At 36.4% G+C, this 57,921-nt stretch overlaps 3 protein-coding genes and 1 pseudogene across 11 annotated transcripts; all 4 read right to left on the reverse strand.

Moving 5' to 3' along the window:
• Positions 1-2,744: 2,744 nt before the first annotated feature.
• LOC137953638 (protein RMD5 homolog) lies at positions 2,745-9,555 on the reverse strand. Of its 4 annotated transcripts, none has more exons than XM_068801089.1 (3): positions 9,412-9,555; positions 8,916-8,957; positions 2,745-4,078 (listed from the first exon to the last, which is right to left on the reverse strand). In XM_068801089.1, exon 3 carries the CDS (start codon positions 4,052-4,054, stop codon positions 2,897-2,899), a length of 1,158 nt encoding a protein of 385 aa, XP_068657190.1. In that variant the 5' UTR covers positions 4,055-4,078; positions 8,916-8,957; positions 9,412-9,555; the 3' UTR covers positions 2,745-2,896. The 4 variants fall into 4 exon arrangements, with proteins under 4 accessions (XP_068657190.1, XP_068657191.1, XP_068657192.1 ...); XM_068801090.1 differs by having other exon boundaries at positions 8,916-8,973; XM_068801091.1 differs by having other exon boundaries at positions 8,916-8,978.
• Positions 9,556-22,050: 12,495 nt separating this feature from the next.
• LOC137953631 (uncharacterized) lies at positions 22,051-27,769 on the reverse strand (annotated as a pseudogene).
• A 3,004-nt stretch (positions 27,770-30,773) lies between these two features.
• LOC137952930 (uncharacterized) lies at positions 30,774-57,613 on the reverse strand. 6 transcript variants are annotated; one of them, XM_068800050.1, is made up of 13 exons: positions 57,462-57,613; positions 57,241-57,346; positions 56,839-56,932; positions 56,425-56,533; positions 56,188-56,324; positions 52,856-53,077; positions 51,928-52,023; positions 51,440-51,568; positions 50,992-51,111; positions 50,020-50,346; positions 49,642-49,726; positions 48,994-49,246; positions 38,274-38,339 (listed from the first exon to the last, which is right to left on the reverse strand). In XM_068800050.1, exons 1-6 carry the CDS (start codon positions 57,504-57,506, stop codon positions 53,065-53,067), a joined length of 504 nt encoding a protein of 167 aa, XP_068656151.1. In that variant the 5' UTR covers positions 57,507-57,613; the 3' UTR covers positions 38,274-38,339; positions 48,994-49,246; positions 49,642-49,726; positions 50,020-50,346; positions 50,992-51,111; positions 51,440-51,568; positions 51,928-52,023; positions 52,856-53,064. The 6 variants fall into 6 exon arrangements, with proteins under 6 accessions (XP_068656153.1, XP_068656151.1, XP_068656150.1 ...); XM_068800049.1 differs by lacking the exon at positions 38,274-38,339 and adding an exon at positions 43,857-45,519 and having other exon boundaries at positions 46,702-49,246; XM_068800048.1 differs by lacking the exon at positions 38,274-38,339 and having other exon boundaries at positions 43,857-49,246; positions 50,020-50,343.
• On the reverse strand, positions 38,846-39,205 carry LOC137953482 (uncharacterized). Its single transcript, XM_068800899.1, has one exon. The coding sequence runs from the start codon at positions 39,203-39,205 to the stop codon at positions 38,846-38,848; it is 360 nt and encodes a 119-aa protein (XP_068657000.1).
• Positions 57,614-57,921: the final 308 nt, after the last annotated feature.

Here is a 57,921-nt window from a genome sequence, read left to right on the forward strand (position 1 = left end):
ATCCCTTTTCTTCTGTTTTAAATCCAGGAAAGCAAATAGGCGACATCAGTGGAACTCGTCAGAGTCCACCATTGTCGAGGGCCAAAGGTTACGGGAGCACAGAAATGTGGAAACAGAGTGGTTGAGCCTTGAAAAGGAAGCTCTCAGAGTTATTAACTTGTTTATACAGTAATCATGGTCCACACATTTTGACAGTTCGAGGGGAGATGGAGGGGACCCTGTTACAGTTAGATTATTGTACAACAAACCATTAACTTCATCAATCATGAAGTGGCCATCTCCGAAGATGCTTCCAATTTGGTACATCTCTCCCATCTCTCTTTCTTCTCTTTTCACATCAGAACTCAATTCCTTTATTTCATACTGGGTTTGAAGATCGATGGAGGATTTGATTGAATAGCTGAGGATTAAAGTGAAGCACGTTGGGTTGGCTTCTGCTACAAGCACCCACAAAAGTAAAAGTAAAACAGCTTTTAAGTCTTCTACTGCTTTGATTTCCTCAAAATCCTTCTCTCTCTCTCTCTCTCTCTCTCTCTCTCTCTTCATGTGAGGTCATGTGGAGTTAAGGTCAGGGAAAGCTTTGGAGATGCAAACATGATAGGGTGTGTTTTGGAAAGTTAATAATATTCTTAATCTTCTTTCAAGTGAAAGGAAAAGGAACCTGCTGTGAAAAGAAGTTTGGAGGATACCCAATCTTAAAGGATTAGGAAAAAGCTCAGTTGGAGAGAAGTTGGGATAAGGATTGCTAAAGGTAAGTCTCGCTTGCTACAATCCTTTTCCTTTTGCCAATTATTTTATTAAGACTCAAACCTACCTTCCTAATACTAAATTATCATCTTTACACCATTATGAGCACTGTTTGCAAAAGGGGGTTGAAAATGAGGATGGGAGAGATGTCATGAAAATGACCCAAACCATTTTTCTACAATGTTCCCAATAATGGCTGCATTGGCTTTGTTGGGGTAGTTATTGTGGGTAGGATTCGGATCTCTGTGATGTTTACAGTAGCAAAGGTGCTTTTGACATTAACAGTAACCCCTCTCGTGTTCAATGGATACAATTAACTTTCAGTTTCTCTGAGTTTCAGAGTTGATGGAATGCGGAAAGTTTGAAGCTTTACTTTCATGGAGTTGGATATGGAATCCCATTATTTACCAGCCAAAGTACGAAAAGAATGAACAACACGAAAGAAAGGATGGAAGACAGAAAAGAAGCCGATTTGGTTCTTTTCAGTTTTATTAAGAAGAATGATTCCAGGCATTACTGAAAGAACATTGATAAGAGTTTCTGTCATCTCAAAGTACCTAAGGATGTGAAGAACATCTCCTCTGCTCCCTCTGGCAGCTGAGAGAATTGAAGATGCTTCAGTGGGGAACCTATGAAAGTAAGGATACCCATTAAAGAAAAAGAAAAGGTTATCTTCTGGTTAGGATTGTAATTGGTAATGGATAAGCATTACAAAAAGAGAGTAATAGATTAGGAAATTATTTCAACCATGACATCAAATATTCTAATCAAGTATAGAAAATGCTGTTAGGTTTGGATGTCAACAAGGAGGAAGAGGATTCATGCCATGTCACTTCCCACTGTGGAGACATATTCACTGCCAAATTCTATGGGAAATTCGGTGCTTCGTGGGTTTTCCTTTTCCTTTTCAGAGAGTGACTTCTCAGATGCATACAAAGTTGTATGGACAAAAACAAAAAAGAGTTGTTGTTTCTGTCTTCACTGTAACCCACTTTACATGATTGAAGACAAGACTACGAACCAGAGACAAATATACTAGTAAAAGAACAAAGACTGGAAATAATTTCACTTCATCATCTCCTATACTTTTCTTGAGTTTATGGAAAAAAGAAGAATCAGGGATTTGTTTAAAGTTTCGTAAACCAGAGGAGCCTAACTCTAGTCTTCGTCTTCTTCTTTGGGTCGTTTCTCTGGAGAAAACTATAAAAAAGAAAACATCAACAGAGAAATGATTGGTTTGCTGATCTTAAGAAACTTGAAGAAAGTACGAGTGTAGTTAGGTGCAGCAGCTAGTACGTGTCTTCTTCTTCCATGTCTTGACGCACAGCTTTCTCCCTGAACACGACAAACACTAATTCCGAACTCGTCTTGAGTAATCAAATTCAAGAAAACTAAGGAAAAGAAAAAGAAGGGGTCTTGAGATTCGTTTCATGGCTTAATTAAGAATCATGTTTAGGATGATTAGTCGTGGATTAAACAAAAATAAAATTGATCACTCGTCTTGGTAAGCCTGCAATATAAAGAGTTTTTTAAACTTGAGAAAGCTTCGGATTAGTCTTCTGATTGACTTCGATTACGCCAAAAGCTGCGATTCGTGAGATGACTGATTGATTAAAGTAGAAGATATGAAGATATAGATAAAATATAATCCCAATGGCTGGCCAAATGGGTGGAACCCCAAGTCGGTTTCTCACTTTTCCTCACTGCTGAGAGACGCAAAGCAGGCCATGTTTCATTTCAGACTCTTCAGCGAGATTGGTTAAGGATTCTATGTGCCCACCAACTCCATTGACGAAGTAACTTTACTTTCAGTTGAAGTCCATTTGAAACTGAAAAGTTCGATCAATGCAACTTTGACCAATCAAGCTGGAATGACACAGTTTTCGTTGCATTTGGTGACACAATCTTGATAATTTTGGAACTCGTGGAGAGCCACTTTAAAAAACTACAAATGAGAATTCAATTAGAATCGGAACTGCACAGACAAATCAGTCGTTTGATTCATTTTGCATTCAAGCTTCTCTCACATGGATGATCGAAAGAATTATCTATTTACAAGAGATCCATCAACATACATCACACCAATTACACAATTACACATGACGGCCATTTGGGACTTTTTGTCTTTTCATTCACAAACACGGATCTATCATAAATATAGCTGCCTACACTGAGCTACGGTGGCCTCAAGAGGACAGTATGGGCATTTGAAAGTGCGAGTGCTACTCTTTGACAATTTTACAATAGACTGCTTGCACAAAACATGTCCACAAGGCATCAGCATAGGCGGATTTTCTTCACTTCCCTGCTCTCGTGAAACTGGACATACAAATATTGAGTGGAACTGGAATTCTCTCCCCAAATCAACAGGCACTGGTAACTGCTTCATTACCTGCCATTCCTGCTTCTTTGCCGCCATGACATTCATTAGCTTCAGTAAAGTAGGTAACCCTTGAATCCCTGCAGCTATAGCAACACTTAGAGGGCTAACATAAGACTGGCCCAAAAGCCTGCAGAACTGCTGGGTCAGTTCCTCTGCCAGCTTCTCCCAGTGTGATGGAGACAGGAGCTCAGCATATGGTGATTGGTCAAGCCGCCCCGCCCACAAAAGACCACACATGAGTTTCTGAAACTCTTGCATATGGGTCAAAGCAAATGGAGCTAGGTGAGTCTTGGCATAGTTAAGTGCATCACTTCTGCTACCTTGCTGGAGTATTTCTACAAACTGTAACCGGCGAAGTTTCAATTCAAGATCGGATCCATTCTGCAAGAGGGGGTCCCTATTGGTAGTAGACCAAGTAAGGGCAGGTCCAAGATTTCTAGATTTCATGGCTTCAAGTATTTGATACATTTCCAAAAAGGGGAATTTCAGTGTGGTTGCCTCTGGTTCATTGGCCTCATTTACAAAACAATCTCCAAGTTCAAAGAGGCCCTGCCGGTAGAAATGACCGGCAATTATTTGGTTCACTGTATGACTATCAAACTCAACATTCCGGTAAGTTTTTGATATATCTGGAATAAATGACTTCTCAAGGAGTTTGGCATACTTGCTTAGTGAAATGTTAAGTTCCTTCTGGGATCCTTCCAGCTGGTTAATGGGCCCAATCTCTTTCAGTTTATTACTTAGTTCTTTAAGAAATACTTTCTGATCGAGGGCAGAGGCCACATCCTCAGACGACTGTATTTTTGCCAGAGCGGTTTCCATTTCTCGCCCAACCTGGTCTACTACTTCTTGCGCCTTGGAAGTAGACAACTTCTGCTTCTTGGAAACACGATCAAAAGCGTCTTTAATTGTGTTGAGCTCCATGTTTGCTCGTAGTGCTTGGGTAACCTGCACTTTTTAGTACAATTGAAACAGCATTAACCAAAACTTGATGTAAAATAGCTACGTTTCTCAAATGCAAAATAGTAACACATGAGAATCAGTAATAGATTGAATCTAAGACAGTCATACATAATACCACTGCAAACTTATTCTAACCAAGAAAATCTCGGTCATTCAAGACTGTCATTCAAAATAATTGATTGAAAGGCTTCTGCAGCTCAAAATTTGTCTCACTTTTTGTAATACGGGTAGGACCCTCACCACTCAAAGGATCTCAAGTGAATGAAGCACAGGCACTTCCTGAAGAAGGTTCAGCAATCAGAGTAAATTTTAAGACCAGCCTCTGATTCTTTCTTTACCTCTAATACAAATTTTAATAACATATCTTTATCAATTTTTTGACATACTCAGACGAGTCATATACATTATTTTTTCTTTTCATATTTACAAGGCATCTTGCCAGTACAGCTAGTCAATTTTCCCAAAGATGGGATGCCATGATTTCAACTAATAAAAAAACACATTATCCTCACCACCTTCATCTGTTGCTACCTAGTTAGTTAGAATGCCCGGATAAAGCTGTCATAAGCTTCCTCAACCTGCTAGTGACTACTTAAGCCAAGCAACTTCTTCTTCCAGACTTGTATGGCATTTCTTTAGCTTTAAGATAACATAACAAACCAACTAATTCTTCACCCAGTTTACGATTAGCATAGTAGTAAAATCCTGGGGTACCTATATCCATATCTGGTATCATATCAGGACCACTAAAATCTGATAAGATTTACCAATACGTATTGCATAGTACTGCAACATAGAGGTATATATCAAATAAAACAGGTAATAAAATTATGCTAAACTCTCGATATATAATTGTGTAAGATATTGTGCCACCCACCTCAAAATCTAACATATCACCTGAAATGCGATACATATCGGCAACATTGGTAAAATCTTAAAATAATAAAAATAAACTTCTTTTGCTTTCTTAGAAAATCTTATTAGAAATATTTAATACAGAATTATTGACTAATCATATTTTTAAGACAAGTAAAAGAAATTGATTTTTTTAGGAAGACAGTACCATGACTTTCACTGCTCATAATTAAAATACTCAACTTTTTTTTGGAAGCCAATCCATATTCAGCAAGGAAGACTGCATTTGCTTAAAATTGTAGAATCCCAAAAAAAAAACAAAAACATGAACAAATTAGCATGTGTAGAAGCTACAGGACATGCAACTTAGGTTGTCCTTACATGGATTCACCCTCCCAGCATACATTTTTTGAGACAGTTCATTTCAGCAGTGGAAGTAGCCCTCCAGAAGATTGATTTCGCCCTGAAATGTTGTTGGCAAAGAGGAGACTCCTCCAAGCACTTGGCACATGTTGCTTATAATGCCAAAGAATAAAGACTCAAGTGGGATTTCCTTTTTTTCTTCTTCTTTTTTAATCTTTTTTTTTTTTATAAAAGTGGTAATGTACTAAACAGAAGAAGAAAATTACAAACTAAGGGGGTTTCCCGTTACAACCATTGCAGCATTTTTTAAACTTGACCACACATATGCACAAACTACACTCAGTACCCCTGGTGAGATAACGAACCTTAGACCTCATGCTTAAAACCCCTCGTGTAGCCATTGAGCTAACCAATCCGCACAGTAGTAGATCCTACTGAGGAAAAAAAAAGTAACAAAAGAGAAAATAGAATGCCTGGAGAAAGAGGGGAGGATGAGAGAGAAACAAGGATAGGAGACCTGTTCCACTTGTTGTTTCTACCATGTTGAGAAAAAAAAAAAAAAGTGCTCCTTCTATCAGACATAGAAAAAAAGGTAGGCAGAAAGAAGATGTTCTCTCCACCATGTTGTGAAAGAAGGCTGCAATACACTTACAAGGTGTTCCTATTGTTGTTTCTACCATGTTGTAAAAGAAAACTTCACAATTCCAAGGGACTTTTATGTGATCTTGTGCCGAAAGTCACAACTTCACCCTTTCAAAATTTTGAAATTCCAAAAATACCTCATGATAATTTCTGAATGAAAATGTCTTTCTTCTATAAAAGTTTGAGAAATCAAAGCATCTGTAAACCATAAAAACCACGTCACTATTGTGAACATGATCTATTTTCATATTTACAATGACAGATGAGCACAACTCATCAATTTTGCTCAAGAAGGGATACCATGGAGTCAACTTATAGAAACTATGTAATCAAATCCCTACCACAACTATAATTGCAGCAACATAATATCTCTCCTCCATTCTACTCTTAGTTAAATCCACCACTAAGTTACTCTTCTTCACTCTATCCTTACCATTTCCATCCAGGTTATGTCAGCCTTTTCCTATTTCTTCAACCAATAATAACAAGAATCTCCTTGTGGTGGTCCACCGTTATTCACATTTAATACATGCCTGGACTATCTCAAGTTCGCTCTTTCTTTCTCATCTATTTGAGCTACCCCTAAATATTCTCTCAATTTACTAATTTAGTGTTTTCTTCACTGGTTTTGCCACATGTCCACCACAACCTACTCATGTGGACCGCCTTAATCTAATGTGATTACAGCATTTTAATATCCAACATTCTGCAATAAGGATGGCTTGCCTAATGGCTGTCCCATAAAATTTGCTTTCACCTGTTTCAGCATCCACCTATCACGTAATGCTCTGAACAGCAACCACATTTGTTCAACAGGGATTGTCTACAGATACGGGCATTAAACTCATTCATGATAAATGCAAAAGATATAAGGACAAAGCTGATCCTTACAAATCAACTTATAAACAATCTATTATTCTCATGATCTTCATAGCGTACTTGTATGTATTTTTGGGATGACACTAATTGATATACCCTTTTAGGACATTAGGTCCTTACCATTCTCCCGGCATTTCTACAATACCAGAAGTTAGAAATCACAATGTGCAAAGGAGAAGTGAAAGAGAGAACATATTTCAAACAACGAAGAAAAATATTGAGAGAGAAAATATTTGGGAAAAAAAGATAACAAAAAATAGAAAAGACAAATATAACAAATTATTAACAAAGGTTGGCGAAGATGGACAAGGAGATACCCCTATCCACACAGCTATTAGCTAAGAGAACCAAACTTTTATTGGACAACGAGATACCCCTGTCCACACAGCTATTAGCTAAGAGAACCTAACTTTTATTGACTAATTCATGTTCAAGAGACTATAAAAACAGACTTGCACATATCATTATCTTCCAAACTTTTGGATGATCAGATCATCCTAAAGAGAATATAGATGCTGATCAGATCATCCTAAAGTGAGCATTCTTACCAGTAAATTTAAATATTTTAATATGCACGAACATTCAACAAAACCATATATATTTTTGAAATGATCAATCAAACCATATATATTATTGAAAATTTCCACAGTGGGGTGAGTGAACAACAAAATCAGTGTTTTTAGTAAAGCAAATTAAAAGAAAAGCAGACTACCACAGATAATTTAAAGTAGAGTTGATCTGAGAAAGATTTTTGTAACAGATAAAAAAAAAATTAATAACCAATAAGAAGAGTAGTAACACTGAAGAAAAGGAAGGAAAGAAGGAGGTTTTCTCACATTGACCCAGAAAAACATAAAAGCTTGTCAAATTTGAAATGTGAGCTCAAAAATCTTTCATGGTTCTTCAGTTCAACATAATATTTATAAAACTAAAAAAAGGGATTCTTCATAATATTTGATAAATAGAAAAGGTGGAGAAATGTAAGTGACATATATTAACTCTATTTGAGCATTTCTAATTGAGGCACAAATCATTGATAACACAATAAAGAGACAAAGAGAAAAACTCTCTAGCACAAAATTTTCAGGAGCAGACTAACAATTCATATCAATTGCTTTCCAAGATACATAAGGCACTAAATTTATCTTCCCCAAGGGCAACCAAAAACCACTTGGGAGGTAGGATGACTTCTAGAAATTGAACAGACCAAAGGCAAAGCTTTTCTTTTACTGAAACTTCCAACTAGGCACTAAATTGTGAGACCATGTTTTAGAAAATAAATGCATAGTATAGCAGTAAAAAAATGTTGTGTGAAGTGAATTGGACTCCAGCCCCAGGCTGTCAGCCATATCATTTCTCTCTCACTCTCTCACATAAGAGGGAGATAAAATAGAAACAAAAAAATTCCCTATTGAACGTCGCCGGAAAAAGTGATAAAGAGGAGAAGAAAAAGAGAGAGAATAAGAGGTGAAACTTCCTTCAAAATTTCAGAGAGAAGAAAGGTGACAACACTCTTGTGCATGCGAAGTATCAATACATCCACCACAGTTCCAAACTGCAACTTGGAGATATACAAGCGCTTGAAAGATGTTATTTGGGCACCTCACACATTGTTAGAGAATGGTTTTTGGGTCTGGTATTTTTCTTATCTTTTCAGAGTCCAAACAAAGTTGCTTTTTACCCAGACCTACAGTTGTGAAATAACATAAAAACCTGAAGAGGATTTGTTTAGGTTACTGGACAAGGACAAAAAATACAGCTTTAGCCCTATTCTACCATTTTGTAGGTTCAAAAACATACAGACGTTGAAATTAGTTTCAGTTCCTAACTTGCCCATTCCAGTACAAGCAGATACACATAAAATTGCAAAAAACAACAGATAGAGGGTCCCATGACAACCGAACTACTGGACAACTGGACAATAGGGTATTAGAGACAAATACAAGCAGCAAAAATAAGTAGTCACCATCTATCATCATTCCTCCAACAACGTTAGGGCTTTCCTATATTATATGTTATACTTAATGCGAGGGACGATCAGCAACAGAAAAGTTTACAGACTTAAAAATAGCACAATGCTTACCTGTTCAGATTTTTGCGATATTTCAAACACACTCCGCTCGTCCTGTTACACACCAAACCTACACTGAGTAAAAGACGTTTTGCAGCTTAACCCGTAAGAACATGCTTATTTAGAAGCGAAATTTTGTAGCGGCTTAATACAAATGACAGACAAAGAAGTTGTTAACTTGAACCAAATCAAATAAACAAATGGGCGCTCTGAGTTTGAGCCCAGGCGAAACAGATATAAACACGAAGGAAATAGCACGGTCAAATAAATACATTTAACTCCTCATACTGGCCATCGTCAACGCCATTCCTCCACAAGATGCAACAAGGAAAACAACAAACCAGAACTCGAATAATGCACAGAAACCAGATGACACACATCAAATTAGAAATGAAAATCAATTTGCTCCCTCACTGATATCCGCGCCAATTAACATCCAGCAATGACCAAGAATAAGAAATCAAAGGGAAAATAATGACAAATAAATTCTTGAAAACGGAAGCTATACCTCTATGCCGAGGCGCTTTAGCCAACAGTGGTAAGGGAAAGGCTAAAGGATTTTGCAAAAGAGAGAAAGAATTGAGTATTGGGAAGTGAAATCAGTCTCAAACCGAAGAGAGGCTTAAACCGGCAAACAAACCGAAGAAACAGAGAGCTGTGAAACCTGTGATGGGTGCAAGTAAACAACTTCTTAAATAAGGTCTAATATTTTGTCCGTAAGATTATTTACAATTGTACCCCTCTATAAACTCCATATTGACATGTGTACCCCTGCACCAACCCATGAAAGCAAAAAAACAAACTGGGTATGGGTTAAGAGGAGGTGACCCATTAATAATTAGGTTTTTTGGTTTAGTTTGGCTTGGTTTAAACATTGAGCACCCGAACCCAAATTTAACCCGAACCATATCTCCTATACATGCCCATTTGTAAAAAGAAAATTTTTATGTTATTCAAAATAGGACTCATTCAACACACAATTAACTACATTATCGTCTTTGATTTCAATTTGTATATTGATTTCAAAGTTAAAAGGCCGTACAAAAGTAAGAAAATACACAATGAACATATAAGGACTTGTAGTAGTTCATTATCGTCTTTGCACATTATTAATTAACTCCCAAGGTGTTTACACTTTGAAAGTTAATTCATTACGTTCGGGATTCAAACAACATCTATAACAAGTAGTCACAAAGGTTAATTATAATGTTGCCCAAATGCCACTCAATTTACTATATGAGCCAAATTATAATTCACATCATTATATAGATTTACAATGGCTAACTAGGCTCTTTAGTCTAGACCCATAAAAAGGAATTCTCAACAACAATCTAAACCTACAAAAAGATTTCTACAACCGCAACAAACTAGACTTCACTTTTAGACCTACAAAACGATTATGAATAGGTAAATAAGTTTTTTAGGTTGAACCTTCAATGATATTGCAACAGTTTAGACCCACAAAAAGTTATCATTAACAAACTCATAACTACAAAGGTTTTTCTCAATCAGATTGAGGTGAGAGGAGGTCTTGTGTATACAAGGTTGACCGGTTTCTTGCAAGGACTTCTTGCTCACCCTTATACATGCATACAATGCCTCTTTAATTAGGTTGATATAAAAAATAAATGACAGTTAACAAATACAAGAAATCTTATATGCTAGATCTATGTCGCAGCAGTAGTTCAATAAGTCCTTAATGGACTTGATTTTTGAAAAATAAGAATTTGAATGTTGATTGCGATATGAGTTTACTCGTTTATTGTTGAGAAGAGAGAAAAACTTAATTCCCTCTTTCTCATGCTCTCTTTTAAGTACAATTAGGTTTTCATGTAAAAAATTCAAAAACTAGAAAAATTGCTAACAAGTTAGTTAAGCTCATTACATGCATATATGAATTCCTTTCTTAAACAAATATAATTAAAATTTTATTTTCACTCCCCTTCAAGCTATGACATACCCAATTTGTTACATAAAAATTCAAATTATTTTCCATGAAGTGCTTCGTGAAAACATCTCTAACTTATTCGAAGGACTTTACATGTGGAATAGAAATTGTTCCTCGCATGACAACATCTATGATGAAGTCGCAATCAATTTCAATATGTTTAATCCACTTATAAAATACTAGATTACTTTATACACACATACACACACACACACACACATATATATATATATAGATAGATAGATAGATAGAGAGAGAGAGAGAGAGAGAGAGAGAGAGAGAGAGAGAGAGAGAGAGAGTTGTTTGATTGTCATAGAACATCTACATTGAAACATCTTAGTAGTTGATTTTCTTTTGTGGTGATGCAATTGAATGCATTTCCCATATTTATGCTGATTATTTTTGTTTCCAACAATGTACTGCTCACGTATATCCAATAATCGCAAGCTTGCTATTTTAATCTTCTTGCCCTGGCGGTTTTTGGTGTCATGATGAGAATGATCTCCAAAGTTCTATTCACATGTAGGACTCCAAGATAGGCTACCTAACACTTGCTTCTCCTTGTTCCATGTTATTCAACTTAGTGATTGAAATTGAAATTGCCATGGGCTGTCCCATGTTGTTCCATACGTCACCATCTACAGAGGCATTGCCTTAATTTGTGCTAAGGTGTGTCTTAATCCGTTAACTACTTCACTCTGAAGTGCCATTTTAAAGCAAAAATTGAAGAATTAAAAGCATCGAAATTTCGGTAGTTTCTTAACAATCACTATTTTTCTAAACTAAGACTTTGTAATTAGGTTTGGTTATCAGTGAATCAAATTTGTTTTCCATCTCTTTGATTTTTCCTCCATTTCTATTAAGGATAGAACTAATTAGATATTTATATTTTTAGTAAAAAATTACTTAATTCATGGAACCATTTAACTCAATGTGTAAAAACTCCACATCTACCTAGGCCTTGTTAAAGTGCATTTTACTTACATTTGGTAAAAGTGCACAAAAATACGTTAGTGCACTCTGTCAATTAGGACTGAAAGTGAATTCACTTTCACTCCTTTTAGGGGGGAGTTAGTCAATATGACTAAGGATATGATCTTAATTAAACTATCATCATAAAATCATTAATTTATAAAATTTATTTATAAAATAACTATTTTATTTATTTTATAATTACTATATTAAAATAGTGATTTAATAGTCATAATTAAAATATTATTAAAATAAATATTTGATAAATTATTTTGGCATAATTATCCGATTGCTATAGTTAATTAAACCAATGGTTTTAAATTTTGTGATAATATATTATTAATTAATAATACATAAAATATATTATGTACAAATATATAGTGTGTTAAATTTATGATTAGATCAATTTTTTCTCTTAAATTATTCATTTTTAGGTTAAAGTATATCATATGTTATTAATAAATTAATAACTCAACGTATTACTTTCATTTTTGTTATTTATAACGTTATTTATTTATTATTTGTAATTAATCATGTACGTATTTCATTGGCTCATGTAATTACCATATTAATGCACAATAAAATATCTAATTCAATTAATAAATATATTAATATATTTAATTATACATTAAATAACTTATTCGTATAGTAATAATGGTTGTTTTACCTCATTTGGTGTTTAAGGATTATGTTATAATTAAGTGTACTGTAAATGTTTAGGGATTTTCTTGTTTTTTATGTTTTTCTCATGTTGGGGTACTAACACTGGAAACTGTTTTCCAGTGCACATGAAATCGTCAACACTAACACCAAGTGCGAAGATGATCTTCATGTACATGACTGACATGATCTTCATGTTCCGTCTCGCTCATTTCTGCTCATTTCGTTCCTGCAACCCCTCTGTCGTCTCCCTAAACCCCGAACTCTCTGCTCCCTCTCTCGTCTCCACCGTCCCTCTCTGGTCTCCCTCTCGACCTCCGTTGTAGAGTACGGGAAACCGAGAGGCTCTGCGACGGAGTCGAGAGGGAGAGGGAGGGAGGCCTTCCTCCCTCGGCGACGACTTCTCTTCTCTCTCGGCGTTCCTTTCTTCTCCTCCCCCCCGGAGCATCTCGGCCTCCCTCTCGGCGTACCGTCGTAGCGCCGCCTCTATTGGCGTTTGTTGTCGTCGTTGCCTGCTGGCTCGCCGTTGAGGAAGACGACGATGTTTTAATTTTTCCTAAGTTAGGAAAAATTAAACTATCGTCATAAAAATCATTAATTTATAAATTTTATTTATAAAAATAATTATTTTTATTTATTTTATAATTAATATATTAAAATAGTGATTTAATAGTCATAATTAAAATATTGTTAAAATAAATATTTTAAAATTATTTTGGCATAATTTTCCGATTACTATAGTTAATTAAACCAATGGTTTTAAAATTTTGTGATAATATATTATTAATTAATAATACATAAAATATATTATGTACAAATATATAGTGTGTTAAAGTTATGATTAGATAAAGTTTTCTCTTAAATTATTTATTTTTAGGTTAAAGTATATCATATGTTATTAATAAAATAATAACTCAACGTATTACTTTCGTTTTTTTATTTATAACATTATTTATTTATTATTTGTAATTAATCATGTGCACATCTCATTGGCTCATGTAATTACCATACAAATGCACAATAAAATATCTAATTCAATTCATATATTTAATTATATATTAAATAACTTATTCGTGTAGTAATAATGGTTGTTTTACCTAATTTGGGGTTTAAGGATTATGTTGTAATTAAGTGTACTATAAGGGTTTAGGGATTCTCTTGTTTTTTATATTTTTCTCATGTTGGTGCACTAACACCGAAAACTGTTTTCTAGTGCACGTGAAGTCGTCAACTCTAACACCAAGTGCGAAGATGAGGCTCTAGAACACATTAGGATCCAGGTCCATCCCAATCGAAGTTAGGAGGTCTTTTCCCACCAAATATCCGTATGACTTTTCTTGATATTTAAAAATATGGAATTATTTCCACTAACACTCCCCTTCACATACAAACCTACTCAAAGGGACAATGGGTCTATAACAAAAATAACACATATAGCATACAAACTAAAATAGCAAAACCGGGCCTTTTTCCCAACTAAGAACCACATGACTCTTCTAATTATTAACCAATATGGAATAATTCCCACTAACAAATCTTACAATGATGATATGGTTTGTATTTGATAGGAACACGTTAGGCTGAAAGTCGATCACTTTTCCCCACTTATAAATTCATTTAAGTAAGAGATTAGTACATGGAGAAAAACACTCTTCTCACTACAACTTATAAACTCTTTTTCTACTTTTTGAATGGCATAAATTCACTTATTTTAAGTACAAAAAGAGTAAACGACAACCAGAAACAAAAGTCATAAAGTCTGGACATTGAGAGGGACTATTTCCAACTATACCCATGTCAGCAAATGTCTGAACCCCATGAATATATTTCTTATCAGCCAGATTGCAGGATTGTAGAGAAAAACACGTTGCCATGTGGAGGAGGTCAGGTTGAGGCAGGTTAATCAGGACGTTTCAGGGGTGCATACCCTTAGGAGTACTCAAAAGTAATCGCATATCTAAACATCTAATGTCCTATGCACCAGATAAAAATTCAGATGGTTGTGGAACCGAGTACTAATATCGCCAGAACCTGCTGTGAATATGCTTGAATATATTATACTTAGTTATGTAAATCTTCACTATATGTAACATTATTTATGTAAAGTCGTTACATATATTTAAAATGACCTTTAAGATAATGATGCCTGAGTGTAGGAGATTGCATTGTTCACTATAGAGGTGGCAACACGCACTAAGCCAATTTTTTAAGCATTGCAACTGTGTTGACAGCCTGAGCTACAAACAACTCTAAATCATGGTGCCTTTTTCATCCGTCATTTCCCTATTATCAACTCAACCTGCCTTTTTTTTTTTTTTAAAGGATGAGATTAACTCTATCAACTTGTTATGTCCACAAATTCATCAACTGCTTTCTAATAGATACACCGTAAGGTCACCATGTTGTCAACCTCCGCTTGTGCTTAAATACTTATCTTCCTTTTTAAATCTAATTTAATTTCAGGCCTATACATGAAGCAAACAAGAGGAAATACCAATTCAAGTTTCACCAGAGAAGATACAACAGACAGAATAGGTCCTGAATTTTGTAGCTTATCTATAGTATTGCAAAAAGGTTCACTAAACTCGTTTGGAATCTAATACCAGTCTGAAACTTTGTTAAAAAATGGAGGATTGCTGAAGAGCATATATTTCCAGATTTTTTTTTTACTTTTATTTTCGACATAAGTCGATACTCCAAATGGTTTTAGACTTTTTTTTTTATGAATTGTGGTTCTTTTTTCCTTGAAGATGTCTTTCTATAAAATCTGTCTTTTATATTCTTGCAATGAAACTGTAATATCAGAACTTACGGATAAAACTAGAATAGTTTTAGACTTGTATAAATGAGATTCATTTATGAGATTTTTCCTGAGCCTGTTCAGGTTGTGCATTCGAAGTATAAACTTTTCATTCAACTGGTTTACAGGACAATGCAAACAGCAGTGGGTGTCTTTGGTGGGGATGGCTATTTGGATGGGGTTGATGCTCTTCCACTAATGGTGGCAAACGCTGGGAACAGTGATCGCTCTGCAATATCAAGTTTAAACTGTCCACCTTTCCTTGCTGTAGAAACGTGTCGTGAACATTTGGTATGTCTCCTAGATCTTCTTGGCTGTTTCTGCAATGCACCCTATAAGCTGATGTTGGATTGTGAAGGAAACTAGCAAAACAAAACTAAGAGAAGCAGAGAAGTAGATGCTAAACTTGAGTTCAAAGTGTTTTGAATAAATTAAATCTGATTCAAAACTATAGCAACAGTCTCTAATCCTTTATTTATAACTTTCTAGGACCGAGTATCCTACTAAAACTCACACTATGGACTTTTTAAAATAAGTACCATTACAACAATGTAAGTTACGGACTGAACCTTCCAATTTTCAATTCAACTGTTGACTTACTAAACTGAATTTATTAGCAACCGGAAGAATGGCCGTGGTTGCTGATTGTTGACTTCTCAAAATTAACAGATACTGCACCTTTACTATCAAAATTCCATCCAACCTGAGCCACATTCCCCTCTACTTGATTCCCTGCCTAGTGCCCTCTTCCTCTAGCCACTGTTAGGTGCAGCTGTGGAGTTTTTGAAACTGAATTTCAAGCTTTATTACCCGTCCATCATTGTGACATCATGGGAAGGGTTTTTAGACTCATCTTCAGTTTGAACATCCTTTGCTATGAACTGCATGGGAATGCAGCAAGTTGTTGCATTGAAGCTTCAGCTTGTCTCCTTAGTGCTGCTAATTCATCTGTAGATTACTGAGTCTGCATGTGGGGCTGCAAGTCCTCCACTTAACAAATAGTCCTTGCCACTAAACAATCTTCCGAGTTTCAAATGCAAGCTGTAGTACAAATCTGTGGTTCTTTTTCCTTGAAGATGTCTTTCTATAAAATCTGTCTTTTATATTCTCGCAATGAAACTGTAATATCAGAACTTACGGGTAAAACTAGAATAAAGTTTTGTACAATGCAAGGGATGCAGGACTTTCTCTTCGTTTCTGATGTTGTTGTGTAAAAACTGTTTCAAGCCATGCTAACCTAACTGGGCAAAAGAAAGAAAAAATGACCAGGAGGAAGTAAGATGTTTTTTCAGTTCTATACTAACGCATGAGTGTTTTTAGCCCTCAATGAAGAGTAATGAAGAGTTATTTCTGTAACCAGACAGAACCAAAAACAAATGGGTAATAGAATACTCTTACTTTATTTTGTACTTTACCCATTTACACCCCTGGACATCAGTTATCTCCATGGACCTAGGTTGTGTTGTAACAGACACCTTTACTAATATGTGAGAGAAACAAACCTGAATGGACTCTGATGACTGTAGATAGTCACAGATGCAGATACCAGGTTGCCAAGGAACAAGAATTCTTCTAAGAAAGAAGTGATTGCATGGCTTTCTGTTGCCAAAGCATTTAATAATATCAATTAGTTAAAACTCAGTCAAATTATACAACCAAATAACATAACAACAGCTTGGGCACAATACATTTGATCCTAGCATAAAAGTAAATAACAATCTTTTTTCTTTGGTGGGTTAATTGCTCTCACCCCCTAACAAATTGAAAATTACTCTTAATCTCACTGGATTTGTATCTCAATAATCACTATGCTCACTTTCTTGATATTTTTTGCCAAAGAAGGACATAAATACCATTTTTTATTTTTATAAATTAATTTAACATTTATTTACAAAAATCAGAGGGAGGAAGCTTCTCCTCTCCTTTCTCCCAAACTCAGGAGGAAGGAAAGGGAGTAGCAGAGAGTCCCTCCTCTTCTCTGAGGGTTAGAAGGAGAGGGTCGACGTGGGGGAGTCAGAGGGAGGTGTAGAGTCCCTCCTATCCTCTGAGAGACAGAAAGAAAGGGTTGACACTCTCTCTAAAGTAAAGAAGGACAAACAGGTATCCCTTAGATCAAGGCTGTATCAGTTTTAATTTGATGGCTGTTCTTGGGAAAATCCAGGCCCAATAAAGTTTGAAGCAGTGTTTAGATGGAACGATGGAGCTACTGCTCTAATCCTTCTGAGGACCTTTTGGGTCATACGGATCCTATTTTGGTAGAGATAATGCTGCTATTCATGCGTAAGACTATGTATCATTTCTCAAGTAACTTAGAGAGAAGGTTGTTAAGTTGTGGAGCCTAATTAATGCCCTACACTGAGTTGGTCGCGGATCAACCTACGCGGTCAAGTCGTCGTGGAGGTTGGATAGGGGCGGGAAGCCCCCCTCCCGTGGGTGTAGGGGGCAGAACCCTCGCCCAGTCCATGATATATTGACTGTTGTTTCATTAAGGGCACTTTGAAAATTTTACTCTTGTATCGTGGTTGCCCTAATTTTCTCTTTATAATTGAGGGGCTCTGCTTTTAGGGTTTTATAATCTTAATCCGATGAGCATCTCAAGTTGCAACCCGAGATGTTAGAGAGAAATACCTGTAAGTGTGCGATTTCTTTTGTAAACTATTTCATCTTCATAGGATTACAGCAGCGGCAGAAGACAGAACGTAGTCTCACCTTGAGGCGAAACTGTATAAATCTTGTTGTGCTTTTCGGTGCTTGTTTTTCCCTTCTTCTGCGTTTATTATATTATTCTCCTTAGTTTGGAATTAGGGTGTTTAATTCCTACGACTATGTATCATTTCTTAAGTCCCTTAGAGAGAAGGTGACCCCAACACTTCCATTAGCTGGTGCATAGATCCTCCCTAGAGACATTGGAATATTTATCATTAAAATTTGTGATCTATGAAGAAAGTGTTTGTAAAATGGTCTTCGGTAAATATATCTACAAATGAGAGAGAGAGAGAGAGAGAGAGAGAGAGAGAGAGAGAGAGAGAGAGAGAGAGGAAAGGTGGAACACACGAAACCTAGAGAACAACAAAACGAATGTATAAAGAAGAAGCAACTGAGATTTTTTTTTTTTTTGAAATGTGGTGTATAAGCTATAAAAAAATAGAGTAAAGTACTAACAAACCTAGCTAGGTAGGCTTTCCTCCACAATAAGGTGTTGGAGCGAAATACCCATCTTAGCCTAAGTGTTTGATTTGATGGCTTTCAAAACTATCTTTTTCATTTATTTATTTTGAATGTTGTTACACATTTACACACTTGCCTTAGTCCTTACCCCTAGTGAGATTTGAAACCAAGACCTCATACTAGAAAACCCACAATGTGGCCATTGAAAACTATTTTATTAAATGTGACAAACTAGATAGCTTTTCTTATCAACGATAAAACCTTAACACACCTTTAGTTTCATCTTTGGTGAAGGGTAGAAGTAACTCAACTTCATGTTCGGTGTCAGGGGGGTGAGAGCAACCTTTGAACCTCAATGCTGGAACAAGGTTCTTTGAAAGTTTTGCTACATGCTCGAGGAAAGAAAATGGCTATTCTTATGTTAGAAAGAAAAACATTCAATTGAAGATCCATTAAAATCAGCTCCAAATCTCTTCTTCTTTTAATTAGAGCACCACAATTTTATTAGTTGCTCATCGTTGACAATCTCTCGATTAAAAGGTCCATCAGTCCCACCAAGTGAAAACATGCTTCAACCTGAACAAGTGGTGTCGATCGTACCTCAAAATTGACGAAAACTCTGTATGCTGGGCAATTAGAACAATGTCAAGTTTACCTTAATTCATGCTAGGGGAGCTTGTGAGCAGGCTTCTTAGGAGAAGCAACACTTCATAATTTTCCTTCATCGTCAACTTTCAACCTTGAATTCTCCTCTTCAGATATATCACACAGTATATCTATCCTACTCCTTAAGCTGTTGATTATATCAACCTGACACAAAGAGAGAGAGAGAGAGAGAGAGAGAGAGAAGTTTTTGAGAATAAGAATCTCCAGCAAAGGTGGCACACACGAAACCTGGATAACAACAAAATGAATGTATAAAAAAATAAGCAACAGAGATATGTAAATCAATTATCTTTATGTCTGATATAACTTGAGAAATAGGTACTTTCGGACACAAGCAGAAGAAAATATGGCTCCACTAACAACAACGACACTCATAACTTCCTCAGTGCTGCGTGCTTTACAGAATTTCATAGAGTAAGCATTGATTGATTTGATGGCTTTCAAGACTATTTTGTTCATTTATTTATTTTGAATGTTGATTACACATTTACACATTTGCCTTAATCCTTACCCCTAGTGAAATTTGAAACCAAGACCTCATACTAGAAAATTGAAAATTATTTTATTAAATGTGACAAGCTGGATAGCTTTTCTTATCAATGATAAAACCTTAACACACCTTCTTTAGTTGGATCTTTGGTGAAGGGTAGAAGTAGCTCAACTTCATGTGCAGTGTCAGATGTGCTTGGCTGATCCCCTACCACCTAACAAAACCAAATCATAGAAGAAAAGAAATAGCTTACACGAATATACTCAAGGTTTTCTATCTCTCCATCTTTTTTTAACATTAAGAGTATGGCAAAAGTTCCTTCAACCTTTTTGACTGAAACTCATAATAAAGAAAAGGAATCCTTTTGAGGAGAGGAGGGCTCTCAACAGAGCAAGGAGCAGATAAAGAGGATGTTACATAAAACAGGAGAAAAAAATACAAAAAGTCAAAAAAGAAGATAGTATTATAGTGCAAGGTGTTGATAGCAAGGTGTTGCAAGGTAATTACCCTGGCCAAAGAGTATACTGTTTGCACTTCCAGGGTGTGATGTCACGTTACAGTCAATGATCAGCAAATGTCCTCAATTTTGTCCAAGTATGTCAAGAAGAGCCCGAGGAGCTTTCTCCCCTGGGGCCTAAGTGATGACCACTGTGCAGTCTTCCTCAACAATAACAGGAGAGAAAAACCATCTCCGAAGACTCCAACACCCTGTAAGAGAGCTCCCAGCTCCACCAGTGGCCTCATAATGACTGAAGAGAGCAGAGAAGACAAGGAGGATACCAGGTCCCTGATGACTCCACTCTTACTTGGCAGGCCAGGATTACCCAGAAACTGCTGTCAAAGTTGAGTTTTCACCAACCAAGCCATAAGATTCTAATTGTGGGTAACCAAGTTAAAAACTACTTTCCAACATTTCTAATGAGAGAACATGGAGGGTGTGTAGCCTAAAAAAGGACACAGTGCATTGCTTTCCCCACAATTCCCCCAGGTTCATTTGCATGTTCTCAAATATTCTCTTATAATGCTAGTTCAACAGATTCCATGCGATGATGGCAATAGACAAAGACCAAAAATATTTTACCAAAATTTTTCCCAAAGGATCTGTTCGGATAAGGAAAGAGGGTACTGATTGCGGGAAGCATAATTTGAGACCAAACTTAAAAAGTTAAAAGTGTTCCAAACCTGGCCCATGAAGGGACAGTGGCGAAAGAAGTGACCGGCTGTTTCAGGATGACTAGAAAAGATTTGTTGAAATAAATTTTGAAAGACAATGTTTGCTACAAACAGGATTGTCAAAAACAATGGCAAAAACAACGACAATTTAGCGGGTTCAGGAAAACAGTAAGAGGAAATATGATGATCTCACAGCTTTTTTGTCTCTTAGTAGAACAGAACAAAGAAAAACAATAACAAACAATGCAATGAAAAAAGAGGACGTAAAAATAAAAATCAGCGAATAAATAAATTGGAACTTGTTTACCAGATTGCCATCAACTAATGCTTTTGCTTCTCTCAACTCCTTGGCGTGTGAAGCAATCTCACTGCGAGGGCATCTCCTAATGACCAAGCTTTTGAAGCATCAGCACAAAAAATGGGCAATCTGAGCAAAAGAAACCACATATTAAGAAAAAAAAAAATTGCACTTGTAGAATATTAAAAGAAAAGAAAAGAAAACAAGTACCTGTATCCCATAAATAAAATACACAAACACTAGAAAAAAAATCCATGCAGGCAGAAAAATATGAATGAAATAACATATCTTTAGATCAAGAAACGTCTCCAAACTCATAGCATCTAACACCAGACAGTTCATGTATGTCTATTAAAAGAAGTCTCATAACATGACCATAGCCAAAAAAAAAGAAAAAAACCGACGACTTTAGCAACATTCAAACATAGAGAAACTCCAAGAAGAAATCTAGCAATACCTCATCTCAAAGTTGTACATGCACTTAAAATTTTGAAGGGATGGTAACACTTTTCCCATTTTGAAGTTACAAGGTCTTAAGCAGCTTGATGAAAAAGTAGACCCCAACTCGCAATTTCAGCAAGACCACCTGCATAACAATCTCTTATTAGTCGCTCGCAAAAGGGATAAGGATCCTCCAGCATAGTACTAAAGCAGAAAAAAACAAGGTCAATGCATCCCAATAGAATTTTCCACCCAGGTATAAGATATAAAACAGATTTGGGTAAAAAAAAAACTTCTTGGGCTGAACGAAATATGAATTGGTAGCTTTTCATCCAAATCGCTTCCATAACATTGTGCTGCATCCTCAACAACCTTAACCCTCTATAATAAGATGTCTAATCAGTAAAATTTGATGAAATGTAACAAGGGTTTGAAAACACTTTTGGACATGTTAGGTTGTTTAAGATATATCAAGTCAATTTAGTAAAGGGAAAAAATTAGTACCTGCCACAGTATAGTGGTTGATGTTGTGAATGAGCTCTCAGCTGCCCAAATATAGATCCCAATAACATTTACATCACCCAAGAGCAATCTTGAGACCTAAAGCACATTATCCACACCCAAAGACAACTTAAAATCCATGTTATTCATTCTCAACTTAGAAGCTCTGACAAATTCGGGTAACAAGGTCCATCCGAAAAATGACTACCCAAAATTAGTTGTTTCTCAACTAAAAATTATGGGATATTTCTTACTATTATCTATGTGGGACTACTCCCACTAACACTACACCTCATCCAGGCTAAAAAAAACAGATAATTGGCCTGGTACATGGACAAACCCTGCGTGAATTCATAAAGTACGCGACTGAAGTCATATGGAGTATAACCAGGTAGCAATAGATAAGTCAAAAATACCAAAACTTGCCTGTCAGGGCTTGTTAGTGTATGCGGAGAGTTGTTTTACTCTAGATAATTGGAAGAAAACGAGTTAGTTAATAGGTATGTGGGAGAAGAATTCACTGTCTATTTTCAGTGTAAATGAGAAATTTCAGATTCTTGAACGAAAGCTTAAGGTGGCACAATATCATATCTCATCTTAATATAAGATTTGAATTAATACTTCCCTTGACTCTTTCTATGTGCTCCCGTTGATACAGAAAAGGACAATCATCTTGTAGAACGAACGATTCCTTTATATTTCCCTAGGTGATCACCCTAAGATCAATGTCTATTTTTTTAATGTAAACTAAAGATGCACACACCCTTTTACCCCCGCAGAGACTTGAACCTAAGGTCTCACAATAGAAATCCCCATTTGACAACCTAAGTCACAAGAACAACCTTTGTTCGAAAAAACAACTTAAGTATTGAGAACGAAAAATTTATCAACAGTTAACTTTAGAATAACCTTCATTTAAAAAAAAAACAACCTTAGAATAACCTGTCTAGCATGTTCTGCAACCCAATCCCTGTCGATCATAGGCAACGAAGCTTCCCCTAAGCTTTCATCTTCCAACCTTTCTTCCTATCATCTTTCCCATTCTCTAAAAGCCATCAAGCGGGTTCGCTGGTATCGTTGGCTAGCGTTGAAATCAAATCAACACGAAATCTTAGTCTAAGCTTCAACTTAATTTTCCAATTACAAGATCCACCTGCATAAAATAGGATATACTTCACCCACCAACAGAATAAAGCCTTAGCGATCTAATAAAAAGAAACCAAGTTTTGTTATGAGATGAAATAGGTTGACAACGATGAGATCAAGAGGATCAAGGATCATTTACATAATAACTTCCAAACAAAGGATCTTGATATTTTAATTATTTTTTTGGTATTGAGATCATGAAATCTTGATTTAGTATAAACCTATCCCAACAAAAATATGTTCTTAATCTATTGAAGGAGATAGGGATGTTGGGGTTTAGACTTAGTGACACACCTATGGAGCTCAATGTCATGATAACAATTGAAGCAAAAGGAGATGAATTGTTAACGATCCAGATAGGTTTCAAGGACTAGTGGGAAAGTTGACGTATTTATCCATCACAAAACAACATATTGCAATTCGAGTTAGTGCCATTAGTCAATACATGCACTTCCCTGTTATTCCCACCAGAGAGCTTAAAAAAGAGTTTTTGAGCTATTTAAACATGCTCCGGGGAAAGGGTTGTTATATAAATCTTATTGACATATATGTATAAAAGGTTTAACAAATACAAACTAGGTGGGTTTGTCAGATGATAGGAAATGTAAGCCTGGGTATTGCGCCCTAATTCTCATAAATTTGTTTACATAGCGAATAAAAAAACAAAATATGGTAGCAAGATCAAGTGCAAAAGCAAAGTATAAGGCGACGACTCATGTGATTTGTGAGATGATTTGGTTAAAATCATTACTCCAAGAATTGCAGTTGACAGTTGAAGGACTAATGAAACTCTATTGTTTTTTTTTTTTTTAAAGAAGATATCTGTATTAAAAAAAAGATGAAGATTACAATATCTTGCTAAACAGGGCCTCCATCCACAACAAGGTGTTGGAGAGAGACGCCTAATTTAGCCTGAGATGAAATTCTATTGTGATAATCAAACAGTTCTTCACATTGCAAATAACCTAGTCTTTCATGAGTGGACAAACATTTTGAACTTGATTGTAGTTTCTTATGAGACAAGATGCAGAATCACACTATCTCTTTTCAATAAAAGTGGTTTGCCAATATATTCACCCGGGCCTTGTCATCAGCACAATTACATTCACAATATTACAAGTTGGAAATCTATAACTTGTATGCTCCAACTTGAGAGGGACTATTCGAGTATACGAAAAACCATTTTCTTGTAAAGAAACTTAAGAGGTTAAATCATATTATGTAATACAGAGTGCTAATTGAAAGTCAATATTCAAGTAGTTTCAGTTATAAACTAATAGATTTGGAGACAAGATAGATAGTTTCCTCCCTTCTTGCAATATGAGGCTCTAGAACACATTAGGATCCAGGTCCATCCCAACCGAAGTTAGGAGGTCTTTTCCCACCTAATATCCGTAGGACATTTCTTGATATTTACTAATATGGGATTATTTCCACTAACACTCCCCTTCACATACAAACCTACTCAAAGGGACAATGGGTCTATAACAAAAATAACACATATAGCATACAAACTAAAATAGCAAAACCGGGCCTTTTCCCAACTAAGAACCACATGACTCTTCTAATTATTAACCAATATGGAATAATTCCCACTAACAAATCTTACAATGATGATATGGTTTGTATTTGATAGGAACACATTAGGCTGAAAGTCAATCACTTTTCCCCACTTATAAATTCATTTAAGTAAGAGATTAGTACATGAAGAAAAACACTCTTCTCACTACAACTTATAAACTCTTTTTCCACTTTTTGAATGGCATAAATTCACTTATTTTAAGTACAAAAAGAGTAAACGACAACCAGAAACAAAAGTCATAAAGTCTGGACATTGAGAGGGACTATTTCCAACTATACCCATGTCAGCAAATGTCTGAACCCCATGAATATATTTCTTATCAGCCAGATTGCAGGATTGTAGAGAAAAACACGTTGCCATGTGGAGGAGGTCAGGTTGAGGCAGGTTAATCAAGACGTTTCAGGGGTGCATACCCTTAGGAGTACTCAAAAGTAATCGCATATCTAAACATCTAATGTCCTATCCACCAGATAAAAATTCAGATGGTTGTGGAACCGAGTACTAATATCGCCAGAACCTGCTGTGAATATGCTTGAATATATTATACTTAGTTATGTAAATCTTCACTATATGTAACATTATTTATGTAAAGTCATTACATACATTTAAAATGACCTTTAAGATAATGATGCCTGAGTGTAGGAGATTGCATTGTTCACTATAGAGGTGGCAACACGCACTAGGCCAATTTTTTAAGCATTGCAACTATGTTGACAGCCTGAGCTACAAACAACTCTAAATCACGGTGCCTTTTTCAGCCATCATTTCCCTGTTATCAACTCAACCTGCCTTTTTATTTTTTATTTTTTAAAAGGATGAGATTTACTCTATCAGCTTGTTATGTCCACAAATTCATCAACTGCTTTCTAATAGATACACTGTAAGGTCACCATGTTGTCAACCTCCGCTTGTGCTTAAATACTTATCTTCCTTTTTAAATCTAATTTAATTTCAGGCCTATACATGAAGCAAACAAGAGGAAATACCAATTCAAGTTTCACCAGAGAAGATACAACAGACAGAATAGGTCCTGAATTTTGTAGCTTATCTATAAGATTGTAAAAGGGTTCACTAAACTCGTTTGGAATCTAATACCAGTCTGAAACTTTGTTAAAAAATGGAGGATTGCTGAAGAGCATATATTTCCAAATTTTTTATTTACTTTTATTTTCAACATAAGTCGATACTCCAAAGGGTTAAATCAGGATACATATCGGATATACAAAATTCTAGTCAAACTTTCAAAGCATATTCAAGTTAATCTTCTCAGAAATCATCCATTCCAGAATATTTGCTCCTAGACATTTCATTCAAATAGCACGCAACATTCAATATTTTCTCATCTTATTATTCTTAGCAAACAATACTTGGAAGAATCGGTGAGCAATTTCCTATATAAACACTCAAAGTACAAAGAAACACCAAATAAAACTAGAATAAACCATCAAGACAGAATATACCGCAACAAGAAATAATATTTTTTTATTGTAACAAACATTCAGAAAAAAATGACTAGGAATATATGAAGTGTTTACCTTCCATGAACCACAAAAGCAGAGACACCAGTCTTCTCAATTCGTCTAGCAAGCTCTATGGTGTCTTGAGGTGACTTAAGAAGTCGAATTTTACAAGTTACTGGAGTGTCTAAGTTTCTTCTTAACGCAGTTAAAATCTGCATAAAATGAAACTACAATATGACACCGGATAAAAATAGCAATAATCAAGATAAAAATCCCGAAACTGCCATATCTCAATAAAGACACATCTATTACATCATGGATAAGCTCCGGCTTCGACAATAAAGCTGCACCCATGCTCCCACTGATCGAGAATGACTTGGGGCAGCCCATGTTGATGTCAATAGCCGCTACATCTTTGAACCTGAAAGTGGAAATACACTCTAAAAATTCTCCAATTATGACTGAGGTAAACATTACCAAAATACAGAACTTGAGAAAAATATCAGTTAGGTAATACCCTTTTCTTGTCAAAGTTATCTTGCATAATAACTGGAAAAGGTAAGAGTTCTATAAATTCCATATGATTGACCGGTTAGGCCAGTACTTACTAAGTGCAATGCCTCGGTAATTGATCACCAACTAGATTTACTTATTTACAACTTGATCTATATCTAAGATACAACAAGAATAAACATACAGCATCTGAGCAGCAGCAAGAGCCCTCACAGAATCTGAAGTACCCAATCTGCCTCCTTGGCGCAAGTCCTGAAAACTAAAGCTGCCGTTCCTTTCTCCACAAAATCTGTAGTACCAAGAGACTCTAGAAGAAAACAGAATTTATTTAAGAGATTTTACCACAGAATGAACAAGAATTTGTGTAAAACCAGTATCCTTCTCTCGGGTAACAGAGGACATGATTTGGTACCAGTAAGATCTAGCAACCTTAGAACCATATTTCCTCTATGCTAAACACCTAGATAAACAAACAATATTTCCTAGTAAAGCTGTGGAAATTTGAAAATTATCAAAGAACATAAAACATGTTCTAAACTATAATTTTGATGTTTAAAACCAGCATACGGTACAATTTCTCTGTTTTTTTTTTTTTTTTTTTTTTTTTTGCGTTACCTTTTATCTTCCGTTCACACTTCAGCATCTTAGGATCGATTATCTCTTCTCCGTAAGTGATGTCTGCACCATATTCTGCAGCTAAAAGCCGAGATGGTAAAGTTCCCTACATGCACAAGAATGGGATAGCACTCTTTAGGGCAAATAAACAGCTAAAGAATGAAGGAATCAACCGCAAGATGAAAAAAAAAAAAAAAAAAGGCATGGTACTGCCAACTGACCACGCGAACCATGGGGGCGAGGACGTGCTTGTTCTCATACTCCATCTTCGTCTGCAGGCAGCTAGGTAACGAATCGAATCAACACAGACCAGAGCCCCTCGCCCTCTTTCTTTTCGTGCCTTGGGGCGGGGGAAATCAAGAGGGCAGTGACCCTTTCCCGCTGGCGCTGCTGAAGGAGGTATCGCAGCCGTTGATCTTCTGGAGCGCCTTCATCTTCCACCGCCAGATTTAAACTCGAACGATCTTAACTAACTACGCGGTTTCTAAACTAACTGCGGGGTTTAAACTCTGTTCGCTTATAAATTAAGGGCTCAGCTTGCGTATCCTTCCCGCGCTTTCTGAACTCCAATCCAGCAGCTTCTCAGTCTTCTTCCACTCAAACTCAACTGCTCCTTCCTCTTCTTCCACTCCACTCCACTCCACTCCGGTGCTCCTTCCTCTTCTTCCATTCCAGTCCTTCCTCTTCTTCAGTGGCCCCTTCCTCTTCTTCAGTGCCCCCTTCCTCTTCTTCCACTCCAGTCGTTGCTCTTCTTCAGTGGCCCACTCCAGTCGTTCCTCTTCTTCAGTGGCCTTCATGGCTGATTACCCCGCTGCTTCTCCTGTTCCTGCCCTACTTACCCCTGAAGAACCTGTGTCTATTGAAATGAGTTTTAACCAATCGTTTGAATCCCCTGTCAACGATCCCACGGCGGTTATCTCAATCTGCCATCGAATCTTCTGTATGCGTCCTATGCCGGAGGGAGCCCATATTGAACAAGTTAATCTCCTCATACCGGCCATGAGCTTTCGTCTGCCGCTTTCCTTATTGTTGGATCGGAGTCGCTGGCAGAATGCGGCCTCCGGAATACTGGACAACTTCTCCTTGAGCTCCGAGGCGTACGCCCAACTCCTTGCACATCTCTATATTGTTGGAGGTGATTTGGCGGAGATCACGTGGAGGAATGGGCGTACGAGGTTGGACGTGGCTATTGACGTGAGTGAGATGTTGGAAATCCACATTCAGCCACTGTTTCCCGCGGAGCCTGAGTCAATGCCGCCGGCTTCTGTCGGCCTGAACATGAAGGTGAAGGAGGTCAGCGAGATAGCTGCCGGAGAGACTTGCGCAGTTTGTATGGAAGAGTTCGCAGGATCGAGGAAGGAGGTGACGGAGACTCCATGCTCGCATGTGTTCCACAGCGAGTGCCTCCTTCCATGGTTGAGGAGAGCGACGACATGTCCCCTCTGCAGATCCTCCCTGATTAGTTGATTAAAGGAATCAAAAGTGTATATTGTTGATTGTTCAGAAACTTTTGTTGATTAAAGCAAATAAAATGCTAGTTTCTGTTCCATTGTGATGGTATTTTTTCTTTGGTTTCTTCGGGATCTTGCGTTTGTTACAAGCATGTTTTAATTTAGGTACTAATATGCTGAATTGCTGAACATGTATCATTTAAATTGAATTTAATTTTAACCTAGATTTTCAAATCTACAAATTATGATCTTCCATAATTTCTTCTTGTTATTTAAAAGTATAAACATAGATTTGAAACATCATTTGTAGTATATTTTAAATTATTATTAATTATTATTATACCACCACTGGTTTTTTTTAGAGCTAGAGGTGGGTGCACTAACCCTATCTCTTTCTTACTCAAGTTAAGAGAAGCCCTTTATTACTATAACAATAATATTTATTTATTTTAAATAATAAATGTTAATAAAATAAATATATTTATTATATAAGATATGAATTACTATGTTTATCTTACATATTATAGTATATCATATTGTATAGTTTTATATTTGAAAACTATCTATTAGAAATAATTACTTTATTTTTATTTTAAGCAAATTTTTTTATGTATTTTAAATAATAAATTTTCATAAAATAAATATAATTATTATATAAGATATGAATTACTATGTTTATCTTACATATTATAGTATATCATATTGTATAGTTTTATATTTGAAAACTATCTATTAGAAATAATTATTTTACTTTTTATTTTAAAAAAAATTATTCAATATTTTAAATAATAAATGTTAATAAAATAAATATAATTATTATATAAGATATGAATTACTATGTTTATCTTACATATTATAGTATATCATTTTGTATAGTTTTATATTTGAAAACTTTCTATTAGTAATAATTATTTTACTTTTTATTTTAAAAAATATTATTCTTTATTTTAGAAAAATCTACGAGTATATACTATTTTATAATCAAAATAGAAAATAATATCATATTCGTTTATACATGTCAACAAGCATAAATAACCCTAAAGAAAGTTTATTCTATTTTTTGTGAATATTATATATTTTCTTAGAATCGTGCTTACTCTCTTTATATTGATAGATATTTTTAAAAAAAAGTAAAAACATTTTCTATTCCTTCTCTATTTTTTTAATCGATGGCCTTAATTTTGATTTAATAAATATTTAATATAATAAATAAAAATATTTAATATAATAAATAAAATAAATATTTTATTTTATTAATAACATAAAAAAAATTACATAGTATAAATTAATAATATATTGCCAAAAAGTAAAAATTTATGGGTTTAATTAATTATAAAAATAGGATAATTAAACAAAATACTTGATCAAAGGTTTATTTTAATAATGTTTTAATTATCACTCTTAAATCGCTAATTTAATATATAATAAAAATAATTAATATAATAAATAAATATAATATAATATTTTATTAATAACACAAGATAGATTTTTACATAGTAGAAATTAATGATGCGAGGGACGCCGAGAGCGAGCAGGCAGAGGGAGCGTCGACACGAGGGAAAGTGGATGAACAAGAAATTTGGTAGAAATCCTAATTCACCCACTTTACTCAGGAGTGAGTTCAAGTGAACGAACGGGTTCATCCAGTTCAACTCGCCTCCGATGTGCGCACTAACGCGTTCGGGTCAAGTGACAGTGTAATCGCTTACACTTTTATTTGACTCGCGCACGCATTAATACCCTCCTAGAAATGTTTTTTGTTTTCACTAAAATAATGTTTTCATACCTAGATTCTTAGACTCTTCCATATGAATTATGTTTCGTAACAAAAACACCGACGAACATCAAAATTTCATTTTCACTGGTAAAAACAAGCATGAACTTGTAGAACAGGACAAGATCGATACATTGTATATACCAAGTTATGCACTTCATATAAATATATAACAAATAAATATTAAGAAACAATATATGAAGATGGCATTATATTATCTAATATTTCCGGTATAGAGGATACCAAGTCTAATTTTTCTGCACATTTTCAAACTAAAAACTTGGGACCATTGAAATATTTTCTCGACATTGAAGTGGCGAAAAGTAAAGGTGTTGTGATGACACAATGTAAGTATGTCATAGATATGCTTTAAGAGTATAGATTGTTGGGAGCCAAACTAGTTGATACCATGGAGACAAGAATATTACCATGCGACACATACTTTGATGTTGGGAGATTTGGAACATTCTTTGTATCTTGATGTTTACGAGCCCAATAGATGCGTTGTGAATTCTTTTCAACCAATTGTTTCATCAAATTTGATCTTCTTTGAAGTAATAAGAATCTCATGTCTACTTCTGAGTCAGTTTCAAGCCTTGTGGATTTCTCAACATCATCGTCGAACAACATAGCCAAAATTCGTATCTTAACTTTCATCTGAACAAAGAAGCATGATTCACATACAAAAGGGTTATTAACTATATGAAGATCACTAACTTGTTTTATGGTCATCATGAGTCAAATAGGAAAATAATATGAATTTGAACAGAATGGATAAAAGTAATGCTTATTTTGTAACCAAATACCCCATTACCCATTTAAGTTTTAAGGGCAATTTGTAATTTATTCTATGAGAATATTAATGTCAAAAGAACCGTAAGTTAATTCCCCTCCTCAAATTGCCACCCAACTTTCCTCCTCGTAGACAAACAAATATGCTAATGTAAGACAAGTTGTAAGTTTATGACTGTACTAGTTTTTTTTAAGTGATCTATTTTTTGTAACTTTTTATTTTTTAATGGCAGAGGACAATATGCAAGTCAATGGCTGTATTCATTTTTTGAAAGACCCAGATGTCCTTCAACATTTGATTCAACAAAATGTTCTTGTTAAATTGTTATAGATTTTTATCAAATTTTATAATTTATCCATTTACCGTTTGATAAACAAGTAAGTAATGAAACCTGACACAGAGAGAAAGAGAGAGAGAGAGAGAGAGAGAGAGAGAGAGAGAGACGTTTTGTAGAATAAGAATCTCCAGGAAAGGTGGAATCACGAAACCTGGAGGAGAATGTTTTATCGATAGTTCTTTGGCAAATTAAAATATTTTCTCTTGTTGGGGAAGAGACAGTTGGTTGTATGAGATGTGCACTATATGAGTTTGTCAATAATTAGATGCAATCCCCTTGTAATTTGCTCGTTCGAGCTATCTTTTAATAAAATTCAACATCATTTAAAAAAAATAATAATAATTAGATGCATTAACTCTTTTTATTGTAGTGATTAGATGGCTAATTGTTACAATGAGTGGTTGTTTATTCTCATCCCAGCTTCACTCTACTTATCACTTGATCTTATGTTGATACTTTTTGCAGTTAATGTGCAATCATTGTCAAGGTCTCCAACTAACTTCAAGGATTAAACGGGCATTATTGAAGCCACATGAGAGAATCATGGCCCTGGATCTTCCTCATGGAGGGCATCTTTCCCAAGGAAATCAGGTAGTTAGGCTTCCTGACAAAATTTTTTTGCTAGGAAGTTTAGTGAGTTATGCATATTTTCGGGAGGCAAGTATGATACTTTGACAACAATTGCTCTTGGATGGCCTACTTGATTGTGTTATATTGGCCCTTTCAGTTGTTTCATGGTGCATGTCTTTAAATAAACTGGAATGACTGAAAAAGAGTTCATAAGAAGTTTTGCTTGCATTTCCCAGCCTCGGATATGGTTTTTTTTTTAATGAGTTAGCAATTTTTTTATCGATAAAATATTTTATTTCATGAATGGAAAAGGTCGCTTTATAAGTTTGTGCTCAAAGATGAATGCAATTTGCAAATATGTTTATCACCCAAAGGAAAAGTATGAAAAGTTCAAGGACCATCTTATACTTCATTTAAACAACTGTCAAGGAGGATAACTATTCATATAACAATTCCAAGAGAGTTGTCTAAGACAATTTGACTAAGAAAAGTACAAGACACGACTTGGGAATGGATATCTTTGAATCAACATTGAATAACTTACATATATGTGGATTTCTCTGGACAAAAATCGTCAACATGCAAATCATCATTCTATGGAGCACTTTTGAAAGCTTCTAGAACACCGGTAGCACATTGCCTCAATGGTTCCTGTTTTAGGTGTGCGACAGTAAATAGCACCTTACAATTCCTGTTTACTCCATATATTTTTAATTACTGTAATAACTTATTGCATTAATATGAGGCTTCTGTGACCTGTTGCAAAATATTTTATTTGTTGAGAAGACTTCATAACACCTGGCTTTGTATGCAGACTGATACATATATACAGTCTCTTTGGAATTTGCATTTAAGAGAAATTCTGTTGAAGAATTCAGTGGAACTGAGACACCTTTGCTCAACATTATGATACAACCCGATAACAAGAATAAAGACTTCCAAGCCAAAGAAAAGTAATCGACAAACCTTCACTGCTGAAATCGAAAGAAATACACTCTCCTTGAGTCGACGATGAATCCTCGACAGAGCTAACGAACCCCCCGATAGCCGTAATCACTGAGCACACTTATAATAGAGATGAAAATGGAAACTCCTCTGTCGAAATCGATGTAGAACTCACCGGAAATAGTCGCCGATAACCACTGATATTCGAGAGACCAGTACTCTTCCTGAGCCACGCTCTGAAGACAAAACGACGCGCCCCTTCTTCTCCCTCAGCTGGCTCTCTAAATTCCCTCCCTAAACCACTTAAATTGTCAAATTCCCAAAATTCCCCTGACCACATTAATCACCTTCCAATTATCCTTCCAAGTGTTGTTTACTCCTTCTAGAGTAGGTAACACTAATTTGGGGTCTATCACATTATCAAGGTCAACAATCTGAGATAAGAGAAAAGCCTTTTCAGCATTGGCAGTAGAGTGGCATGTTGAGGACCACAATTTCAATTTAGCCTTTAAGAGTTTGAGGGTTCTTAGTGCGAAACTGATGACACTACGATGTGTAAAAAATAACGAAAACAACATTTAGATGTAGATGAGAACCAATAATTGAACACTTGATAGAAAGGACACTTGTTCTTGGAAAAAAAATAAAAAAAAACTTTTTTTTTGGTCAAAATGAAACCCTTCAGTTAGAACACTATATTAATTAAGGACACTGAAACAGAACTAGAATGGTTCATAAAAAATTTAAGATAAGATAAAGTTGAATTTAAAAAGGAGGAGAAAGCAAGGAGGAAAGAGAAAGTAAAAGAAATCAAAAGGAAAGCATGACAATGATAACCTAATAAGTACAGAGATTAATGGTTGAGAAGAAATCACTTCTGCAATCTGATTCACATTTTCTAATAACTTGATATTTCTTTCAGGTGGCAAAGCTTGTGAACTTTATTCCACCTAGATTGCCAAATTAACACAAGATATTCACTTCAGCATGAACTGCAAGCATGATGAAACTTTACACAGGCCGCTTAGTAAAACTAACACACGATAACCAAGTGTCATACATCTTTACATGGTGGACATCATAGCCCCCCCCCCCCCCCCTTGTTTTTTGAATTGCTAAGTTTTATTAATATATAATGAATCAAGCGGAAGAAAAGAGAGGGAAATGGTGATGCAAATGGAGAATCATTATGCATCGTTGGAAATGGTGATGCAGATGACGGCACCAGAGGCACAGTTGAGCTTCTCCAATACGGCAAAGGTTTTTCCAAAAGTGAAACGGATGCATGCCATCTTGGGTGGTGATCTTCGTCTTCTAGAAATCGTGGTCCAGTTTCCACGAGTGTCACCGTCGTCCTCCGTCCTTGGGGTCCTAGTTGAGACAACTACTCTCCTCATCGACAGGGAGACGCCCAGCCAAAATCAAGGTTCTTAGGTCCACGACATACGCAAGATCGTCTTGCCGTAGAATGGTGATTGAACTGTCGACGGGAGGGGGAGAGACGCCGTCGGTGTGGGTCACATTGGATGTCGCGGCCATTGCAGACAACGTCTTCCCTGATGTCCCTGTCGCAGTTGCCCGAGCCGCAGTCGCCATCAGCCCCGACTCCACTATTTAGAACATTAGATGCACTAACCTAATTGGTGGGACTTGGTTTACATTGCTGCATTGGGAGGATATTTGTCAACAATAAGCATTGGTTGATAGGATTGTACCACGTAGCACGAGTTTTGTATAATCCAATTGGCATCCTCCGAGAATATGTCCTCAAGATGGAAAGGCTTATCTATGATGACCGTAGAGGTACGAACTGAGTGAAGCCTATTGGGAGAATAAAGCTTACCTGGTATGCTTTGCTGGGGAAGACACGAGACTCGATGGAGCTGGGCACTTTTGGGTTTTGCAGCATCCGGTCTGATTTGCTTGTTACCAACTCCTCTTTGATTGTTTAACGCTGGGCTGAACCATCGGTTAAATGAGCATCAGGGGTCTCAGAAACATGGGTTGAAAGGCTGTGCTGAATTGTCACCTCAAGGGTGCTATCAACCCAAATTTCCTGTGGGAATTGAGTAGTAGTCTCCCATTCTCAAGTTGGGTTTCATTGCTTCATGCAATTTGTTCCCAGGACACAGTGCGTTTGTTGGGGGGAGCGAGGCCCCACATTCAGCTACAGATATGAATTCGGATTTAAGTGACTTTGGGTTCAGTCTTCTCCAAACTGGTCAGGAGTATTAAATGCTCCTGCAGACTACCTAGCCATACGTAGGGTTGCAGAGGCTTCTGAGTCTCTGGCCTGGTTCTCCTGTCAACCACATTGGTTTTGTTTTTGTTGCCTTGTCTTTGGCAATTGCTCTTCATCTTCCATTGCTGGAGGCTGAAGCTTTTCCATTGAGGTTTCCTCCTTGGTAAGAATTCATCAATGAGTGGATCTTTCTAGTAACAGCATGGAAGTTGAAACACCTACTGAAATTGGGAGTGCCAGCAAACCAAAAAAGGCACAGCAATGGCAACCTTCATCCTAACCCTAACAAATCTCGCCTTGTAAGGCTTCTTGATCAACTCCTTACATGGCCGACGACTTCCGTGATAGCACAGAATGTTTCTTCACACCAGATATAAAATGGTATGCCCTTAATAGTTATCCAAGTGGAAGCACCACCAACAGTCATTCCTGATAACCAGTATCTCCATTTTCCCACTCACCACCTTATGCCCCAAACGTAAGATTCTCTCCTTTTCCTAAGTTGAAGGCAGGTATTCAAGCCAACTCTTCACCGCAGGAAATGGACCCCCAGGCTTCTCTACTGTCTTCCATTGGTCTTCAGTCACAGTTTCGGATTCATTTCTTCTCAGCACTTTCATCCTTCATTGTGGCCATGAGGCAGGTTCGGAGCTAGCTTAGACGAGCCATTAGTGCTCTCTAGCTCAATGCTCATGGCTAGCCCTAGCCCCCTGGCCTCCAGTGGAGGTGGTCAGTCAGGTATACTTTGCTGTAGCCAGGTGGTTAGTTCATTTGAAGGATTATTTGCATTTGGCATAATCAGGGGCAGGAACTGAAGGGGTGTGGCTGCTTCCTTCTCTTTGACGTACAAGGTGACCGACGCGAGTTAGTCGGATGAAAACTGAGTAGGTTCACCAGTGGAGAGGGGAAAGTGCTATGGATTTTAACTTTTGTCGTGAACCAGTTCCAACCAGCCTGTCTAATGTACCTTGAGGGATATAGAAGGGGCCACCTGGTCACTTCTAGCATTTTTCCAAGATACATTAAGTGAGTTTTCATTCTTGGCTATTCACCATAAAACCACACTTGAAATCCCTAGTGCAAAGAATCTTCATCTCATCTATTTCTTTCAAACTCTCTTCAAGGCTCCTGTAAGAGTCGTTTAACTTCTCTAGTGGAACATGGGATAACAAACAGTACTTAGGCGCTTGCAGCAGTTTCATAGCAATACATAGTAGCAGCTTCCTCCTTCACATAAGAGGAGGCAGGTAGCAAAAGTCACCAGGATTTTGGCAATGAGCTTGGCGAGCAGCAGTTGCTGGCGCTAAAGTTGCAGCAGTTTCATAGCAATACATAGTAGCAGCTTCCTCCATCATATAAGAGGAGGCAGGTAGCAAAATTCACCAGGATTTTGGCATTGAGCTTGGGGAGCAGCAGTTGCTGGCACTAAAGGGGAAAAGCGTCAGTCAAGTGCCACTCTTCCTCTCTCCCGCATCACTAATGCAATAGAACTCCAGTGATGATATCCATAGCCTGTCTTTTTTAGTAAGAGTGGTTGGGAATAAAGAGCTTACTAAGAATATGGAGTATTTTTATATAAACAGATTTGAAATGAATGCAGCAACTACTATGGACCTTATTTGTGTCAAAACTGTACCTCCACACCGTCACAAAGAAAGCATACACGCGAAGGAACTTACGCTAAGTCTGCCAATGTCTCAGACTTCGTCACAGCCTTTCCCTCTGGAAATTCAAGGCACGAGTAGTGCATTATCATTTCCTTCAATGTTTGCTTGGTGCTTCTAAGATCGTTGTCCCATAAGACACTCTGCACTGAGAAAAGAAAATAACGAAAAGAATCCTCCGGAAACAAGATCGGTTTTTTCTCTTAAAAAACAAATAAATTGCTCTAGAACCAAGATTGATTTTTTTAATATAATAAAGATGCATTCCAGAACTCAAAATACACCATTTCAGGGATGAGATGCACACCTTCCGTACATACTCTCTTCTGACATCTTCCCATGGTAATATGCATTTGGCACTGAACATTGAAGCATTCCAGAGAGCCCCCCTAGCCACCATCACAGATGAAGCACCTAGAAACTCCAGAGGTTTATGAATTACTTAAGAAGTACATTAAAACATGGCAGAGGTTTCAAGCTAGAATGTTCTTTTCTCTTTTTTTTGTCAGTGAAAACTAAACAAGATGTCATAGTCATATTTCCAGTAACACAATTACACCATTATTAAGAGTTTTTTTCTTTTTCCTTTTTTCATCTCCTCAGTTGTTTCAGAGAAAAGAAAATTTTGACTGCTTCACAGTTTCTATTTTCACTTGAAACTCGCCAAATTCATTTAGAGCACTTTAATATTTACATGAATTATAAATGCTTAAAAACCTATATAGATAATTATAACATTTCTTTCTGAAACACTAAACATATTGTCACAAGGAAAAGTGAGGCATTAACAGAAATAGCATATTTCAAGAATCACGAAAAAAAGAAACTCATATAAAAATATTTTTATATGCTTTGCTGTTCTGCCAGTGACAGAGATTGTGATTTATTAAAAGCCATAAAATTAAGGTGATATTAGTCATGCTTCTAAAAGGCTTAATTGTAACCAAAGGGTCTGTTATCAGCATTTATTGTTTTCTCGTTAGAGAGAGAAGCTATATTCTTTATCATAAGAAAAAATTTCAGACTTTTCCTTCACTAAAAAGGAAAAAAAAGGACAAACATCCAGACTAAACCCTGATATGACAATTACCAGTTGCACTTTTTATACGTTGAAAATCATCATACTCAAAGACATCTCCGTTTGCTATAACAGGGATTGATAATGCTGCTACAATATCAGCAATCTCATTCCATTTTGCAGGATCCCTTGGTCTATCAGCAATTTTTCTGCAATTATTCAACACAAGAACAATTAATAACAAAAGCAGATGTTTGCAGTGATTTGCAACACTAAAAAACAAATGTAAAGAAAAGATAGTTCTATACAATGAACTAGTATCTTAAAAATATGGTTGAGCAAGAAACCAAAACATATGCTAACTTGTCCAAATTCTACTGCAGATCAATGGCACATAAATACAGAACAAAAGGCATTGAAGTTGTGAGGCACAACGACAAAGAATAAAGTACATCACTAAGACGTGAAGAAAAGAAATGTGCCCACCATGGAAGGTTAAATCACTATTTAAACAAGTATTGGGACAAGTGTAAGAGTGTGTGTGCCTTTGAGATTAGAATTTAGAGAAACACGTGAAGAAAACTCATCAAAAGTTAGGTACCTTTGTTCCTCTACCAGGTCCAAGGCCGCGATCTGAGAGAGGAAGGGAGGCCTTCTCGGCACCCAAAGAGGCATGACGACTAGTAGCCCACTTATTTGTTTTTCCTTTTATGAATCACAACTTTAGAGGGAAGGCCCACTCCCTTCTACCAAAGCTTGAACCCTCAGCCCACCATCCACCGATAAGAGCATCAAAATTTTTCTCCATCAACCATGAGTTTTTGAAACTGAAAGGAGAGGGCCCCCATTTTTCAACAATGGAGGTCAGCATGATAGGCCAATGATCAGACCCTACCTTATTGAAAACTCTTCCAATAACATTCCCAAACAACTGCAACCAGTCATGACAAGCCAAGAAACGGTCCAATTTTGAGAGGATAGATTGCTGCAAGCCGTTAGTCCAAGTGTAGTTCTTTCCGGAAAGAGGTATCTCATCCATACCACATCCACCAATGAAGTCCGAGAAGCCTTGCATTGAGGCAGAAATGCGGGTTGAGGGAGAAAACGGCTTGCCTCACCCCCTTTTCTCCCAAAATCATTGTGACCATTTAGTATTTGTTTTGATGTGGTCATCAAGAATTGGAGTATCAGTGGTCTAGTTGATGATATATTGCTCTTGGGAAGAGAGAAAAAAGAATTGAAGAGGTAAAGGAAGTATCTAGAAAGTCATTTTCAAATGAAAGACTCGAGGTACTTGAAATACTTTCTTAGCATTGAGGTTGTTTCAAGTAAGGCAACTGTAGGTGTTATCCCAGAGGAATTATGTCAAAGATATGTTAGAAGAATATGGGTTGTTTGGATGATAACAAGAGTCCAAAGTTCAACAAAAGAATGAATACCAGCGGTTAATTGGAAAGCTCATTTATGCAACAGGCACATACCAGATATATCATTTGTTAAGTTGGGTCCAAGGCTCATCCCAAAATGACTAGCCAACTTAGGAAACCTCTTTCCTAACTAAAAAACTCAAGATTTTTTTACTCATTAATCCATGTGGGACTATTCTTTAACACTTCCCCTCACGGGTAGGCCCTCTTTTGTGGCTTTACAAGTGGATAGTTTTAGGAGTAGGCCCTCTTTTTGTGGCTCTACAAGTGGATAGTTTAGGTGTAGGCCCTCTTTTCGTGGCTCTACAGGTAGAGAGTTTAGGTGTAGGTCCTCTTTTGTGGCTCTACAAGTGGATAGTTTAGGTGTACGCCCACATATGAGTATTTGCTCTGATACCATGTTAAGTTGGGTCCAAGGCCCATCCCAAAATGACTAGCCAACTTAGGAAACCTCTTTCCTAACTAATAAACTCAAAATTTTTGTACTCATTAATCCATGTGGGACTATTCCTTAACAACATTTATAGTAGGGATTCTAAGTCAATTTATGGAAAACTTCCAAAGAGTTCATCTTGAGGCAACATAAAGGATTTTGAGATTATTAAAAGGGATTCTAGGAAAAAGGTTGTTGTATAAATCTCATGCGAAATAGGATGTTACAAACACCTATTGGAATAGGTCACATTGATGATCTAGTTAGGGTATGTCAAAGAAGTTTCCTTTTGTGTGGACCTAGGAAGGTAGAAAAAGAGTTACACCATTAGTCTAGAGGAAAAGTTTACAAGTCTTAGGACTGAGGAAGAAGGATGTCCACCAATAAGTCATAGGAGTCTGATAGTTGGGTCTATCAATTGTGACCCTTAGAGGTCATTTAGATCATTCGATAATACAAATCATACTTTAAGGACTCACGTATGTATCAAATCTATCCTATTTTCATCTATTTTATATAATGGTCTCTCTGCAATATGGTTTTCTAATTAAAATCTTTTGTTCAGATAATGTGAGAGAAGACAGGTCCTCCACATTCTCTTCCTTTTGTAAGGAAAAGGTATTTTACATCAATATGTGTATACCCCAAAAACAAAATTGGGCAACCAAAAGAAAAACTAGGCTTTTGCTTAAAGTAGCCCAATCTTTGTTACATGGTATGAATATTCCACAATTTTTTTGGCCGTATGCTATGTAGATGGCTTGTTATCTAATCATAGAATGCCATGATGTGTTGCAAATAATGAGACACCCTTTTATGTATTATTTTCTTAGGAAGAATCCATTTTCATTGATTCTTCGTGTCTTTCAGTGTGTATTTTGTGCATTGTTCGTCGCAAATGGAAACAAGTTATAAGCTAGAACCACGAAGTGTATTTTATTGGGTACTTACAAATAAAAAGGGATACATATGCTATGACCCATATTCCAAAGAAGTTTTATACCTCGACTGATGTTACCTTCTTTGAAGCCACCCTCTTATGGTAGAGGTGAATCCTCTTTTGCCCTATTCTGCGGTGACCGTTCATCACAAGGTAGATCCATTTTTTACTTTAAAGGTGTGCAAAAGAAGGCATCTAAACCATTTAAAAAAAAAAGCATATAAAAAATGCTCCACTTTAGTCATCCACATCGTTAAAAAATAGAGAAATATAGGCATCTGGTTCGTTTGATGAGGTTTTGTAGGTAAGTGATTTCTTGAATCTATTCATCTTTGGACCAACTTTTTGAATGATAGACTACGAAAAGGGGACAGATCTGGTATCTAAGTGAAGGCCAATACTTCGCACCCAATATCCCATTTTATGTCTACACAACCCTTATCCCCCAATTGTGCCTCTTTCCTCACAGCCTTGTCATCCATCGTTATTTCCCAATCCTACCAACATGCTCTAACACACCCAAGTTTGTGAATGGCAACAGATGAAGGCATGGAGGTCATTTAAAACAATCACATTCCAGACTTGACATCATTACCCACTAAAAAAAATAAAATAAGAAAGGTGGGTGTAACAGTGAAATATAACCCAAATGATAGTAAGGAATGAATCAAACAAAGATTGGTTGTCAAACGGGTTTACTTAAACTTAGGGAATTAATTACTCTGAATTTTGTTTTCTCCTATTGCCAAATTAAATTCCATTCGTGTTTTTTCTCTATTATTGCCAACTATCATTGGCCTATTTATTAGATAGATATAAAAAAAAAGTTTTCCTTAACAGAGATCTCTACAAGATGTGGACATGGGACAACTAAGTAGAATTGTGGTTGAAGAGGAAAACGAAGTTTCTATACTAAATAAATCCATTTATGGGTTCAGCATAATTACATTCACAATATTACAAGCTAGAAATCTATAACTTGTGTGCTCCAACTTGAGGGTGACTATTCAAGTATATGAAAAACCATTTCCTAGTAAAGAAACTTAAAGAGTTATTATGTAATACAAAGTGCAAATTGAAAGTCAATCTTCATGTAGTTTTAGTTTTAAGCTTATGGATTTGAAGAAAAGATAGATAGTTTCCTCCCCTCTTGCATTATGTGGCTCAAGAACTCATTAGGATCCAGGTCCATCCCAACCGAAGTTGGGAGGCCTTTTCCCACCTAATATCCGCATGACTTTTCTTGATATTTACAAATATGGGATTATTTCCACTAACACTCCCCTTCACATACAAACCTACTCATAGAGACAACAGGTCTAACACATAAATAACACATATAGAAAACAAAATAAAATAGCAAAATCGGGCCAACAAGGCTCGTCTCGCTTTCATTCCATGTTAAAGTTAAGTCCAGGTACATCCCAATATGACTAACCGAAGAACCAACTAAGAACCACATGACTCTTCTTATTAATAACCAATATGGAATAATTCCCACTAACAAAATCTTACAATGATTATATGGTTTGTATTTTATAGGAACAAGTCAATCACTTTTTCCCTCTTATAAATTCATTTTAAGTAAGAGATTAGTACATGGAGAAAAACACTCTTCTTACTACAACTTATAAACTCTTTTTCTAGTTTTAGAATGGTATAAATTCTCTTATTTTAAGTACGAAAACAGTAAACTACAACCAGTAACCAAAGTCATGAAGTCTGGACATTGAGAGAGACTATTTTCAACTATACCCATGTCAGCAAATGCCTAAACCCCCTGAATATATTTCTTATCAGCCAGATTGCAGAATTGTAGGGAAAAACACATTTCCATGTGGAGGAGGTCAGGTTGAGGCAGGTTAATCTGGACTTTTCTGGGGTACATACCCTTGGGAGTACTAAAAAATAATCGCATATCTAAACATCTAATGTCCTATGCACCAGATAAAAATTCAGATGGTTGGAACAGAGTATTAATATTGCCAGAACCTGCTGTGAATAAGCTTGAATCAATTATACTTAGTTATGTAAATCTTCACTATAAGTAACATTATTTATGTAAAGTTGTTACATACATTTAAAATGACCTTTAAGATCATGATGTTTGAGTGTAGAAGATCGCATTGTTCACTATAGAGGTGGCAGCACGCACTAAGCCAAATTTTTAAGCATTGCAACAATGTTGACAGCCTGAGCTACAAACAACTCTTAATCATGGTGTCTTCTTCATCCGTCATTTCCCTGTGATCAACTCAATCTGCCTTTTTCTTTTTTTTAAAGGATAAGATTAACTCTATCAGCTTGTTATGTCCACAAACTCATCAACTGCTTTCTAATAGATACACTGTAAGGTCACCATGTTGTCAACCTCCGCTTGTGCTAAATACTTATCTTCCCCTTTAAATCTAATTTAATTTCAGGCCTATACAAGAAGCAAACAAGAGGAAATACCAATTCCAGTTTCACGAGAGAAGATACCACAGACAGAACAGGTCCTGAATTTTGTAGCTTATCTATAGTATTGCAAAACGGTTCACTAAACTCATTTGGAAACTAATACCATTCTGTACAGAACTTACTTTATATCAGTCTGAAACTTTGTTAAAAAATGGATGATTGCTGAAGGGCATATATTTCAAGATTTTTTTTTATTTACTTATATTTTTTATATAAGTTAATACTCCAAAGAGTTAAATCAGGATATATATCCACCTTCAAGTTAATCTTCTAAGAAATGCAGTAATCATCCATCCCAGTATCTTCTCCTAGACATTTCATTCAAATAGCACGCAACATTCTATATTTTCTCATCTTACTATTCTTAGCAAACAATACTTGGAAGAATCGGAGAGCAATTTCATATATCAACACCAGAAGTACAATAAAACACCAAATAAAACTAGAATAGCAAAACCGGGCCTTTTTCCCAACTAAAAACCACATGACTCTTCTAATTATTAACCAATATGGAATAATTCCCACTAACAAATCTTACAATGATGATATGGTTTGTATTTGATAGGAACACGTTAGGCTGAAAGTCGATCACTTTTCCCCACTTATAAATTCATTTAAGTAAGAGATTAGTACATGGAGAAAAACACTCTTCTCACTACAACTTATAAATTCTTTTTCTACATTTTGAATGGCATAAATTCACTTATTTTAAGTACAAAAAGAGTAAACGACAACCAGAAACAAAAGTCATAAAGTCTGGACATTGAGAGGGACTATTTCCAACTATACCCATGTCAGCAAATGTCTGAACCCCATGAATATATTTCTTATCAGCCAGATTGCAGGATTGTAGAGAAAAACACGTTGCCATGTGGAGGAGGTCAGGTTGAGGCAGGTTAATCAGGACGTTGCAGGGGTGCATACCCTTAGGAGTACTCAAAAGTAATCGCATATCTAAACATCTAATGTCCTATGCACCAGATAAAAATTCAGATGGTTGTGGAACCGAGTACTAATATCGCCAGAACCTGCTGTGAATATGCTTGAATATATTATACTTAGTTATGTAAATCTTCACTATATGTAACATTATTTATGTAAAGTCGTTACATATATTTAAAATGACCTTTAAGATAATGATGCCTGAGTGTAGGAGATTGCATTGTTCACTATCGAGGTGGCAACACGCACTAAGCCAATTTTTTAAGCATTGCAACTGTGTTGACAGCCTAAGCTACAACCAACTCTAAATCATGGTGCCTTTTTCATCCGTCATTTCCCTATTATCAACTCAAAGTGCCGTTTTTTTTTTTTTTTTTTTTTTTTAAAAGGATGAGATTAACTCTATCAACTTGTTATGTCCACAAATTCATCAACTGCTTTCTAATAGATACACCGTAAGGTCACCATGTTGTCAACCTCCGCTTGTGCTTAAATACTTATCATCCTTTTTAAATCTAATTTACTTTCAGGCATATACATGAACCAAACAAGAGGAAATACCAATTCAAGTTTCACGAGAGAAGATACAACAGACAGAATAGGTCCTGAATTTTGTAGCTTATCTATAGTATTGCAAAAAGGTTCACTAAACTCGTTTGGAATCTAATACCAGTCTGAAACTTTGTTAAAAAATGGAGGATTGCTGAAGAGCATATATTTCCAGATTTTTTATTTACTTTTATTTTCGACATAAGTCGATACTCCAAATGGTTTTAGACTTTTTTTTTTATGAATTGTGGTTCTTTTTTCCTTGAAGATGTCTTTCTATAAAATCTGTCTTTTATATTCTTGCAATGAAACTGTAATATCAGAACTTACGGATAAAACTAGAATAGTTTTAGACTTGTATAAATGAGATCCATTTATGAGATTTTTCCTGAGCATGTTCAGGTTGTGCATTCGAAGTATGAACTTTTCATTCAACTGGTTTACCGGACAATGCAAACAGCAGTGGGTGTCTTTGGTGGGGATGGCTATGTGGATGGGGTTGATGCTCTTCCACTAATGGTGGCAAATGCTGGGAACAGTGATCGCTCTGCAATATCAAGTTTAAACTGTCCACCTTTCCTTGCTGTAGAAACGTGTCGTGAACATTTGGTATGTCTCCTAGATCTTCTTGGCTGTTTCTGCAATGCACCCTATAAGCTGATGTTGGATTGTGAAGGAAACTAGCAAAACAAAAACTAAGAGAAGCAGAGAAGTAGATGCTAAACTTGAGTTCAAAGTGTTTTGAATAAATTAAATCTGATTCAAAACTATAGCAACAGTCTCTAATCCTTTATTTATAACTTTCTAGGACCGAGTATCCTACTAAAACTCACACTATGGACTTTTTAAAATAAGTACCATTACAACAATGTAAGTTACGGACTGAACCTTCCAATTTTCAATTCAACTGTTGACTTACTAAACTGAATTTATTAGCAACCGGAAGAATGGCCGTGGTTTCTGATTGTTGACTTCTCAAAATTAACAGATACTGCACCTTTACTATCAAAATTCCATCCAACCTGAGCCGCATTCCCCTTTACTTGATTCCCTGCCTAGTGCCCTCTTACTCTAGCCACTGTTAGGTGCAGCTGTGGAGTTTTTGAAACTGAATTTCAAGCTTTATTACCCGTCCATCATTGTGACATCATGGGAAGGGTTTTTAGACTCATCTTCAGTTTGAACATCCTTTGCTATGAACTGCATGGGAATGCAGCAAGTTGTTGCATTGAAGCTTCAGCTTGTCTCCTTAGTGCTGCTAATTCATCTGTAGATTACTGAGTCTGCATGTGGGGCTGCAAGTCCTCCACTTAACAAATAGTCCTTGCCACTAAACAATCTTCCGAGTTTCGAATGCAAGCTGTAGTACAAATCTGTGGTTCTTTTTCCTTGAAGATGTCTTTCTATAAAATCTGTCTTTTATATTCTCGCAATGAAACTGTAATATCAGAACTTACGGATAAAACTAGAATAAAGTTTTGTACAATGCAAGGGATGCAGGACTTTCTCTTCGTTTCTGATGTTGTTGTGTAAAAACTGTTTCAAGCCATGCTAACCTAACTGGGCAAAAGAAAGAAAAAATGACCAGGAGGAAGTAAGATGTTTTTTCAGTTCTATACTAACGCATGAGTGTTTTTAGCCCTCAATGAAGAGTAATGAAGAGTTATTTCTGTAACCAGACAGAACCAAAACAAATGGGTAATAGAATACTCTTACTTTATTTTGTACTTTACCCATTTACACCCCTGGACATCAGTTATCTCCATGGACCTAGGTTGTGTTGTAACAGACACCTTTACTAATATGTGAGAGAAACAAACCTGAATGGACTCTGATGACTGTAGATAGTCACAGATGCAGATACCAGGTTGCCAAGGAACAAGAATTCTTCTAAGAAAGAAGTGATTGCATGGCTTTCTGTTGCCAAAGCATTTAATAATATCAATTAGTTAAAACTCAGTCAAATTATACAACCAAATAACATAACAACAGTTTGGGCACAATACATTTGATCCTAGCATAAAAGTAAATAACAATCTTTTTTCTTTGGTGGGTTAATTGCTCTCACCCCCTAACAAATTGAAAATTACTCTTAATCTCACTGGATTTGTATCTCAATAATCGCTATGCTCACTTTCTTCATATTTTTTGCCAAAGAAGGACATAAATACCATTTTTTATTTTTATAAATTAATTTAACATTTATTTACAAAAATCAGAGGGAGGAAGCTTCTCCTCTCCTTTCTCCCAAACTCAGGAGGAAGGAAAGGGAGTAGCAGAGAGTCCCTCCTCTTCTCTGAGGGTTAGAAGGAGAGGATCGACGTGGGGGAGTCAGAGGGAGATGTAGAGTCCCTCCTATCCTCTGAGAGACAGAAAGAAAGGGTTGACACTCTCGCTAAAGTAAAGAAGGACAAACAAGTATCCCTTAGATCAAGGCTGTATCAGTTTTAATTTGATGGCTGTTCTTGGGAAAATCCTGGCCCAATAAAGTTTGAAGCAGTGTTTAGATGGAACGATGGAGCTACTGCTCTAATCCTTCTGAGGACCTTTTGGGTCATACGGATCCTATTTTGGTAGAGATAATGCTGCTCTTCATGCATAAGACTATGTATCATTTCTCAAGTCCCTTAGAGAGAAGGTTGTTAAGTTGTGGAGCCTAATTAATGCCCTACACTGAGTTGGTCGCGGATCAACCTACGCGGTCAAGTCGTCGTGGGGGTTGGATAGGGGCGGGAAGCCCCCCTCCCGTGGGTGTAGGGGGCAGAACCCTAGCCCGGTCCATGATATATTGACTGTTGTTTCATTAAGGGCACTTTGAAAATTTTACTCTTGTATCGCGGTTGCCCTAGTTTTCTCTTTATAATTGAGGGGCTCTGCTTTTAGGGTTTTATAATCTTAATCCGATGAGCATCTCAAGTTGCAACCCGAGATGTTAGAGAGAAATACCTGTAAGTGTGCGATTTCTTTTGTAAACTATTTCATCTTCATAGGATTACAGCAGCGACAGAAGACAGGACGTAGTCTCACCTTGAGGCGAAACTGTATAAATCTTGTTGTGCTTTTCGGTGCTTGTTTTTCCCTTCTTCTGCGTTTATTATATTATTCTCGTTAGTTTGGAATTAGGGTGTTTAATTCCTACGACTATGTATCATTTCTTAAGTCCCTTAGAGAGAAGGTGACCCCAACGCTTCCATTAGCTGGTGCATAGATCCTCCCTAGAGACATTGGAATATTTATCATAAAATTTGTGATCTATGAAGAAAGTGTTTGTAAAATGGTCTTCGGTAAATATATCTACAAATGAGAGAGAGAGAGAGAGAGAGAGGAAAGGTGGAACACACGAAACCTAGAGAACAACAAAACGAATGTATAAAGAAGAAGCAACTGAGATTTTTTTTTTTTTTTTTAAATGTGGTGTATAAGCTATAAAAAAATAGAGTAAAGTACTAACAAACCTAGCTAGGTAGGCCTTCCTCCACAATAAGGTGTTGGAGCGAAATACCCATCTTAGCCTAAGTGTTTGATTTGATGGCTTTCAAAACTATCTTTTTCATTTATTTATTTTGAATGTTGTTACACATTTACACACTTGCCTTAGTCCTTACCCCTAGTGAGATTTGAAACCAAGACCTCATACTATAAAACCCACAATGAGACCATTGAAAACTATTTTATTAAATGTGACAAATTAGATAGCTTTTCTTATCAACGATAAAACCTTAACACACCTTTAGTTTCATCTTTGGTGAAGGGTAGAAGTAACTCAACTTCATGTTCGGTGTCAGGGGGGTGAGAGCAACCTCTGAACCTCAATGCTGGAACAAGGTTCTTTGAAAGTTTTGCTACATGCTCGAGGAAAGAAAATGGCTATTCTTATGTTAGAAAGAAAAACATTCAATTGAAGATCCATTAAAATCAGCTCCAAATCTCTTCTTCTTTTAATTAGAGCACCACAATTTTATTAGTTGCTCATCATTGACAATCTCTCGATTAAAAGGTCCATCAGTCCCACCAAGTGAAAACATGCTTCAACCTGAACAAGTGGTGTCGATTGTACCTCAAAATTGACGAAAACTCTGTATGCTAGGCAATTAGAACAATGTCAAGTTTACCTTAATTCATGCAAGGTGAGCATGTGAGCAGGCTTCTTAGGAGAAGCAACACTTCCAAATTTTCCTTCATCGTCAACTTTCAACCTTGAATTCTCCTCTTCAGATATATCACACAGTATATCTATCCTACTCCTTAAGTTGTTGATTATATCAACCTGACACAAAGAGAGAGAGAGAGAAAGAGAGAGAAAGAAAGAGAGAGAGAAAAGTTTTTGAGAATAAGAATCTCCAGCAAAGGTGGCACACACGAAACCTGGAGAACAACAAAATGAATGTATAAAAAAATAAGCCACAGAGATATGTAAATCAATTATCTTTATGTCTGATATAGCTTGAGAAATAGGTACTTTCGGACACAAGTAAGCAGAAGAAAATATAGCTCCACTAACAACAACGACACTCATAACTTCCTCAGTGCTGCATGCTTTACAAAATTTCATAGAGTAAGCATTGATTGATTTGATGGCTTTCAAAACTATTTTGTTCATTTATTTATTTTGAATGTTGATTACACATTTACACATTTGCCTTAATCCTTACCCCTAGTGAAATTTGAAACCAAGACCTCATACTAGAAAATTGAAAATTATTTTATTAAATGTGACAAGCTGGATAGCTTTTCTTATCAATGATAAAACCTTAACACACCTTCTTTAGTTGGATCTTTGGTGAAGGGTAGAAGTAGCTCAACTTCATGTGCAGTGTCAGATGTGCTTGGCTGATCCCCTACCACCTAACAAAACCAAATCATAGAAGAAAAGAAATAGCTTACACGAATATACTCAAGGTTTTCTATCTCTCCATCTTTTTTTAACATTAAGAGTATGGCAAAAGTTCCTTCAACCTTTTTGACTGAAACTCATAATAAAGAAAAGGAATCCTTTTGAGGAGAGGAGGGCTCTCAACAGAGCAAGGAGCAGATAAAGAGGATGTTACATAAAACAGGAGAAAAAAATACAAAAAGTCAAAAAAGAAGATAGTATTATAGTGCAAGGTGTTGATAGCAAGGTGTTGCAAGGTAATTACCCTGGCCAAAGAGTATACTGTTTGCACTTCCAGGGTGTGAGGTCACGTTACAGTCAATGATCAGCAAATGTCCTCAATTTTGTCCAAGTATGTCAAGAAGAACCCGAGGAGCTTTCTCCCCTGGGGCCTAAGTGATGACCACTGTGCAGTCTTCCTCAACAATAACAGGAGAGAAAAACCATCTCCGAAGACTCCAACACCCTGTACGAGAGCTCCCAGCTCCACCAGTGGCCTCATAATGACTGAAGAGAGCAGAGAAGACAAGGAGGATACCAGGTCCCTGATGACTCCACTCTTACTTGGCAGGCCAGGATTACCCAGAAACTGCTGTCAAAGTTGAGTTTTCACCAACCAAGCCATAAGATTCTAATTGTGGGTGACCAAGTTAAAAACAACTTTCCAACATTTCTAATGAGAGAACATGGAGGGTGTGTAGCCTAAAAAAGGACACAGTGCATTGCTTTCCCCACAATTCCCCCAGGTTCATTTGCATGTTCTCAAATATTCTCTTATAATGCTAGTTCAACAGATTCCATGCGATGATGGCAATAGACAAAGACCAAAAATATTTTACCAAAATTTTTCCCAAAGGATCTGTTCGGATAAGGAAAGAGGGTACTGATTGCGGGAAGCATAATTTGAGACCAAACTTAAAAGTTAAAAGTGTTCCAAACCTGGCCCATGAAGGGACAGTGGCGAAAGAAGTGACCGGCTGTTTCAGGATGACTAGAAAAGATTTGTTGAAATAAATTTTGAAAGACAATGTTTGCTACAAACAGGATTGTCAGAAACAATGGCAAAAACAACGACAATTTAGCGGGTTCAGGAAAACAGTAAGAGGAAATATGATGATCTCACAGCTTTTTTGTCTCTTAGTAGAACAGAACAAAGAAAAACAATAACAAACAATGCAATGAAAAAAGAGGACGTAAAAATAAAAATCAGGGAATAAATAAACTGGAACTTGTTTACCAGATTGCCATCAACTAATGCTTTTGCTTCTCTCAACTCCTTGGCGTGTGAAGCAATCTCACTGCGAGGGCATCTCCTAATGACCAAGCTTTTGAAGCATCAGCACAAAAAATGGGCAATCTGAGCAAAAGAAACCACATATTAAGAAAAAAAAAAATTGCACTTGTAGAATATTAAAAGAAAAGAAAAGAAAACAAGTACCTGTATCCCATAAATAAAATACACAAACACTAGAAAAAAAATCCATGCAGGCAGAAAAATATGAATGAAATAACATATCTTTAGATCAAGAAACGTCTCCAAACTCATGGCATCTAACACCAGACAGTTCATGTATGTCTATTAAAAGAAGTCTCATAACATGACCATAGCCAAAAAAAATGAAAAAAACCGACGACTTTAGCAACATTCAAACATAGAGAAACTCCAAGAAGAAATCTAGCAATACCTCATCTCAAAGTTGTACATGCACTTAAAATTTTGAAGGGATGGTAACACTTTTCCCATTTTGAAGTTACAAGGTCTTAAGCAGCTTGATGAAAAAGTAGACCCCAACTCGCAATTTCAGCAAGACCACCTGCATAACAATCTCTTATTAGTCGCTCGCAAAAGGGATAAGGATCCTCCAGCATAGTACTAAAGCAGAAAAAAACAAGGTCAATGCATCCCAATAGAATTTTCCACCCAGGTATAAGATATAAAACAGATTTGGGTAAAAAAAAAACTTCTTGGGCTGAACGAAATATGAATTGGTAGCCTTTCATCCAAATCGCTTCCATAACATTGTGCTGCATCCTCAACAACCTTAACCCTCTATAATAAGATGTCTAATCAGTAAAATTTGATGAAATGTAACAAGGGTTTGAAAACACTTTTGGACATGTTAGGTTGTTTAAGATATATCAAGTCAATTTAGTAAAGGGAAAAAATTAGTACCTGCCACAGTATAGTGGTTGATGTTGTGAATGAGCTCTCAGCTGCCCAAATATAGATCCCAATAACATTTACACCACCCAAGAGCAATCTTGAGACCTAAAGCACATTATCCACACCCAAAGACAACTTAACATCCATGTTATTCATTCTCAACTTAGAAGCTCTGACAAATTCGGGTAACAAGGTCCATCCGAAAAATGACTACCCAAAATTAGTTGTTTCTCAACTAAAAATTATGGGATATTTCTTACTATTATCTATGTGGGACTACTCCCATTAACACTACGCCTCATCCAGGCTAAAAAAAACAGATAATTGGCCTGGGACATGGACAAACCCTGCGTGAGTTCATAAAGTACGCGACTGAAGTCATATGGAGTATAACCAGGTAGCAATAGATAAGTCAAAAATACCAAAACTTGCCTGTCAGGGCTTGTTAGTGTATGCGGAGAGTTGTTTTACTCTAGATAATTGGAAGAAAACGAGTTAGTTAATAGGTATGTGGGAGAAGAATTCACTGTCTATTTTCAGTGTAAATGAGAAATTTCAGATTCTTGAACGAAAGCTTAAGGTGGCACAATATCATATCTCATCTTAATATAAGATTTGAATTAATACTTCCCTTGACTCTTTCTATGTGCTCCCGTTGATACAGAAAAGGACAATCATCTTGTAGAACGAACGATTCCTTTATATTTCCCTAGGTGATCACCCTAAGATCAATGTCTATTTTTTTAATGTAAACTAAAGATGCACACACCCTTTTACCCCCGCAGAGACTTGAACCTAAGGTCTCACAATAGAAATCCCCATTTGACAACCTAAGTCACAAGAACAACCTTTGTTCGAAAAAACAACTTAAGTATTGAGAAAGAAAAATTTATCAACAGTTAACTTTAGAATAACCTTCATTTAAAAAAAAAACGACCTTAGAATAACCTGTCTAGCATGTTCTGCAACCCAATCCCTGTCGATCATAGGCAACGAAGCTTCCCCTGAGCTTTCATCTTCCAACCTTTCTTCCTATCATCTTTCCCATTCTCTGAAAGCCATCAAGCGGGTCCGCTGGTATCGTTGGCTAGCGTTGAAATCAAATCAACACGAAACCTTAGTCTAAGCTTCAACTTAATTTTCCAATTACAAGATCCACCTGCATAAAATAGGATACACTTCACCCACCAACAGAATAAAGCCTTAGCGATCTAATAAAAAGAAACCAAGTTTTGTTATGAGATGAAATGGGTTGACAACGATGAGATCAAGAGGATCAAGGATCATTTACATAAAAACTTCCAAACAAAGGATCTTGATATTTTAATTATTTTTTTGGTATTGAGATCATGCAATCTTGATTTAGTATAAACCTATCCCAACAAAAATATGTTCTTAATCTATTGAAGGAGATAGGGATGTTGGGGTTTAGACTTAGTGACACACCTATGGAGCTCAATGTCATGATAACAATTGAAGCAAAAGGAGATGAATTGTTAACGATCCAGATAGGTTTCAAGGACTAGTGGGAAAGTTGACGTATTTATCCATCACAAAACAACATATTGCAATTCGAGTTAGTGCCATAAGTCAATACATGCACTTCCCTGTGATTCCCACCAGAGAGCTTAAAAAAGAGTTTTTGAGCTATTTAAACATGCTCCGGGGAAAGGGTTGTTATATAAATCTTATTGACATATATGTATAAAAGGTTTAACATATACAAACTAGGTGGGTTTGTCAGATGATAGGAAATGTAAGTCTGGGTATTGTGCCCTAATTCTCATAAATTTGTTTACATAGCGAATAAAAAAACAAAATATGGTAGCAAGATCAAGTGCAAAAGCAAAGTATAAGGCGACGACTCATGTGATTTGTGAGATGATTTGGTTAAAATCATTACTCCAAGAATTGCAGTTGACAGTTGAAGGACTAATGAAACTCTATTGTTTTTTTTTTTTTAAAGAAGATATCCGTATTAAAAAAAAGACGAAGATTACAATATCTTGCTAAAGAGGGCCTCCCTCCACAACAAGGTGTTGGAGAGAGAAGCCTAATTTAGCCTGAGATGAACTTCTATTGTGATAATCAAACAGTTCTTCACATTGCAAATAATTTAGTCTTTCATGAGTGGACAAACATTTTGAACTTGATTGTAGTTTCTTATGAGACAAGATGCAGAATCACACTATCTCTTTTCAATAAAAGTGGTTTGCCAATATATTCACCCGGGCCTTGTCATCAGCACAATTACATTCACAATATTACAAGTTGGAAATCTATAACTTGTATGCTCAAACTTGAGAGGGACTATTCGAGTATACGAAAAACCATTTCCTTGTAAAGAAACTTAAGAGGTTAAATCATATTATGTAATACAGAGTGCTAATTGAAAGTCAATATTCATGTAGTTTCAGTTATAAACTAATAGATTTGGAGACAAGATAGATAGTTTCCTCCCTTCTTGCATTATGAGGCTCTAGAACACATTAGGATCCAGGTCCATCCCAACCGAAGTTGGGAGGTCTTTTCCCACCTAATATCTGTATGACTTTTCTTGATATTTACTAATATGGGATTATTTCCACTAACACTCCCCTTCACATACAAACCTACTCAAAGGGACAATGGGTCTATAACAAAAATAACACATATAGCATACAAACTAAAATAGCAAAACCGGGCCTTTTTCCCAACTAAGAACCACATGACTCTTCTAATTATTAACCAATATGGAATAATTCCCACTAACAAATCTTACAATGATGATATGGTTTGTATTTGATAGGAACACGTTAGGCTGAAAGTCGATCACTTTTCCCCACTTATAAATTCATTTAAGTAAGAGATTAGTACATGGAGAAAAACACTCTTCTCACTACAACTTATAAACTCTTTTTCTACTTTTTGAATGGCATAAATTCACTTATTTTAAGTACAAAAAGAGTAATCGACAACCAGAAACAAAAGTCATAAAGTCTGGACATTGAGAGGGACTATTTCCAACTATACCCATGTCAGCAAATGTCTGAACCCCATGAATATATTTCTTATCAGCCAGATTGCAGGATTGTAGAGAAAAACACGTTGCCATGTGGAGGAGGTCAGGTTGAGGCAAGTTAATCAGGACGTTTCAGGGGTGCATACCCTTAGGAGTACTCAAAAGTAATCGCATATCTAAACATCTAATGTCCTATGCGCCAGATAAAAATTCAGATGGTTGTGGAACCGAGTACTAATATCGCCAGAACCTGCTGTGAATATGCTTGAATATATTATACTTAGTTATGTAAATCTTCACTATATGTAACATTATTTATGTAAAGTCGTTACATACATTTAAAATGACCTTTAAGATAATGATGTCTGAGTGTAGGAGATTGCATTGTTCACTATAGAGGTGGCAACACGCACTAGGCCAATTTTTTAAGCATTGCAACTGTGTTGACAGCCTGAACTACAAACAACTCTAAATCATGGTGCCTTTTTCAGCCGTCATTTCCCTGTTATCAACTCAACCTGCCTTTTTATTTTTTATTTTTTAAAAGGATGAGATTGACTCTATCAGCTTGTTATGTCCACAAATTCATCAACTGCTTTCTAATAGATACACTGTAAGGTCACCATGTTGTCAACCTCCGCTTGTGCTTAAATACTTATCTTCCTTTTTAAATCTAATTTAATTTCAGGCCTATACATGAAGCAAACAAGAGGAAATACCAATTCAAGTTTCACCAGAGAAGATACAACAGACAGAATAGGTCCTGAATTTTGTAGCTTATCTATAAGATTGTAAAAGGGTTCACTAAACTCGTTTGGAATCTAATACCAGTCTGAAACTTTGTTAAAAAATGGAGGATTGCTGAAGAGCATATATTTCCAAATTTTTTATTTACTTTTATTTTCAACATAAGTCGATACTCCAAAGGGTTAAATCAGGATACATATCGGATATACAAAATTCTAGTCAAACTTTCAAAGCATATTCAAGTTAATCTTCTCAGAAATCATCCATTCCAGAATATTTGCTCCTAGACATTTCATTCAAATAGCACGCAACATTCAATATTTTCTCATCTTATTATTCTTAGCAAACAATACTTGGAAGAATCGGTGAGCAATTTCCTATATAAACACTCAAAGTACAAAGAAACACCAAATAAAACTAGAATAAACCATCAAGACAGAATATACCGCAACAAGAAATAATATTTTTTTATTGTAACAAACATTCAGAAAAAAATGACTAGGAATATATGAAGTGTTTACCTTCCATGAACCACAAAAGCAGAGACACCAGTCTTCTCAATTCGTCTAGCAAGCTCTATAGTGTCTTGAGGTGACTTAAGAAGTCGAATTTTACAAGTTACTGGAGTGTCTAAGTTTCTTCTTAACGCAGTTAAAATCTGCATAAAATGAAACTACAATATGACACCGGATAAAAATAGCAATAATCAAGATAAAAATCCCGAAACTGCCATATCTCAATAAAGACACATCTATTACATCATGGATAAGCTCCGGCTTCGACAATAAAGCTGCACCCATGCTCCCACTGATCGAGAATGACTTGGGGCAGCCCATGTTGATGTCAATAGCCGCTACATCTTTGAACCTGAAAGTGGAAATACACTCTAAAAATTCTCCAATTATGACTGAGGTAAACATTACCAAAATACAGAACTTGAGAAAAATATCAGTTAGGTAATACCCTTTTCTTGTCAAAGTTATCTTGCATAATAACTGGAAAAGGTAAGAGTTATATAAATTCCATATGATTGACCGGTTAGGCCAGTACTTACTAAGTGCAATGCCTCGGTAATTGATCACCAACAAGATTTACTTATTTACAACTTGATCTATATCTAAGATACAACAAGAATAAACATACAGCATCTGAGCAGCAGCAAGAGCCCTCACAGAATCTGAAGTACCCAATCTGCCTCCTTGGCGCAAGTCCTGAAAACTAAAGCTGCCGTTCCTTTCTCCACAAAATCTGTAGTACCAAGAGACTCTAGAAGAAAACAGAATTTATTTAAGAGATTTTACCACAGAATGAACAAGAATTTGTGTAAAACCAGTATCCTTCTCTCGGGTAACAGAGGACATGATTTGGTACCAGTAAGATCTAGCAACCTTAGAACCATATTTCCTCTATGCTAAACACCTAGATAAACAAACAATATTTCCTAGTAAAGCTGTGGAAATTTGAAAATTATCAAAGAACATAAAACATGTTCTAAACTATAATTTTGATGTTTAAAACCAGCATACGGTACAATTTCTCTGTTTTTTTTTTTTTTTTTTTTTTTTTTGCGTTACCTTTTATCTTCCGTTCACACTTCAGCATCTTAGGATCGATTATCTCTTCTCCGTAAGTGATGTCTGCACCATATTCTGCAGCTAAAAGCCGAAATGGTAAAGTTCCCTACATGCACAAGAATGGGATAGCACTCTTTAGGGCAAATAAACAGCTAAAGAATGAAGGAATCAACCGCAAGATGAAAAAAAAAAAAAAAAAAGGCATGGTACTGCCAACTGACCACGCGAACCATGGGGGCGAGGACGTGCTTGTTCTCATACTCCATCTTCGTCTGCAGCCAGCTAGGTAACGAATCGAATCAACACAGACCAGAGCCCCTCGCCCTCTTTCTTTTCGTGCCTTGGGGCGGGGGAAATCAAGATGGCAGTGACCCTTTCCCGCTGGCGCTGCTGAAGGAGGCATCGCAGCCGTTGATCTTCTGGAGCGCCTTCATCTTCCACCGCCAGATTTAAACTCGAACGATCTTAACTAACTACGCGGTTTCTAAACTAACTGCGGGGTTTAAACTCTGTTCGCTTATAAATTAAGGGCTCAGCTTGCGTATTCTTCCCGCGCTTTCTGAACTCCAATCCAGCAGCTTCTCAGTCTTCTTCCACTCAAACTCAACTGCTCCTTCCTCTTCTTCCACTCCACTCCACTCCACTCCGGTGCTCCTTCCTCTTCTTCCATTCCAGTCCTTC

The sequence above is a fragment of the Aristolochia californica genome, unplaced genomic scaffold (genome assembly GCF_029961685.1).
Source record: "Aristolochia californica isolate CCGP_79_NKW_82.1479 unplaced genomic scaffold, dmAriCali1.0.hap1 SCAF_16, whole genome shotgun sequence".
In the NCBI taxonomy this organism is placed as follows: domain Eukaryota; kingdom Viridiplantae; phylum Streptophyta; class Magnoliopsida; order Piperales; family Aristolochiaceae; genus Aristolochia; species Aristolochia californica.

What these genes read in the sequence shown, in the direction of transcription:
- LOC137953638 (XM_068801092.1), bottom strand. Translation starts at nt 4,054, where the DNA reads ATGGAGCTCAACACAATTAAAGACGCTTTTGATCGTGTTTCCAAGAAG.
- LOC137953482 (XM_068800899.1), bottom strand. Translation starts at nt 39,205, where the DNA reads ATGCAAGGCTTCTCGGACTTCATTGGTGGATGTGGTATGGATGAGATA.
- LOC137952930 (XM_068800050.1), bottom strand. Translation starts at nt 57,506, where the DNA reads ATGGAGTATGAGAACAAGCACGTCCTCGCCCCCATGGTTCGCGTG. An exon ending in TCGCCCCCATGGTTCGCGTG is followed by an intron (nt 57,347 to 57,461) that starts GTCAGTTGGCAG and finishes TTGTGCATGTAG; the next exon opens with GGAACTTTACCATTTCGGCT. An exon ending in GTGTGAACGGAAGATAAAAG is followed by an intron (nt 56,933 to 57,240) that starts GTAACGCAAAAA and finishes GTTTTCTTCTAG; the next exon opens with AGTCTCTTGGTACTACAGAT.